Source organism: Mercenaria mercenaria, chromosome 2 (assembly GCF_021730395.1).
Source record: "Mercenaria mercenaria strain notata chromosome 2, MADL_Memer_1, whole genome shotgun sequence".
NCBI lineage: Eukaryota > Metazoa > Mollusca > Bivalvia > Venerida > Veneridae > Mercenaria > Mercenaria mercenaria.
In genome coordinates, this window is record NC_069362.1 from 90,346,189 (window position 1) to 90,418,277 (window position 72,089).

Genomic DNA, 72,089 nt, shown 5'->3' on the forward strand with positions numbered 1-72,089 from the left:
TCTTTAGGGTTGGATAAACAAATGACGCACGTTAGAAGTTCTTCCCTTGTTTTCTTCCTAAGAGCAGATATTTTTGTCTCGAAATTTCTGTGTAGCTGCTCTTTTCGCCTTTGCCAATTAGATTCTGTTAAAACGGCGTTGCTCACGTCATTATTGTTCCAGTCCTATAGGGTTTAAACTCATGAAATCCTCTAATGCCTCTTATTCGTGCCTTGGCTTGAAGCTGTCAGCACAATGTGTTAAATTCTGTAACTCATCATTTTCGTCGTCGCTAATGATGATGGCTTCGGATAAAGTGTCTCTTCGCTCTTCAATGTTATCTGAAACAGAGAGAAAAACGAACGTCGGATAAACCTAATCAAACATGTTACAAGGTAATTTCAACAAGTAAACTCAAAATAGTTGTATCAAGCTCAAAGTCTTAACTCACCAATTTGATCTGCTAACAGATCTTGATTCTGCAACAGGAATTTTGTCACATTTATAATGTCCGATATGCCTTGCCGTTTGTGGCTTCTCTAATTTCGCCAACGTACATACTGACTTTGAACAGTGTCGACATTTTCTTCTTGAAACATGAAGGATTTCGTCCATAATCTAAGTTGATGTACGTCAAAAGATGATCAATGTTTTGAGTCAAATGCTGGGATCTTCTTATTATGCCTTTCCTTTTGTACCGAACGAAACTTTCCACTGCTTGCTGATGGCTCATTTTCATAATTCTCTAAGAGCTAAGTAAAGTCACGACTGCGCTGATCGAGTATCAAATACAGAATGACCATGCACTCACTCTGACAAAAACAGTTTCGACCAATCAGAACGTTTCACGTAAACCACGACTCTTATATTGACCAGTCAGAAACCAGGTTGATAGAAAAAATATTTTTGGGACAGTATCACAGAAACTATAGCTTAATTAACTTGTCTGCGCTCTTGCTTACAATACTCAATCTATAAGCTCTCAACACTTAATGCAATTCAAGATGAACGTGAAGATCATCAGCATTGATACTCTTACAGAAAGGTCGTCTACTCTCAACATGTTAGTAAAGCACGATCAGATATTTGAAGAGACAGGAAAGACATTTTGGCTTCATGAATGTCATCAAAGTTATTTTGGGGAACAACTGCATGGCTTCATCGAAACAAACAGCCATCCAACGCATCACCTTATCAAAAGTCAAACCCTAAACCTAACCTCGTTTTAACTTCTACTATCTTCTCATGGGACCAGACACCCAAGCAGCCGATTGCGTTTTGGGAAAATCCAAGATTATAAGTCAATGTCAGTGATATTGTCAAGGCTAAGTAGTCGGTGCCCATTATTACATGTTGTGAAAAACAAAAGCCAGTTGGAGCTTTCTAAGGAAAGATAGCACTAACACATTAATTTTGGGAAATAGACTTCGAACAATTTTTTTGTCCTAGCCCCCTAACCCAGGGACCAGGCGCACGAAGAGCCGATTTCATTTTGGAAAATTAAGACAGGCTAAATGGGAATGAAAGAGCAAAACTTAGACAGACCCGGAAACAGAAGGAAAGGGAATTAATTAATGGCACGACAAGCTGTGATGATTATAATATAATAGATTCATATCACAGTAACATAGACAAGTTTAGACAACCAGAAGAAAAATACATGAAAGAAAAGAATGATATAACAAAATCTGCCCCAGATCGTGTTTTGGTATGCACCTTTTATTTAAGTTGAAATTAATGAAGTAGCGATGTCGGTACAACTCAATATTATTGACTCTACGGTCTATTTTCTAATGCGATCAGGTCGAAGACAAATCACAGTATTGTGATGAAAAATAATTTACTGTTCAAGACACAAGAAGAAATACTTCGACCAATCAAAACGCTCGATACAAAAAGTTAACCACCACTACATACTTGTAACGACATTTTTAGTGGAATGCTTAATTGGCTTAATAGGAATGAACCTAGACGTAACATTGTCTTACCATTTTAATTCGATCTTTAGAACAAGTCAGAAGTAAAGTTTAATACCTTTTCAGCAACACTGACAAAATCATATAAATACCCAACTTACAAGGTAAGTGCTTTTTTTTTTACAGTATTTGTCTTGAGTCTTGTGACTGTTTCCTAACGCCGATATTTGAAATTTTTGCTCTACTAGTGTAGATTTGTGATTTTTAAATGAACTTATTGTTGCTACTTGTTTGTGATAAATGATAACCTTTCTTTTCTTGTTCTTACCCCTTGCCGGCGGGGGATAGAAAATACCGAGGGGAACGACTCCCCCAGAAATGGAGCCGCCCGTTTGCCGTGGGTGGCGGCCCGTAAGGCGGAGAGGAGGGTCCTGGATGTTGAGGTGCCCCATAGCACCCCGGGGAGGTGATGCATGCATGTTTACATGTGTGCATCCCCTTTTCGGGGTGTGGATGCCAACACACGTTTTTGGCCCGATACGATCAATCAGCTAGTTATGCGAAGACCTAGGAAATTTCACTTTAATTACCCTTACATCTTTTTATTCGTCATATTAAATTGCATCTATGTTTTCGTTTTACGCTGCACAATTATCTATCTTTTTTGGCATATTAACGTCACACAAAATCAAATGCACTTTCCTTCTATCGTCATATTTTACTGCGTTCAGCAAACTTCATAGTACGTTCACACAAAATCATTTAACACGTCATTGCAATATGTATTTCAATTTATATTTCCTAGAAGGCGGCGGCTTAGGGTCAGTTGGTTGGGTAAAGTAGCAATCCCCTGAATCCCCTTACTGCATTTTTGCAATACAGCTGGTGATATAAACAAGATTGCAAAATACCTGGCCGAGTATATCACTACATTATCTCTAACATGTTTGAGCTGGATATCCGCTCTGCTTACATGTTCCCTTGTTGGACTCCGCGGCGGAGACGAATCTTGATAATTTAAACATGCAAAATCAAAATAAAAACAAACGTCCGCATACCGAAACAAACTCAGACGACACGGAAGGTGAGCATCCTTCTCACCGTCAATACACATCGCACATGGCATTTCCGAGATTTCTATAAATTCAATCTACAGATGAAAGTTTTGAAATAACAAGTCTATCTAAATTTGTAATTGAAAAAAAAAACACTTCAAGGTATAGCTGGGGTACCGAAGTCCTTGAAGAAATTACGCACAGGGGATCTGCTTGTTGAAGTTGAAAAAGCAGCACATGCTTAAAATTTACTAGGTGTAACATCCTTTTTCAACCGGCCATGTAAGTGCATTGCACACCGAACTCTGAATTCTTCAAAGGGGTCATTCGCTGACCTGATCTTGCTAGGGTTTCGGAATCGGAAATTGTGCAAAGCCTTACTGAACTACATGTCACTGCTGCTAGACGCATCAAAATTAAACGATTAGGAAAAGAAATCAACACATACACCATTCTATACATAGAGCGTGACGTCACACATTCCGTCTAACCTCTATACTAGGAACTGATAACTAGCCGATTTTGGATAATTGTACATACACTAAAACATAGTCCCGCGGAGGACGGTAAATGTTCAGAATCTACTTATTTTTTGCATGTTATTACAAGAAATATGCGTAATTGTGATTACTTAAAGTTTTTAAACCGTTATCGTTCTCTGACTCGTGTCATAGAATTATTTTTTGACAAAAAGGAAAATCTACTTTCACTTTCCTATACTATAGTATTGCAACGCAATTATGGTATATTCAATTTTGATCTGGAGACTTAGATACCATAAGATCAATGTCCTAAACGTGTAAATGATGCACAAATAGAGTGCTTAAGTCATGTCATCAAGAAGGAATACTGTGTGGCCTGATATACCAGCTGGCACCCCATGTCAATGTACATGTACATGTATATCATATTCTGTTCAAAGTGTTAATAACCAAACACTTACTCAAAGTTTACATATTGCAATTCTGATAGTCTAGTCCTGCCCTTGGTGCACCACTGACAGACAAAAGAGAGAATAATTTCTCTGCTATTACTAACTGGAAATGCTAAAAAGTACTTGTTGTTAACGAATGAATCATGGACAATGTAATACTGACAGAATTTCAGTTTTCAACATATCTATCATGAGTGAAAAACAACCACCTTTGTAAATTCCAGTTTTATATGTACATATATTAAAGTTCATACACATTATTTTGCAGTCTAATTTTTTTATTAATTAACAGGCCTTTTAAACATGGGGAACATATCAAACAAATACACTTCAGGTAAACATATAAAATCCTAAGCACAGACAACTTCAATACAGTATAATTATTAATGGAAGTATTTGCTGATCAATAGTAAAAAAGGGCTAAGTCATGAATACTGACTGGCAAGCCATTCAATAAGTGGTATATAACATGACTTTAGACATTAATTAACTATTATTCTCAAATATTAGACATGTCATAAAACACAAACTATGGACCAGATATTTATGTAAGAAGTCATGCAATATTACTAATGATTATTAATATTATTACTGGTACACACATTAAAACATTTTATCAAATCAGTAAGAGGTAAAAGGGTAATACACTCATAACTTAAATGAAAATAATAACTAAAATGTTAACAATGTGTATATATATACAGTCAATAAAAGATGTTTAAAATGTTTCTAGATTCTGTTCAATGTTTTAATTTGATAGTATTTCACACAAAATTCTATTTCCTAGGCTAGTTGTAAAATATTTGGTTCATTCTTCTCTCAGAAAGTAGGTTTAATTTCCAATATTTGACCAAAGATTCTCTCCATCTTTTTTTACATCTTCCAACCAAAACTTTTAGTAAATATTATGTCAACCATACCATTTAAAACACAAAGCAATATGTTTAAATCAAGTCCCTTTCTTCTGAAATGGATTTTATTCATAATTTATTCAGATACAAAAATAAGAATGTCACTTAGTTTCAAAAGATTCCATTATTTCTATCACTACACCTTTCTGACAGTTCATGCAGCAGATTAAGAAATATGCAAGGATTTTTTATAGTGACCTTTTACAAATATGTAATGTAATATACTGTTACTAGTATCTTGGTCAGTATTCATCTAGTCAATTTTTACTAAATAAAACAAAAATGTGCTAGTTTGTATTACCTATTGACCTGCAGTTATAAAACATGGGACATGCCTGTTTCTCAGTTGAAAAAATGTAAATGTTACATTTGTATATACCTACCATTTCATGTATCTAAACTGTAACATTATATCAAAGTTAATAGGATATTGTATTCAACAACAAAATTTACAACAATAAATTAAAGCATCAGTCTCATAAGTTTTCCATGGCAAAATGCTTGAAACACTTTCTAAATGTGCTGTGTTATGAAAAATATCATAAGATCAAATGTACATACATGAAGAATTGAAGATTTATGTGTTAAAATTTGGAAGTGTAAATTGACATAATTGGAGGTAATAAGGTGGACAAGTGCCAGGTCAGGATTCGAACCTGAGACCTCCCCATGACATTGTACTTCTATGTCTGGGGTGCTCTAACCAACTGAGCTACCTGTCACTGACTGTCCTCACGGGGAAATAAATTCTGAGATTTTTTACAATTTTGAAGCAAGCTGAGAAATCTTTATTGAATAAGATTTTTACTATTCCGATATCATATAAACTTGTACTAATTATCAACTGTTTATTCAAATTTGTATAGAAAAAATATCAATTAACAAAACAAGAATACAATACAAGAAAACAAAGTGTGCATCTGTTAATTAGCCTTTTAAGTCTGGACCATTTCTGACTAGACTGTACATTTAGCCTTACTGAACTACATCGAACTGATACTTTGGAAATTAGTCCTGCAAAAAATAAAAAAAATGTATGATTGACATTATTTTAATTTATAGTTATACTGAATTCGAAAATGGTACGTTCAATACTTTTGTACATTCGTACAATGAATGATGTACATGTACAGCTCAGAAGGTAGCACGTAGATCTACGGGTCGTGAGCTCGATCCTCGGGCGGGGCTAATGTTCTTTGCGGCTATTTGATAAACAATATTTGTGTTTGAAAAAATTTGTCCTCCACCTCCGATTCATGTGGAGAAGTTTGCAGTTACTTGTAGAGAACAGGTTTGTACTGGTACAGAAATCACGAACACTGGTTAGGTTAACTCCCCGACGTAACATGACTGAAATACTGTTGAAAAACGGCTTTAAACCCAAAACAAACAATCAAAAAGCTGTACAGAAATATACATGTACAATTTTGCAGGTAAACAAGCTAAACGATGTCGTTTTCATGTATGAATCGATTTGCACAACTGCAGATAACTTAAATTCATCATTTCAAATGATACTAAAATGGATACACTAGAATTAATCATACTCTGGAAACAATAATGGTGAATATTCAACTAAAAATGTTAAGCACACTTTCACTTCCTTGTTTACGACTCCATGTTGAAAATAGTTCTTACCCATAATGCCCCGAGCGAAAGTACACAGGTCAGTGCGACAGTATGAAAGCGCTACCGTAGTGTACACAATGACACATACACTATCATTCTTACTTTCGGCATACCTTTCCTTCCTTCAGTCATAAAAGTTAGATATCTCATCACAAAAGTTACAACATAATATATTCCTAATCCTCTTCAATGCTACTATTGCTTTAAGTTCGGGCACAACGAGAACAACTGCAAAGGTGATTACACTTGCCGAAAGTACGGCCAGGACGGCCATTCTCATGAACATGACACCTGCAGCCATCCATTGCGTTATGTGAATTGCAGCGAGCCACATTCAGCCAAGTCTCGTGATTGCAAGACATGGAAAATCGAAAAGGAAGTTCTTCATGTCAAATTCACACAAGGCATTGGATTTCAAAAAGCAAGACAAATTGCCAGTGCCAAATTTACATCTCCAACACACGCACAAACTTATTCATCAATAACTAAATCTGTATCTAACAAAACAACACAGTGCATTGATGCTTTCACTCAAACAGATTCAGTGACTGTTCAACAAAATCCAACCCCAACTTCGGTACCCAGTAACCAACCATCAAATGTACAGAAACATCTTCAAGTTAAAGCTCCAGCTGCAATATAAAACATCCCTAATTACAACCCACAACCACAACGTATTAACAATGGAACAAGCAATTCATGTAACAATTCAACAAGTAATTCATCTTGGGCAAATGTGAATAAAACACCTAAACAAAAATTTATCAAATATTCAGTCAGTTGCATTACATGTTACTATGCATCGACCTATTACTAGTACATATTGTTCAATATATATACCTCCAAAATGTACACTTAATCTTGAAGAACTTGATCACCTTATCAATCAACTACCACAGCCTTTTAATCTGTTGGGAGATTTCAATGGTCATCATGAATTTTGGGGCTGTTCTGACAGCAATACTAGAGGTCAAATTACTAAAACCTTTATTGAGAAAAATACTCTCTGCTTACTAAATGATAAATCCAAAACATACCTTCATCCTGCAACAGGACACTACACTTCTCTCAATTTATCATTTTGCCAACCAAGCCCTTTTCTTGACTTTGAATGGAGGGTGCTCGATGACTTACATGGAAGTGATCATTTTCCGATTGTCTTATCAAGTATCTTTCCACAAACGTCAGATCACCCCTCTTATTTCAAATTTAATAAAGCTGATTGGCAACAATGTCAGTCTGTCTTTATGTAAGAATGATTTGACTTTGGAGAAATTCACAAATTCTTATGATCCTGTTGATCGGTTTTCTGTTATTTTATCAGATATTGCAGACAAGTCCATTCCGAAAACTTCAAGAAATGGTTAAACTATAAATTAAGCCATGGTATGATGATGAATGTAAAACCTCTGTTCGGAAGCGTAAAGCGGCCATTAAAAAGTTCAATATACGTCCGACAAAAGACAATTTACAATCAGTTAAGGTTATGAGAGCAAAAGCTCGCAGACCTATAAAACAAGCAAAGAAAAAGTCCTGACATTCATACGTTTCTAAACTTAATTCTAGGTCGTCGGTTAAAAAAGTCTGGGAAATGATTCGTAAAATAAGTGGAAAAGGAAAAACTTCCAATGTTTCTCATTTAAAAACATCAGACCAGTCTATTTCATCTACCAAAGAGGACATTACCAATACTCTTGGTGAAAATTTTCAAAAAACTCGTCATCAAACAATTATGATCAACGTTTTCCAAAACATTAAATCAGCTAAAGAAAGTAAACCTTTAAAGTTTAACTCAAGTAATGATGAAGATTATAATAAACCTTTTACGCTCACAGAATTACGCACTTATCGGCCCGAAACCGATTCCACACGTCAGTTAACTCGAATGTTCGAAGAAACTAGAGAATTACGGAACAAAACCACATTACCACGGGAAGTGTGAATGGTCTGTTGCTCGTACAGAATATATCGCTTCTTTAAACACGTTGAACTTCAATGAAAATAAGTAGTTTTCTTACCTCACCATGCAGGATGTTGACAAAATCAACGGGAAATGCCGGTAATGGAACGTACAATATACCGTGTATTTAGCGTACCCGCCGTAATTGCGACGTATACGTTGGACACGGTGTTATAAATAAAAACAAGAGGACCATGATGGTCCTGAATCGCTCACCTGTCCCAACATGACCCAGTTTTGAAATTGAACTGAGTATGACGTCGTTTTTTCTATTATTTGACATAGTTAGGTTTTGGGCTCAGGTGACCCAGTTTTGAACTTGACCTAGATATCATCAAGATAAAAAATCTTACCAATTTTCATGAAGATCCATGGAAAAATATGGCCTCTAGAGAGGTCACATGGTTTTTTATTGTTTGACCTACTAACCTAGTTATTGAGGGCACGTGACCCAGTTTCGAACTTGACCTAGATATCATCAAGATAAATATTCTGACCAATTTTCATGAAGTTCCATTCAAAAGTATGGCCTCTAGAGAGGTCACAAGGTTTTTCTATTTTTAGACCTACGGACCTAGTTTTTCATTGCAGTTGACCCAGTTTCGAACACGACCTAGATATCATCAAGGTAAACATTTAGACCAACCTTCATACAGATCCCTTGAAATATTTGGCCTCTAGATAAGTCAAAAGGTTTTTATATTATTTGACCTACTGACCTTGTTTTTGACTGCACGTAATCCAGTTTCAAACTTGACCTAGATATCATCTAGATGAACATTCTGACTAACCTTTATGAAGATCTATTGAAAAGTATGGCCTCTAGAGAGGTCACAAGGTTTTTCTATTTTTAGACCTACTGACCTAGTTTTGGACCGCACATGACCCAGTTTCGAATCTGACCTAGATATTATCAAGATAAACATTCAGACCAACTTTCATAAAGATCCCATGAAAAATGTGGCCTCTAGAGTGGTCACAAGCAAAAATTTACGCACGGACGCACGCACGGACACACGGACGGAAGACGGACGCTGTGCGTTCACAAAAGCTCACCTTGTCACTTTGTGACATGTGAGCTAAAAACTGGAATAGAGCCTTTTTTGCAGCAAATATGAAGGAGTCAGGACATTTCTTATTTCATTTTTTTTTTATCCCAATCCATATTCAAAAACTCATCTTTTTTAAAATGCATATGATTTGTTTATTTTCATGTATTATCAGTATGGAACCTGTTTTCTTATATTCCTGCCCTTAAACTGTTATTAAGAAAAAAAACCCAAAAACTTCGCATTTATTAATTTTTCTGAAAAAAAAGAGGTAAAATGCCCAATACTAAGAAAATCAACATAAAAAAAGTAAGTTTACCGTCTTAATCACTGTGTGTGCATCATTTTTTGACACTTTCTTTTCACTTTCTCAAATTTTAGGGCAGGAGGGTCGGTAAAACGAAAGATAAAAAAATACTGGCCTAAATAAATAAATGAATTAAATTCTTAGCGCTGCAGTACGTATTGTGTTATGTACAGCAAATAGCTGCTTTTACTGAAAACGTATATCTGAGAAAACTTAATAATATTCATATATGCAGAAAAAGTATAGGACGATAAATTTGTTGCATCAAATTTCCATCGGATTCAAAATACTTTTAGATAAAAAGTAATGGACATTATGCAAGCCGGCAAACTTTCGTTTTGAGTTCAAACTTTCAAAGTTCTTTTTGAGCTTTTTTTTATTATTTAAGGCCTATGTGTCAGTAAAGTTCGCAAGAAAATATTGTCAGTTCAAAGTGATTTTTTTTAAGAAATACAATTTTCAATCAAATTATATAATTTTGATTACAATAGTATTTAGTTTATGAAATAAAATGAAATATAATCAGATTATTTATTCCATTAAATGGAAGTTTTGATGTCATACAGATCTTGATCGATATGCAACGTGTTGCAGACGAAAGATTCGCCACTAGATCTAACGCAAACAATTTTTACGCCACCGCTTTGATCATCTAGTGGACGAGATGAGTTTCCGATCAGGGAACGATCCAAACACCGAGCCATACTTTGATAATGTGTCAGCAAAATGGGTAGTTAAGCATTAAAGCAAACACTGGCATCTCCGCTAGACGTGAGTTTTCTTAAGAATCCATTGCTACTGTTTGTCCACATGTTAAACAGGAAGCTGAATCTTTCAGTAGAAGTACTAGATACGTAATTAGCCGCCAACAACAGCTGCTGTTTATGCTTGGAAATCTATTCACGTCGGTTAAGAGAGATAATACATCAGAATGTTACTCACGAACGTTTATATTATTTCGGTGTAATGCTTGTAACTCATTTTGTATAGATAATAAGGAAGCTCAAGGGCGCTATTACTGTCAATTTATGCAAGGTACTACGTGCAATATGGAGTAATAATTCTTCCAAAATTAATGATACGTTACAAAGCAAGTAAAATGTTATGTGAACTTGGCGATATAATACCTGCTCAGTGTTTCTTTTCTAAACACGACATCTGCATGACATTTCTGTGGAACATGTAATCATGAGTTTTCATACTTCAAATGCATAGTCACAATAAAAATAAAAGATAATAAGACATTTGTACTTGAAGAAAACTTATTTATTACGTATATTTACATCTGCATGATAATTTTATTCACATTTTGTTGAAAACAGGAGCAAATACTAAACAGTTATTGTCTGATAATGAGGTGAATATCCAAGTTTCGGTAAATAGCACCTTGATCAGGTCCACAGACTTGGATATTCAGCAATATTATCATACAAGTATTTTTATTTTATGACTACACTTAAAAAGGAGCAGTATGGTTAATTTTTCAGTTCGATTGTCTATAAGGAAAAATGTTTACAGTCAATACCCAATTACATCGAAATGTCACGAGGATGCTGACTGGACTTTGCGTTTACAGAAAACAGAAATGATTGGCTTGTGTTTGACAGATCTAAATTTGGTATAGCGCGGGAATAGTTGCTCGTTCAATTTTATTTACAAGGATATCACTTTTTGCAGTTAATATCACTTTCTATGAACCTCCATATGACCAGTTATTGACCAATGAGATAAGCAGAATTTACGAGTCACTAACTGAAATTTAAAAAATGTTCGATATATTGGTCCTCGTTGGTAATGTCTGTGGTTAGTACAACCCATACTTTGGTACCAACATCTGAAAGAAAAAACATAAATCAGTTTAGTATTAACGTCACACATATTATGCATTGTTTTCTTTTAGTTTAAAGGTTGCAACATTTGTATCGCCACGGCAATAACATTTTTCCTTTGTCTCTCTGCCATATTTACGATAGGTTACCAGTTTTTTAAGCTGTTTAAAAGTGATCATCTGCCGTTATCGCCGAAAGGCAGGATAATTTGTACAGCAGTGTAGCTATTAATATCTGGATAATGGTAGTTACGTCACACATATCATATATTGTTTTCTTTTGGTTAAACTTTGCGGTTGCACCTCTGAAAACATTTGTATCAATACAACAAATATCAAACCTCCAACCACTGCGATCTGGGATTCCTTTCTCCACTTTGTATCACTATATTGCGTTAAGAATACAAAAAGAGTTGACAAGAACTTTTCTCCAAATAGGCAAGTGTTGCAAACAAACAATGCGACTAAGAAAAAAAAGATCTACCTTAGGATATTTGGTGGCGTTTGTGCAAATTGAAGGTATATCAAACACGGATGGATTCTTTATTCCCGTGCTGATGTTCCTGTATGCCTTGGTGGACAAAAATCCGGATACTGAAAAAGCAACAAATTCTTGAAATGAGCCGTGCCATAGGAAAACCAACATAGTGGGTTTGCGACCAGCATGGATCCAGACCAGCCTGCGCATCCGCATAACGCAGTCTGGTCAGGATCCATGCTGTTCGCTAACAGTATCTCTAATACCAATAGGCTTTGAAAGCGAACAGCATGGATCCTGACCAGACTGCGCGGATGCGCAGGCTGGTCTGGATCCATGCTGGTCGCAAACCCACTATGTTGGTTTTCTCATGGCATGGCTCAAATATCGTATATAAATAGTAATATATATGATCGTTCTTAACAGTTCAGTAAGGCTCTGCAATTATATTTTATATTGTCTGCATGATTAGCTAATAAGTGAAAAAATAGTTTTTACTGTTTTTGAAAAAAATGGGTTAAATTTGATTGTTGCCATTTCTGAATTACAGTTATACTCAACATCACTAATCTGGCGTCATCACTAATTTCGCGGTATTTGAGTTGCGCCACCTACGTGGTGTTTACCGGGGAAGTTTGTGACCTATTTTACTCATGCTGGCGAAAAATGTTCCTACCTGCAGTTACATTGCTAAATATCTGTCAATATTTATTAAAATCGTATTTTTCACATATCTATTGCAAAAATATATGAATTAAGCAAATATTTGCAATGTTATAAGTTCGTCCACCAGCTGATCGGCATTTGTCCTCATTAATTATGCAAATTAAGTCCCGCCTATAGGTTAGAGGACACAAAATTTTACGTAACATCCCCCAGCTACACAAAAATGAATGAAATATCGGTATCAGGCGAAACATCAAAACGTCTTAACTCGACGGATTTTAAGGGGAAGGAAGGGATGGGGGCCCCTGACCATCTCCTCAAAATACACCCATGATACTGAGCAGTGAATTTTAACGTTAGATAACTATAAAATAGAAAATATTAAATAATATTACGATTCTTAGGCTCCGCTAAATTATGACCACGCCCGCGACCTTGTGATTTAATTGCAAGACATCTGGTGTGTCTGCTGCCCAGAGGAGAATATTTCCGATAGTGCCAGTGTAAACAGATAATATAAAACGTTTAAATTGGCGTTTAATGACTTTTGAGTGTTCCAGTTAGTCTGACTTGGATAGCTTTTCAATGTTTGAATCATATTTAGTGTTTTTTAACCTATGATAGTTTGATTGACACAATTGTTGACCTATACCGCGACATTAGTGATGTGACGTCACACGATAACAATGGCTGACTGTTGTTGTTCGAAGTACACATGTTTCTTGAATGATATCTTATTCATTTTCACACAGTTATTGATACATATGACATGAAATATTGTGGTAAAGGCAAGAAATACACTGTTGTGTTGTTTCTTGTTTAATGTGGTTACGTTGAATGTCAAGTACCGCGACATTACAGATGAACGGTATAAAAGCGAGAAAATATTTGCAAAAGTGTCTTTTGAAATTTTCAGTTGCGCTGGAATTAGAGTTGTTCCAAAAACAGTACGTATCTATGTACCTTAATAAAGACTAGAGAATGCCTAATTAAATTCAAATGGAAATAACAAAATTTAACGCACCCCCTTCAGGTGAACCAAACGTTGCCTGATACACGGGCACACAGTCAGTACGTGCCATTGTTAGGTAAACTGTATCAGGTCCTGCCTGTAGTGCGTATATATCCACATCAACTTTATTTTTGTCCATGCCGTAATAAGTCTGTTTTACAATAGTGGCACTGTCTGAAAACATACACGATACAAAATAGTTGCACGGCAAATAAAATAACATGTCAAACAGAAAAGGCGTAATGCTCTATACATTAAAACAAACGCTGAATAAGTCCAGCAATTGCCCAATTCATGCCCTCACTCCGCTATCATTAGCTGCATGACAAATATATGCAATTCTATGCTCACAACTCTTGTCGCATATAGACTCTTAGAATTACATGGCCAGTAAATAAAGCTTTATGCTCAAAACAAGGCATAAGTTTCTCTATATTTCAAGATAGCCGTACGGGCATGTCATTAATTGATCAATAACATAACCAGCAAATCTTTCAACTATATCTGAAGTATCTTTTAAAAGTGGAAATGCCTCGAAAGTAAAATATTTTGCTTTAGCATTACATACTATATACATGAAAGAGGTAAAAGAAAATTAAACCCCTTAGTCCCATTTATATTGGTTCGACGCATTATATCTGGTTAAAATAAAGCATTAATGGTTAAAATAAAGCATTTAACTGAATTGAGAACAAAGATTTAGTAAAATGTATTTTATCCAGTCTTTTATGAAAATAGAAGAGATAGCGAGCAAGGAACAGAGATGCTGGTGTAGAACCTCGGACACCTCACCCAAAATCAGCGAATTCCATCCTTAAACGAGCAGAATTTGACAGCAACCCCAACAACAGCTTGTCAAGCAGAAATCCAGCGAGCAGTCATCTTCCGTACTTAACGTAAGTTGTGAGGTCTGTTTCTACACTTGCGATTTTAAATGGTAGAGAGTAAATATTAATACTACTATGGAAATCTAACCTGGTACGCAGATAGGATTCCATTGTTGTAACTCAGAACTCTGGCATTGACCGTTCCTAACTATGTACATGACTCCCTGTAACAAAATTAGATTTTATGACGTTTTGATTTCAGACGGACGCTATATTAATATGATGTAGAAACTATGGAGGCTTATTCCTGCCAGCTGCATTCCATTGTGACGGTACCCGAGAAAAACCAAGAAGACGAAGTTTTTGGACTCTTTTCATACTGTCGTGTCGCGGCGAAATGACGAAACGACGAAACTGTTTTGCTTGTGGTATTTTCTTTTGGTATTTTATTTTTGTCGTGTCACAAAGACGAAACTGCCTTTTTAGCGTTTTGTCGCTTAGCTCTTTTTTGCCCGTGACAGAGGAATGTATCGGTTGGCTTCGTTATGCTTTGCGCCTCTTCGCCAATGCCCGAACTACTTCCTGCCTATTTTTTATTATTTCGCGGGTGCTACAGCACCTTTAAAGCAGCCCTTTTCTTTCTTCGCATCCATACAATAGGTAAATTTCCTATTCTGAATCCATGTTTACTATCTCAATTTTACGACAAGAATAATATTTTATACATTAACCCTTAGGTATAAACTACTAAGCACAAATTGTTTCATTATAAAACATGTACGACTTACATGTTGCACCATCCTTTTTACATAGTTTTAAGACCATACTTTTACCTTATCATAAAGTTGTAATATCAGTAAGTTGTATGTGTATCCATCAGTGTTTAATGTTGACAAAGAGGCTATCCTGTGATTGGCTCCATCTACTGATAACTTTTCTGTACCCTGTAACATATCATAAATATTACGTTAAGCAGTAAATGTGTCCACAACCAAGTGGTTCAGCTACATGTGGTTCTAGCAGGGCACCATAAAACTGCGAAGGAGAGCCTCACAATGAGAAACTGGCATTTCAGTGTGTGCTCAGAAACAACTGATCTGATGCTGAAACTTTGAGACTTATCTTGTAATGTTGATCAGATAAAACTATAATATCATATTCTTTCATTCAAGTTCAGTATTTTTTCATGCCTATATCACAGGTCCAGTCTGTCATATGTTTCTTTTGCGTTGGGTGGTGGTGTGTGTGTGTTGGGGAGGGGGTGTGAGGTGAGTGGGTTTTTGGATGACAGAAACGTTAATATTTCATCGTAGGTAACTGTAATATTTCTAATCTCCAATTAGAGGATTTAGGCAGGTGACCGAATATTGTGCCACATAGGAATACCAGACGAATACTGCAAAAAAAATTTGAAATTCCCAAGAGCAATCTCTTTTCTTCAATTCACTAAAACATCTTTTAATCCCGTTTAATTATGTAATGTCAGGTCAAAATTGGAGCCTGAAAGCGTTTGACAAATAAAGTAAAGTGGACAAACCTCAGTAAAATCGACCTTCTTAGTTCCAGTGGATACTTGGCCCACATTTACCATGTTCACAGATTCCCATGTTACAGGATAACAACAGTACTTGTTCTGTCCGTGCACAGTTACAATACAAAGCGCTACAGGCTTGCCAATTGTAATGCCATTCTGCAAGTTAAAGAAGATACAACATATCATAGACGATTTCATATGAGCCGCGCCATGAGAAAACCAACATAGTGGCTTTGCGACCAGCATGGATCCAGATCAGCCTGCGCATCCGCGCAGTCTGGTCAGGACCCATGCTGTTCGCTTTTAAAGCCTACTGCAATTAGAGAAACCGTTAGCGAACAGCATGGATCCTGACCAGACTGCGCGGATGCGCAGGCTGGTCTGGATCCATGCTGGTCGCAAAGCCACTATGTTGGTTTTCCCATGGTACGGCTCAATTATTATTTTTGTATCACATTATAATCATCGACGGTACTGCTAGAATAAACTATGTATAGCCAAAAATTTGCTAATGTTTCATGTCCTTGAATTTGCAAACTGGAAAATTCGTTTTTTCATTATTCCAGTATGTAAGTCATTCGTCTGGTTTAGCCGTGGTGTTAACGCATTGATGACCTTATTTTTTTAGATGCACTTGTATTTCACCGTTGCATCAAAGAGTAATATTCGAAAAACTGGCGAAAACCTTACTTTTACCGAAAAATAAGAAAATAAAATAATACGAATATTTAGGGATGAACGATAAATCCACGTCCATAAAGTACTACCTGCTGTTGGGTTTTTCAAATCATTCTATTCTTTAGGAGTAGTGGAGGACGTGACTTTAGACCATTTTTTCCTTCTTTGTCTATAATACGCCGCAGTCAATTTTCGGGGTGGGATTCATTTGAACGAAATGACGTCAAGTTAGTATGATTATCTGCCATTTTTAGGCTTTTTGGAGGACATTTTGTGATGGGGATAAGTTTGTGATATTGGAAATTATAAAAGGATAACAAACAATGCTGTAATATTCATTTTTTTACTACTGTACAAATAATATTCTATTTAAAAATACATCACAGTATTAACACACGCCCATCTCTCACTCTCTTATCAAACACAGTCTTATGTTTTTTCGTTTGAACCACTGTTAAAAGTCTAGCTTGATCACGGTCTCGGCATATTTTTGGAGAATCTGTTACCGTTACGACTTGGTTAGATGGGCCAATAATCATGTCCTTAATTGTTTCAAAATTAATTGACATTTGATTTTTAAAATTCAGAGTGATACCTTTTATGTTACAGTGAGTTTGTTTCCCAACCTTATCAGGCAATTGATACGCATAACTTTTTGGTCCACTAGCCACAAAGGTCTTGATATGATTTTCTTGTATTTCGTCTGTAAGATCACCTAAATAATCGCCTAACGAAAGCATCCAATCTCCTACTTTTGATGTAAATACAACAGAATCGGTATCCGCGTACAACGCTCGGGGTCCTAGCTTTTCTAAGTAAGAGTATAATTTGAGTCTAGCTTGAGCTGTAGTATAGGCGGCAATGACCACACTGGTTTTTCCAGTGGGCTCTGCAAACTCATCGCTGTATTTCCATCGAACCTCTACCATTTCATTAGACGCAAAGTTTACAGCCGTTACTTCTTCTTCTTAGAAAGATATACATTTCAGTGATAGCATTGAACATAATTTTGTAATTTTATTGATATAATTGCACTATATGTAACGCTCTTTTCTTCCGGTGTAAGTAATTAGTATTCTTACTTTGAATATTCTCTCTAAACGGTTATATGAGAGGTGATCAGCTTATAACTGAATGAGTAAACTGCACTGTTTTCGGTATTACGATATCTTACAGATACTTATACCTGTACTTTGGTCCGGAAAATTTTTAATCATACTCGTGAAGAAATTAGTTGACAAATTAGAGAGCAAGGTGACCATAGTAATAGTATCGGCGCACTGCAGGAAACATTCTGAATGCAGCCCTGATAGCCTATGGTATATGAGGAACCATGAAGAGATGGTTGCATAAGCATACACAATAAAATCTACAATGATTCAAAATTAAATTGTAAAGGATCTCAAAGCAAAGATTCGTTGCCATGAAGTATAGAACATTGAACAGAGCGTATGTTTGTTTAGTGTTTAGATGTAAGTTAAACACCTCTCTAACTCATTTTTATGGATTTAGTTGCTGTTAGAGTAAGGATTATTTTAACAGGTAAATTCTGTAAATGTTTTATCATAAGGTAGTACCCAATTTACTTGACTAAGCTGCAAGTCAGGTAGTCAATGTATATGTAAATTCTGCCGCGTAACCAAGTATTGTGGAATGTACGTTCCAGTCATATGTTATATTGACACCAGTGACGTATTATAGTTTGCAACAATTAATAGGTCACTACGTGATTTATCCAGTAATAAGTTGTTATTATAACAAGCCAAACATAATTATATATTATAGTTGGAATAAATATTGTGTTTTATGCGCAAAAGGAAACACAATGGCATTCAACCAAACCAACAAATATGTTTCAAAAACTGGAGAGGGAACGTGCAAGCTATGGAAATCAACATCGTATTTTCTATGTTTTGGGGTTGAAATTACGTATGGTAACACTAATACGTCATGATAGATTGAGACACGCTAGTGTTCACACAAAAACAAGAAAAAGTGCCAGTTTTGGGAAGGTCCAACACAAAAATGGAATGCGTTAATCATACAAGAAAACGTGTATGATCCAAATAAGAATTGCTTTAAAACCAGTATAAAACAGAGTTGTTTTGAACAACGGGATAATCTAAGAATTGCATTTTTTATAACTTTTAGTACCCCATACCATTTAAGAGACCTGTGTTACAAAAATGTATGACGACATACAAGCAGTGTCACAGAGCTTCATATAGATTCGATAACTCTCTATGACATGTTATAATACTAGTAACCTGAGGTGGGAAGACGTTTGAAACCACAGCAGAGAGGTTATTTTTAAGTTAATAATAATGCCACCATATTTCATTTCTTTCATTTAAATCATCATCAATTTATTCCTTACAACGTATTTTAATAGCAAATTGTTTGTGAACTTGTAAACTTACTGCCTAATATAAATGATTTGACACTTATTTCAGACACTATTAATATTGACATGTATGCTGACGATTCCACTGTGCATAAATCCGACACTGACATTTCAGTTATAGAGCAAGAGCTCCAAAGTAATCTTAGCCTCATTAACACATGGTGCATATTTAATAATATGTCATTACATCCGGAAAAAAACCAAATGTATGCTTCTAAGTACAAATTATAAAACGAAACAAGCAAGGAATCTTGAACTGTTTATCAATGGAACGATAACTGAAAATGTAACAAGTCAAAATATTCTTGGAATCTGTATAGATAATAATATAACGTGGCATGCACAAGTTTGCAATGTTGTGAATAAACTTAACTCTAAATATAATATACAAAAGAGGGCAATTCGTGTAATAACAAAAAATCGTATCGCAGGTAGCGTGTTTAAAAATCTCAGTCTGCTCACTTCTGAAAACAGATGCAATTACCACATGGCTGTACTGGTTTTTAAATGTGACCATAACCTTGTACCAAAATATATGTCTGAATTATTATCTTTTGCTCATAACGATAGATATAATCTTCGTTCCTCGACTCGTAAAGATCTTTCTTTGTTAAAGCCCCGAACAAACTACTTAAAACAAACATTCTCATACAAAGCCACACATTTATGGAATTCCATTCCATCAAACATCAAACTTCAAGATTATTTGTTAACGTTTAAACGGAAAATTAAGGATTATTTATTACAAGAACAACGTTACTAATACTGAGATTTATTTATTTATTTATTTATTTATTTTCCCCCCTCAAATCTTCATCAATTATCATGCATTTTATGTCGTATAGGGTAGCTTTTAAACTTTATGATATTGATGGATGAATGTACATGTATGCAAAATGAATTACACTGATTTATTCTCCTGGTAAATCATTTCAAATCGAGTTTGTTTTTAAAGTGTGTTTGTCGTTAAAATTGTGCTACTGATACTATTATTGTTGTAGATACTGTGTTTTAACATTTATGTAGAAGGCCATATTGGAAATAAGTTGTATGTATACTATGTACTCTTAATATGTCACCTTCTTAAAATAAAGTTATTATTATTATTATTATTATTATTACTAAAACGTTGCTTCCCCATCCACTTTTCAGTGTCAGCCATTTATAAACTTTTACACAAAACCTGGCCTTAATAAAACGGAGGCATTAAAAGTACAAGGGATGTATTAAAATGATTTAAGGTAGCCTAAACTGAACACTGATAAACAGTATATCTATAAACTTAACAAATAGAAAAACAAAATACCTGATGTACCATCCATAATTTTACCTGTAATGTGCGTCAATCTCACGTGAGCCAACAATAAAAGAATCTGCGGTAAACCGACACGCTTAAACCTTGACTTTGTCATACCTGGGTAGTTAAATATTTATACCCGTCTTCTAGTTTTTAAACTTTATATGATATCCTAATGTTGAAATGGTACGAAATTATTGTGAAGTTTTTTTTTATAATTTAGGAAAAAAACAACACCTCTTCTGAAACAAAATGCACAAAATATTAATGTTAATATTTTTATCTATCTTCGCGGTAAATAAAAGCTAGCGATGGACTTACTTATGAGAAATTTAACTTGCATTGTCTCCACTGGTTGTTATCAATCTATCTCCCTGTCTATTCCAACCATTTCCAGAGACCTAGACATTTGTGTGTACTTCGAGTCACAAATAGTTTTAGTAGAAATGAAAAATCTGAGCCAATGAAAGGAAAGGACATGTGTTATATCTATCCAATTAGTTAAGTAGTAATCGTTGTGTGTGGTAGACTTCTTATTATGTATCATAAATTCTCTAAACGGTCGTTTGAGACCTATACTATCTCCGTTGATTTTAGGTTGAAAGGTACAAAATGTTGCTAAAACATTTTTTTATTGAATCAGTAATTCTGTTCTTTAACTTCGTGCGTGACTGTTATTGTTCTGAATACAATATATGGAAACAATTAAACGATTGGGTAAATAGTACGGTATTTAAGTCACCAATCCAGACAAAAACTTAGGAGACAATTAATAAAAATACCCAAAAAAAGACCGTCCAGTTTTCAGTCAAGAATATTAGAAAATATAAATATTAAAAAATAAAATCTGGCATAACAATGCAAGAAAATGACAATTTAGAGGAACATGTATATTTATATGTAAGTTAAATTCGCGGATACACATCCAAACATCCTTTTTTTCTTCTTCTCGTGCGTATTTCCATATTCCATTAACTTTCCTAATGTTTGCTTATACTGGTAAGTATCGAGGTATATAAACTGCTAAAAAATACAAAAAGCATACACTATCGTTCATGTTTTATTTATGAAGTCTTCAAAAAGTTACCAAGTTAAAGGCAGACACATAGCATTTTGTCTCTATATATTACATCAGTATGGTCAGATAAACGAGATTCTAAGATTATAAACTGTACTCGGAGATAAGTCTCAAAATACAAAATTGCCATTGGTTAATTCAAAGTTTGGGCTCAGAAGCAGCAATTTATTATACCGGTCACAAACACTGTCATAATATTTTCATCAACTATTACGGTATTTAAGTTGTTACAAGTGTTTCATTTTCCGACAGGAGAGCTAGGCTTACAGATCGCCGGAATGTCGAATACTGTGTGGTCGAGGATCCCCAAGGTGAAGTTATACGGCATCACGACCTGCATGTAGGGGCTCGCTGAAAACAATACGAATACAAAAGCTCTGAAATAGATTTAGATATCTTTACAGTTGTTGAAACATCAAACGGCACATAGTTCTCTTTCCATACTCTCTATTTCCGGCATCCTAACTTTTCTGCTTCTATTTCCTTGACTTCTAAATCTATCCTTATAGCATCCAAATTGTATTATAAGTTGACTTCCAGTTCTACTTACATGACCTCTGTCTTCTTTGTTAGGAAATAATACAGTTAGACAGAAGGTATGAAGGAACGAAGTTAGAAGCATAACGGTATGATGAAGTTAGAAGCATAAAGGTATGAAGTGAGAAGCATAAAGGTATAAAATTAAAAGTATGAAGGTACGAAGTTAGAAGCATAAACGTCTGATGAAGTTAGAAGCAATAATATGAAGACAAAAGTAAGAGGGTATGAAGTTAGAGGCATGAAGCAAAGTCAATATAAGTATGACGACTTAAACGTCAAAGGAAGGGATAAAGCAATGTGGAAGTAAACTGTCTCTCCAGTGTTTTCATAGCTTTAAATCATTTTGTTTTTAGACTTTGTGCTGACTAAATCTTACGATACCTTTGCTGCAGTTAATTCTATTTTTACTTACATCCAGTTGGAATGGCAGAGATATCTAAAATCGGGAAGCAGTCCTCGGAGGCGATAAGGAATGACGTCACTGTGCTTGCGCTGTTGTTGTACACACTGAAGTTCATGCCGGAGTTTTTCAGACCATAGCTTGAGGATGTGAGTTTTGTTGCCCAATCTGTATTTGAAAGCCGTATCGACTCATTGGTGATATTAATTAAGCAATAGATTATAACATGCACAAACTAATATACAATGAAATGAAAACCTTACTACGTGGCCCATCTGTCTCTCTGTATATATGCGGTAACGAGAACGCTTTTTGGTTTTGCTCTATACACAGCACTTAAATTCATTTTAATTTGAAAGCCATCAGGTGTCGTATTTGAGCGGCTTTACGGATGATTTAAAAATACTATTCACGTCTGACTCAGTGCATACTTGTCGCTCTTGCAATTAAAGTTCGTTTTCAGAGCGTATTCTTTAATGATTTATGTTTCCTTAATGGTTTAAAAGTCCTGTGTATACCAGTAGAGTTTCTACTATATACATACCTGGAATACAGCCCTCCTTGAACGGCGTCAATGACTTCTGTGTGCAGTGATTCCCTGATATCACATACTTTGTATTCTTTAAACACAAAATATTAAGTTATACTTTTTGACATTTAAAAATACCCATTCAAGCAGTTTCTAATCCTCAGTTTGCAGAGACCTGTTGTCACAGGATCGGGAGTTAAGCTCAGGTCTTCGGGATCTCTTATCCCAGTGCGAGTACTGAGCAGAAATATAGTAAGAATTAGTTTTAATTCGTTCTGTCTTAAACTTGACGCTTTCATTGGAATATTCACTTGCTCGTTGGCTCCTAATGCTTTAAGTACAAAATTAACCATTCAATATAATGGCAGCGTTTACTGAATATCTGAAGAATTTTTCAACACAACACCCGTGCGTATTTACATATTTGTACAAGTGGACGTTTAGGTTTACTTTTTAAACGTTACTGGCCGCATACCTTGAAACCAATCCAAATCGTGACATAATTATCTCGTTCATTTTATTTCAGACGAGGAAAAGAAAATACCTCTAGGGGTAATAGCTAGAGTCACATATTGCATGCAGAAACAGCACGAAACTTACCGTTACATTGTAATCTTTGAGGACAGTGACCCTGGTGTTATAACCATCAACTGTAAGGTCTTCGATGAATACTTCTCTCCTACTTACACCGTCAAACCAGTAGTGTAAATTACCCTGAAAATGTGAAATAGGTTTTAGTAGGATGTTTGAAAGTGAACATAATTCTGTAAACGTTATAGGAGGGTTGAAGTTTTTATACGGCATTGTCTACTGCAACAACTAACCAACCAACCAACCAACCGACCAACCAACCAACCAACAAACAAACGAAACAAAAAGCGAAGAGTCATCATTTATTATTAACTTTACATTATGTAGCGAAATAATGAAACATATATTATATAACAATATCCACAATAATATCTTGAACTGAAGAACCAAAACTAAAACAAGTTTCCAGTTTTCAGAACTTACAAGGCTATAAACAACAATACAACACTAGGAAGGAAGAAAGCTGAACTTTTCGTCCTGGAAAATTAGTTAGATAGCCTCATTGTACACCTGTACATTTACAGAAAAGAGAACAGTCATTTTGCAGGATACTTACATATAAAATCAAGAGTTGTCCATTTTTAACGGTTGCTTTCATTAACCCTTGGTTAGCTTCATACTGCTTTGGAAAGCAGCAGACACTTGCGTGTGTTACACCAATACATACCAGTGTGACAGCAAAACATATGGTGTACATTTTTCTGAAATAAAACAAAACAACAATAATGTAGACTACACTTATCCAACATGTGTCAGGATAGCTTTGGTGAACTTGTCAATAACCATCGATTAGTTTCATACTACATTGGAAAGCAGTAGACACTTGCGCGGACCACAATTTCACACAACTGTGAGACAGCAAAGACCATGATACACATTATCCTGAAAATCCCGAAATAATAAAGCAGCACTGTTGGTACAGCTTTGGTAAACTTGGTCCTTTTCGTATTTACACTCAAGAAAGATATTCTGCTGTGATAGATCTATTCTGCAGTACAAACACTTTCTGAAGCAACAAATGTTACTGTAATTACAAATACTTTGTGCTGTTACACATACAGTCAATACTTACATATGAATTTATATATTCAATCTGTTCTATATATGATAACAATTTCCTTTGTGTTATAGCAGTTACAAGTGAAACGGATAAATTTACTTAAAGTTTGTTTAAAGTTATCAATTACAAATCAATTTTAAATATATTAATTATACATTTCAATTACTAGCCCTTTTAGAAGTTAAGTGAAAAACTGCAACTAAATATCTCTGATTCGCTTGTTCATATTATAACAAAAATACATTAGTTATGTTTATATGTATATTAAACATTTTCAGAGATACAAATATCTTACTTTGTTGTATGTAGAGGTAGAGTCCTTGTCAGCTGAAATCTTATAGAGCAATGAACTTTAAATTAACATTGTATAGTTTATTTAATAATTCATTTCCGTTTAAAATACTTTTGGCACTAGGTAACATGCATATTGCACCGTCATTATGGTACATGGCATACATTACGTTTACTTTATGATACGCCACGACAATCTTCACATCCTGGCCGATGAAACTACATTTTGCACATACTTTATTGATGTGAATTATATTAGATCATGGACATGAAAATTTCCTTGTTTTTGCTAAAATGTCAGTTTTGTTGATAAAATGAATAGGAATTTCGTTTCTTAATTGGGATTTCATTTCATGGACTGAAAGAACTACGACGTCGACGAAAATGAGCTCAAACAAAATATTTTAATTAAGAATTAATATATCCCAAACAGTGATTTGCCGTAAATAATTGTTTGGAGTTTAGATGCGAAGTAATTATATTACGAGGGCACAGCCCTCGTGATATAATAATACGCATCTAAACGACAATCAATGATTTTATTCAAGAGCAAATCACTGTTTGAGATATATTATTTCGATACTAACAGGTTGTCAAGGAATATATGTGCATCCTTGACGACATACACAAAAGTTTTGCCTGTTTTCTACTGGTTTCTTTTCCAGTGCGCCGCTATGCCGTTTGACGCTATGACGTTATAAACGTGACGTTAGAAAAATGAGTTGTTTAACGAATAATCAAGGCCTTCGAGTGGTTTGTCGTCTAATTTATAACGGTTCAGAGTTCAGATACGCATGAATTGAAATATCGAAACATCTGAACGATGAACTGTGGTAGATTAGACGATAAACCACAAGAAGGCCTTGATTGTTTTCATTCTTACATGTTCAATGAAATATTTTGATAAATACTCTGCTGGACTTCATTTATCCGAGTACTAATGAAGCGGACGTCTTGCGGCAATTTGACGTCGTAATTGACGTCATTATGCTGTCTTACCAGCCGCGCGTCAACCGTTGTTTATCGCAAAATATACAGAGCTTGATTTTCTTATTTGTTTAACTGGCAATAAAATCAAGCCATGTTAGAATATACAATAATACACAATTTTCAGCTTTCTTTGTTTAATAGGAAAACAAAATGGGTCGTGTTTGAATGAATTCATAATATATAATTATTGCTTGAGGATATTTTATCATATCTATAATGTTTGTGGATTTTTTAAAATCAAATCCTTCCTCTGAAAGGAAAATAGTAATTATATTATCAATATTGTATCCTAATTGTCCTTTAACGCTTTGATGTTTTGTTTAATCTAAATCAGTTTGTCTTTAATAGCCAGAATAATAACAATTGTTGTAGCTTGTGCAATCTAGCATGGCACCAAGTATCGAAACTCTCATGTCCAGCCCGAAACCAATCATTTATGCCATCAAGGTTTCCCTAAATCTCCAAATATTATCACATAACTGATAGTGTGTCAATTAGAAATTCTACATGTTTTTATTTATGTGTTCCTACAATGGTTAAAAACATAAATAATGAACAAAATAACTTCTGTTTGTTTTACTCAATACGTGATAGCACTTTTGTGGAATTATTATTACTTTGCAACCCATGAAATGAACTTGCCAATGGATAGATATTGCTTGCTTGTCAGTTGCTTATAGTAATGAATTTGATAAAAATGAATATGGATGCGAGGATAAACGAACAGTTTGTATTTTCACTGATTTGGATTCTTGCTGGTCGCAGAGCCCTAATGTTGTTTTTCCTTCATGGCCCAACGTCAGACATATGAGTTATAACATTTGTTTCTGCTAAAATGTCTTACATGAAAAAATCCATTTGTAAGTATTTGGTCTGTTTAGAACTATTCTAAACATGTAGATAACTACAGTATTAAGCTTAGCGTTTTAAAAAGTTGAGGTAGGTAATTTCTTCGTCAAAATATTTAAGTTCCATTTACAATATTTGTTATACTCCAGTTTATATCAGCCTTTTTCTTTGGAATGAAATAAAGATAACCTGCCATTTTAGAACTAAGAAAACGAAAAAACAACAAACAAAAAAACACAGCCTACATTTAATTTGGATTGGGGGATTTTTTAAGTGACATGGTTTTTAAAAGTTCGGTCTTTTGAAAGCGTGCTAACAAATGACTGTTTACATCAGTAGGCACGTTGCTTAATGAGAAGAAGCAAATAGTTACATGTCTATAAATACACATGTACTGTAGTTTTAAAACGAAGACTTGAATATTGTTGTATTTTCTGGTCCTTTGGGATCACGGAGGCCGGTGCTAGGGGGCGTGAGAGATGTTGCACATTTCATTACCTCTCATGAACAGACTTAATCAAACCGAGTCTGCTATTATTCAGCTTGATTGCATTCTATGCTTCCAACGGATCTTTTCGTAGATTTTATTTCTATCTTCATATCATTTCCGGTTTTGTAAGAGCATATGAATATAATGCTACTTTTTCAGTTTCTCTATTCTTCAATATACATACCTATTCTAGTTTATTTATCTTGTTTTTTATTTTTCAAATAAAAACAAAATTAAGCCCATTTTGGTAAGTTTAGTTTAACCAGCCACTAAATTGTAACTAATTCTGGTATAATTTTTTGAACCTACCCTTTTGCTTTTGTACAAGTTGAACTTACGGCGCCTTTTTATCTTTACTAGTAGACAATGTTGTATCTTAACTTTGATACAAATACAGGTAAGATTTTAAAAGCTATTTAAGTCAAAATACATTGCTTTCCTCAACGAACTGAGAGAAACGGCATCTATTTTTTCCGTGATACAGTCATATGAAGTCATATGATTCCCCGTCGTGAAGTCTAGAGAAAGAATATATACCTGGGCCTTTACTTTCTTTTAGACTGTAGAGACCTACCGCCCTGGGTAGTTGCACATCCTTATTAATCATGATACCGGTCTACTCAGTAATAACTGGTATTTACATATCAACATCTCTCTTGATAAAGCATGCAAATACAAGTATCTTTTGCGATTAACTCCAGGTGCGTTGATATAAATACCTGCGACAACCTCTTTGGGTGCGTCGATATTGAACAATCAATGTAGGTGCGTCTTTATAGATCATATACCTTGGGCAAATCTTGTAAGTCCTTCTTAGTCAGGATATTGGAACATACTGATAACCAATATACATACATCACCATCAGTTAGGATGAAGAGAATATGTACAGGTACTCCTCTCTGGTTTACATCAATACCTTCAAAATATCACAGGAACTCTGTTGAACGATTAATATAACTCTTTAATATTACGACGTCATGATAAATTGCATAACGCTTACATAACCTAAAAGGACGCCCGAGAAGTCCATAATATGGCATCGTAGAAATGAAAATTTCATCGTAGAAATAAATACTTCGTCATAGATTAACAATGAAGAACCTAGGCCTATGCACTGGGATCTTCTTCTTCTTAATGCAAAAGGTGACTCGAAAAAGCTTTATCGATTTGTATCTGAGACAACAGGCACTAGGTCTGAGAACCCTATGCCAACTGGACATGACAGTACACTGGCTGAGAAATTTGCAGATCATTTCATGAATAAAATCGAAAAAATTCGAGAATCGTTGAAACATTTCGATAAGTTTCAACCATGCGAAAAAGATATTCCTTGTTTTGACAGTTTTAAAGATCTGAGCGAGGAAGAAGTTAGAAAACTTATAAATCAACTACAGACAAAATCATGTGACCTTGATATTCTACCAACAAAAGTGCTAAAATCATACTTGGATGAGCTGTTGCCTGTTATTACCAAATTGGTTAATTTGTCGTTGCGCGACGGCATCTTTTCAACAAAATGGAAACAGGCAATTGTAAGACCTTTGTTGAAGAAAATGGGACTGGAACTTGAATTCGCAAACTACAGGCCTGTTAGTAATCTATCGTTTCTGTCAAAATTAATTGAAAAAGCATCTCTGTTCAGACTCAATGATCATGTAAACAAACACAATCTTCTACCAAAAAACCAATCTGCTTACAGGAAAAACCATTCTTGCGAATCAGCACTGTTACGTCTTGTAAATGATTTACTGGATGCTATGGAGAAGAAAGAAGTTACGGCGCTAATTGCCACCGATCTCAGTGCCGCTTTTGATACTGTAGATCATGACATTCTTGTTGATGTGTTAAACAAGCAGTATGGCGTTCGTGGAACAGCACTGAGCTGGGTTGATTCCTATCTGCGCCCCAGAAATTGTCGTGTAAGTGTCAATTCAGCCATGTCATTTCCACGCCAATTAAATTGTAGCGTTCCACAAGGGAGCTGCTTAGGACCGTGGCTATATTTGACATATGCGGGGACACTGTTTGATGTTATTCCGCCGTCGATTTCAGTTTACGGCTTTGCGGATGACCACACTGCTAATAAACGCTTTAAACCATCATCTCCAACAGTAGAATCCCAGGCAATACGAGAACATGTGCTAAAACAATCAACAACTGGATGAATGAAAATAAGCTTAAAATGAACACTTCCAAAACCGAGTTCATCATGTTTGGTAGTAGGCAACAGCTCTCTAAATGTTCAACTGACAAAGTATGCATTGTGGGTGATGAAGTGAAATCAGTGAGCTTTATTCGATATCTAGGTATATTCCTGGATGAAAACTTGAATCTAAAAGAGCATGTAAAAGGAAAGTGTAGAACAGCAATGCTCAACTACTTCAGAATAAAATGTATCCGGAAATATCTTACCAAAGAGGCTACCGAAACCCTTGTCCTGTCATTGGTGATATCCCATTTAGATTATTGTAATGTCATTCTGTATGGTATTACTCAAAGCGAAGTAAACAAAATGCAACGAATTCAGAACATGTGTGCAAAACTTGTCCTAAATCGAAGAAAATATGACAGTTCCAAGCAAGCGCTGTATGACCTTCACTGGCTACCAATCAAAGCCAGAATCACATTCAAAATGCTCACCTACATGTATATTTGTTCAGTTGGAAACTCTCCAGAATATCTTTCTGAATTTCTCATAAAACAAACACAGACAAGAAACTTGCGTTCTTCAAACTCCGTTACTGGGTGTTTCGTTGTTCCTTTCAACATGCGCAAGACGTTCAGCGACAGAAGTTTTGGTACTGTTGGACCTAAACTCTGGAATGAATTGCCTCTCGAAATAGGGAACTCGGACTCAATAGATGTTTTCAAAAAGAAGTTGAAAACTCATTATTTTGGAGATTACTTTGCACTCTTTTAGAGACTGTGACTGTAGTTTTTAAGAAACTGAAGTAACGTAGACTGGATGATTTTATTGTGAAAATACATTCGAAAATGAACTATATTATAACAAATACAAAATACAGTTGTTTGTAATAACTTCTTGACATGTCGCAAAAAACCATTTATTCTTATTTAATAATAAACAGCTATCTTACTGTATCTTAATATTCTAATATTTTATTAATCTTATCTGATGTCTGATATTTTTTTTAATGCTTACTAAATAGTTTATTCACAATGGTATTTATGCTCATTTATGTTATATGTCATTAAATATCTTAATTTTTGTCGTATTTTCATGTATTTGTAAAACGCCATTGAATATGTTTTGCGTAAAAATAGGCGTTTTATCAAATGAAACAGTTTCAGTTTCTTCAGTCAAAGCAGTTATAAGCATACATCAATACAAAGCATTATAGAAGATGAATATAGGTTCTTTGGTTCTGACATAACGTGGTAATTCAGACTAGGCATACTGCAAGGTGTGGTGTTTTATATGGTCTTGTATTTACTTCATAATGTTGTTGCTGTTATTGTTCATTTTGTAAGGCTAAAAGTGCCTTTTCAATGAGTTTGACTTTCTGCTCTTTAACAAAGTTAAGACTGCATAATATTATTTCTTTTACCTTGTTAAATAGCTTTTTAGGTATTTCTAAGAAGAAATGTCTTGTCTGTGAGTTTGAATTCTCAAGGTTTTACGGCTGAGAAGAAGATACCGACTGAAAACGGACGCCAGTATTTATAACCTCCAGAGTGCCAATGGCAACGGCTTTGACCAATGAAAATCCCGGCTTAAGACTAAGTACTGTGATACGCCCAAGTTAATATTTTACAATAAAAATAATAACGGTGCATTACATTACAGGCTTAAGTACTACATGCATGGCTTAAAGGAAAAGCCACATAATTATACATAATATATTATGAAATAACATATTGACAAAAAGGCGGCGCATTATAGGCTGAGCGTAATGATGCATGCAGACGTAATTTGTTACGCCAAGTATATATAGTAAAAAACCCGTGGTGACATTTCACATTTCAACTTCATTATTTCACGCTTTCTTCATGAATTCACGATTTCATGATAAAATTTCACGATTTCCACTTCATGAATTCACGATTTCATGATAAAATTTCACGATTTCCACTTCATGAATTCACGTTTTCACGAATTCACGATTTAACAATTTCCACTTCAAGAATTCACGATTTCACAATTTTCACTTCATGATTTCACGATTTCACGATTTCACGATTTCCACTTCATGAATTCACGATTTCACGAATTCACAATTTCACGATTTCCGCTTCATGATTTCACAATTTCACAATTTCCACTTCATGAATTCACGATTTCACGAATTCACGATTTCACCATTAAACTTCACGAATTCACAATTTCTTGATTTCACGAATTCACGATTTCACCATTACACTTCACGATTTCAAGAATTCACGATTTCCACTTCAAGAACTCACGATTTCTCGATTTCACGATTTCATAATTATAGTACAATTTCAACTTTTCGCGATTTAATTAGTCACATGATTAATGTATGACGTAGAAAACCGCGGGTGATATTCGCTACATGTAAGATGGCGTGTTATATAATTGTACAACCAGGTTTAGGTACTGAAAGTGAAAACTGGCCGAAAATGCCTAAACTGATGAGGAAATAGACTTACAAACAATACATTTATAATGCATTATTGCTTAAAATGTGAAATTGTTCAATTCCCTCTTTTCGGTTTTAGTAAGCTCCTTATCTTTGTGCTATTAAATAAAAAGCGATGCATCTTATTCACATGTAAGCTATTGCCACCTGCTGTGTAAATGGTATGCAAACTGAGTTGATCAAGAGTACGGCCTTACCACGAGGGCCGTTTAAAACGTTAAAAAGCGGCTTAGAATTACATGCGTGGAAAGGATATACATACAAAATATAAATTCAATCCATGCAAGCATTCTCTTTTAAATAAACAGAAACCAATATGTCTATGGACGGAAAGACGGATTCCAAAATAACGGACTGACGGACGGACAACTGCAAGGCTTAATGCTCCGTCGCCATAAATGGCGTGGGCATAATAAACATACTTATATATTTTGGAATTGTCTAAAACAGGAAAGCTACTTGGGCATCTTATTTTGTTCATACATGTTTTAGTGTTGAAAGTACCCAATACTGTGTGGGTACAGGCACCAATATCCTTCCCCAACCTCCACACAGACGTATGCAGGAGTATAAACACATCCTCTGTAACCCAGACCATTCATTACGTTTACACTTCATTGAATGGAGAGTAACGGAATGGATAGGCCAAATAGAACAAGAGAAATCAAGATATCATGAAATCGTGAAGTTTAAGGGTGAAATCGTGAATTCAAGAAGTGGAAATCGTGAAATCAAGAAATCGGGAAATCATGAAATCGTGAAATCAAGAAATCGTGAAGTTTTTTTCGTGAAATCGTGAATTCGTGAAATCGTGAATTCATGAAGTGGAAATCGTGAATTCAGGAAGCAGAAATCGTGAAATCGTGAATTCATGAAGTCATGAAGTGGAAATCGTGAAATCAAGAAATCGTGAAATCATGAAATCGTGAAATCAAGAAATCGTGAAGTTTTTTTTCGTGAAATCGTAAATTCATGAAATCGTGAATTCGTGAATTCATGAAGTGGAAATCGTGAAATCAGGAAGCAGAAATCGTGAATTCGTGAATTCATGAAGTGGAAATCGTGAAATCATGAAGCAGAAATCGTGAAATAATGAAGTTGAAATGTCACCACAGGTCTTTCGTAAAATACACATTAAAATGTTACAACTGATATGAAATATCTGGCTTATATCAGGCTTTTAGTTGTTTTAGCATAAATATGATTCCTTAAACGTTTCAGTCATAACAAAGATACATTCTCAAAAAGCCGGGCCTTAAAATGTAGAAGTAATCCCAAAGTTCTGTGTCCGCCATTTTAAATACCGTAAATGACACAAGGCAGTTTCATCAGAAATGGTACAATACGTCTGTAGATTTGTACCTGTCCGAGAGTAATTAATAAGTTCGCTAAAAGAGTCATCTGTCTCCTGGGCTAATCATCACAGGAGTTACGTATCCTAATGTAGAGAACTCTTTCACAAGGAGAAATGTCAACAATGATGCCATTCTAATTTTATGAAGAATCTTTGTAGGAAACAGTCCACTTGTAAAAAAGTTACTTAGGTATGATGTTTATAAACACTTTGAAATTAAGAACAGTCCTTGTATTAAGTTACATAACACTAGTTCAATAGTTACTTGTATGCTAAATGTCACATAATTTCATGACGTACATGTACATTCTATAAGGGAGAATTATATTACAAGACAATATTACATTTAACTCAAAGAAAATATACGCTTAATGATATATTTTAAAAATATGACAATTAGTCCTGTAAAACAATCATCATGTTGGTAGGATTCGATAGGAAACTTAAATCTGCACCTTTTTTGGATATTGAAACAGAAATTTATAAAATTAAGCTATTATCACAAACGTTTTTGGCATCTTTATTTAGGAAAATTTTAAGTATGTAAAGCGATAGAATTATATGTATATCTTATGGGATTGGTTTCCCATCGGACCTGTAAGAAAATATCAAGCTTTTCCTTGTGATCTTTTTTCTATGTTACCCATAGGAAAGGGAAGGTGGAAGTAAAGACTAATTGCAAAATTGTAAAGATATTTGAATATAAACACAAAATACGTTAAAATTCGCGGTGGAGTACAAGAGAGGGTTAACGGCATGTAACGCCAATTGTTGTACGATATTACTATGCTATTTCGTATTATTACATGACTGTATTCTATTGTTTCTCTGATTGGCTGAAAACGGTTCGAAAAGTAATGAGTAAATATCATATCAACTTATCTTGGGTAATAAATAGTACGAAAATAATAATAGATCAAAGTAGGTGCTTGGAAAACCAATATCAACCTGATTTGGTCTAAATTTATTCCTTATTTCTTGATTAAAGATACAATCGTAATAACAAAGCTGACTATACATTTATTCATGTAATAAAACAATTATTGACTTTTTCATAGGTTGATATCAGGATTTATCAACCCTCAAAAAGTTATATTCACCTCGCCTTCCGCTCGGTGAATATAACTATTTTCGGATTGATAGATCCTGATATCAACCTATGAAAAAGTCGACAATTGTATAATGTATACATTTATAAAATATACAAAAGGGTGTTAATGTGGTATAGTTTTCTGTACTATACAAAGCTTGACTAATAATCTTTTGATTCGCTTTCATGATTCGAATACGCAGAGATTCATTCATTGGTAAAGAATTGTGGTGGATGGCGGGGCGAAAAGTATTAAAGAATTGAAACAATACAAATTACAAAACCCTAATCAACAAAATATTCCAATACTTTTGTTTCCACCAGGGTTTTCTTGGTTGTCATGCAGTCCTTATTAACTAGACTCAGTGCGGTGCCACTTGATCAAACCGTTATCTCGATATTTAATTGACGCCGTCTTTTGCATGATATGCAAGGTGCACGCAACTAGTCTAGATACATGGGGATAATGGAATTGTTATCTAATTCTGTATCTAATTAACTGTACAAGGAAGGAAGTAAATATATTAACTATCTATATATGTACACTGACAGTAAGTTCTAAGCTCAGCTGCTAGTTAAATATAAAAAAATCTCGTATGCAATATGAATAAGTTTGACTAATATTTTGTTGTGTTTAAAGGTCGTCATTATAAAATGAAAAAAAAAAAAAAAACAAACGATTATTAGAAAGTGAATGTTTTACATCTAATCAGCCATTGCATTTCAATAAATTATTGAAAACAGGAAATAACTGTTTTATTATTTATTATTTCATCTCATTTTGTTCGTGCATATATTTCATCTTGTTTTGTTTGTGCATAGATGCTTTATTTAGAGCAAATGTTATAAGACTTTAAAAAAACTGATTTAATGTCATAAAAGAACTACTAAAATTATACTTGAAGAACCATGGCTAACTTTCACAAAATTTATATCTAGACATTTACTTCAAATGTAGAAAATCCTCATCAAATATATTTAACGTTTACTAAATATATAAAATAATTATGTACTATGTAGTGCTACATTCATAAAAATATCATGCAGTAACAGTCACTTGTTTAAATAAACTTCCAGGTTTTTAGTGGTATTACACATTCATACTGTGTTTAGTATACAGCGTTTACTATTTCAAACCTAATGCATAGTATTGTTAATATACATAGACTTGATATTTCTATGTTAACATAAACTATATGTAGTTTTTGGTGGCTGCTGCCAGCAGTGTCAAAAAGAATACTACGTTTGACAAATCTTGTCAGGTCTTAAGACCATCCTAACAGCCAAAAATAGTTCCAGGCTTTCCAGGGAAACAATTATCTACACAACGTGCAGAATATGCAATGCTACAAGGTATGTCTTAATACCATTTTTAATGTAAATTCGGCGACTAAAATCATCATAAACTTAAGTCAACGTTTTAATTAAAACAACCACGCGTATGAATACAAATATGCAAATTTATGGTCACATGAATAAACGATGACCTCATGTCACCTGAACTGGAGCGATGATAGTAGGTCACGTAGCTTATAACGTAGAAAAGTTACCTGAGAATCCAGACTGATAATTCAAGTTCTGATCTGGGGAAACCTGTTTCCTAACCGCAGTGTCACATGTATAACACCCGAAATATGAGACTGTATATAATATAGAACGATGACTTCTGATAGAAATATTTAATTCATGGCTAAAAATAGAAACGGAATTTCAACACGAATGTTTTCGAACATTTTCGGTCCATAGACAAAACCAGTTTGTACCTCCCAATAAGCTTTTCCAGCAAGTTGTTACAATTTTCAAATATCAGAATGTTCGTCATAGCTATCAAATTGTAAAATATTATACTAATGTAACCCTAGTGATTTACGAATGGTTGCCGAATTTTTCGTTTCAAACACCCGAAAATACGACCACATGTTAATTAGGCTATTTATAGAAAATCGATAATAAGTTTCCTCAGGCGTTGATACTGCCAATTAATACTAATTAGCGCAAATTTGGGATCTTTAATGCATAGATACGCATGTATTAGGTATAATTTCGTCTGACAAAACACGAATTATCAACGTGGAAACCCACAGGTCGCCCAAACTGACAAAATCTTAATGTTGCAAGCTCGCTTTGACTAAGTGGTACTACTGTCTCACAATTTTTATCAACTTGTAAGCTCGTGAATAGGGGCCGTATGCGAACCTGCAGCGATGATATTAATACTAGACATTTTGAAACGGCAAGTCGTCGGATAACAGATATGATAAAGTTAAAAATTAAGATCTTGAGATCTAACTAAATTTTAAACTTAATCTCCCGTGAAAAATTGGCGATGATAAACAAATACCTGTTTCGTCCTCACATTATTCACAAATAACTAATTTTTGTTAGTTGAAAACCTATATAATTTTACGGTTACACTCTTCGTCTCAAATGTTCTTAAAATTAAGAAAAATCTCATAGATATTTAAGTTTCTTGACAGTGGTGTTAGATGTTTGATTTCTTTCCGTGTAAACCTCTTTGATTTCATTAAAGTGTTTTTAAATTTAACGCTTCAATGATTTTTTTCCTCAAAATATGAACATTTCAATTTCTTTCAGCCTACATATGAGAACTAAAAATTTCTGTCTCCATTACGTTTTCTAACTAATAGAAATATTGAAACATTCAAATTGTTTAAGACAGAGTCTGCTAAATTCATTTGAGTCGTCCATGAGAAAACCAACATAGTGCATTTGCGACCACCATGGACCAAGACCTGCCTGTGCATCTGCGCAGTCTGGCCAGGATCCATGCTGTTCGCTAACGGTTTCTCTAATTGCATGGGCTTTGAAAGCGAAAAACATGAATCCTGGTTAGATTCATGCTGGTCGCAAACGCATTATTTTGGTTTTCTCATGATGCGGCTCATTAATTTTCTAGTTCTAAGAAAATGTCTGGTTTGATACAAATATATGTATCAAAATTAAAATGGTTTTGTTTCGTTAGTAACATTTTTTTCGATTTTTTCTCGGTCTTACTAAAGTTGTAAGTTTGTCTGACTGAATGGCCAGCATTTTTGCTCTGAAATACACTGGCTGCAGAACTGACATTCTGAAGTAAATTTGTGGTGCATGTTTGTGGTCTTTCTCATGAAAACCACAGCTATCTGATAAGGACTATAACAGTGTTTATATAATTAATGGCAAGCATTGTCCAAAAGCTTTAGAAAGAAATCTTAAAAGCTGAATGATTTGGAAAAAAAGCTTATATTATTTATTTATAGTAGTTACACCGTCGATGTAATTTTATAGGCATGAAGGGGGCAGTTAGCCGGATATGCCTCCGTGGTCCACTCGAATGTAGTCCATATCAATATATAGTGCAATTTTCCCGCCTAGTAAAGGCCATTTTCATGCCAGATATAAGCTTTATTGATGCTTGATTGTAAAAAGGAATGTCCGCAGATGATTTTAAGCTACGTTATATGCTTCAAAAGTTGATTTGAAGCTGCCTTGTAAAATGAAAGTGAAAGTAGGTATTTCCTGATGTCTACCTACGCGAATATTAGCGTTTTCATCACGTGTCTCAGTCACGTGACCATGGTTTACTGCATTATGGTCAACCCCATATTTTTGTGGTATATTTTGATTGTCTAAAGACAGACCTTCAAGACAAGGGTAGTCTCGCAGGAAGTGAAAGGCTAGAAATCTTGATAAAAATATGATATAAGTTGTTATTTTATATAGAAAGTAGTAGCGGAGGCATTTAATACCATCATACCTTTTATGTTGTAGTTTTCGTCACAAATAATAAAAAAAGGGACCAAAACTATTCGTTAAAGAAAGACTGAATCAGTGTATATGTATCATGTAACCAATGACTGGTAGTGAAAAAGGATTAATTTTGAAACAGAAGCTGAATATTTTGCAAAAAAGTTCCTCCTGGTTTAAATTAAGAATTCCTCAGTTGTTACTTTCTTTCCAATATTTTACACATTGATTAGCAGCCACCATCAGCGCTTTGAGCGCTTTGATTGTTTATGTTTTCAAATATGAAATTTGAGTCTATTATACCTTTAAAGTAAGTTCTTTACATCTTTTTTAGGTATTAAAATGGAATTCTTTGACTTCACCGAAAACATCTTACCACATTATGAAAATTAACTTATAATGGGTGATTTCAATTTGCATATTAACAGTGACAACAGTGCTGTTACTTCAAGGACTCCATAGAAGCAATGGGCCTGGAACAACATGTTGATTTCAGTACTCATACAGGAGGACATACCTTGGATCTAGTCATAACCGAGTCGCTTAATGGTGTTCATGAAGAGGAATGTGAGCCTTGACCATTTTTATCTGATCACTCTACTGTTAAGGTTCTCATAGATGTTAAAAAAGACTGTTACTTCTAGGAGCGTATCATATAGAAACTTCAAAAATCCGAACGAATCAGAATTTTCCAGTGTCCTTAGTGCAATAAACGTTGATTAACATAATATCAACAAGTTTGTGAAGGCATTTGAATCGGAAATAGAGGATGTCCTGCATATACCTCAGTCACACATACGGCGCGGATAGCTACGTCTAGCCTAGGATAGAAACGTAGTAATTCGTATCGATCTGTACCTGAGCCGTACCTCAAAGTAGTAATCTGTATCAATCTGTATCAATCTGTACCAACACTTGGTCAAAGCGAATTCAAGACTTGTCCCAAACTTGCAAGTTTCTCCAACTTTTGAACATGCACAAAAGTTTGAGCGATCCGTAGCCAGGAGCAGTAAAACGTAGTTCAACGTAGTACGCCGTACCTATCCGTACTTATTCGCGTTCTGTTTTTTTTTTGTTCCCCGTTTCCCGTGCTAAGACGTACTGCTACGTACTTATCCGTGTCCGCGCCTCCACAGACCAATCCCATCCGCACCGTACCTCAACGCACGGACATATGTCATATCTGTATGTGTGACTGCAGCTTAACAGGAGGAAATTTGACGCTTCCAAACAAGCATTGTATGACTTACATTGGTTACCGGTGAAAGCAAGGACTGAGTTTAAGATACTTTCTTTCATGTATAGCTGTCAATATGACAGAGCACCTATGTATTTAACAAAACCCTTTACAGATTATGTTCATAGTAGACAAGGCTTGAGATCGTCAGAAAATTCTAAATGACAACAAATGCAAAACATTTAATGACTGAAGTTTCTGTACTATTGGTCAAAAACTGTTGAATGAACTGCCGTTAGCATTACGTAAAAATAAATCACTCGATACATTCAAACAAAATCTTTAGACACTGTATTTTAGAGACTTTATGGCATTGTTTAAAAATTTTTGATAAATCTTTTATATGCAATAGGTGTTGGTTTTTAATCTTATGTGTTTTTACATTTCATCATTAATATTTTAAGGTTTGTTAAACTAAATGTAGACAACGCCACTGAATATGTCATTGTATAGAAATAGGCGTCTATTTCAGGTCCATTTCATTAAAGTGTTTAAAAGTCTTTATTGCTTAAAGAAAAATCTTAAAAGATATTAGTTAGATTTGCAATTCAAATTTTGAATGGAATATGTGTCTGTCTGCATGTTATGAAATATATTTTTCAGCTTGTCATACTTACTTCATTATTTGTTGCAAACTTTATAATATTCCATATAATGTCTTTGAAGGTCATATTGCAAATAAGATCCACTATCAATATGCTACTTTCATCAAATAAATGTTAGTGGGACGTTGCAAAGTTTCTAAACAAACGACGTCCAATAGTATATGCGGCTGGGAGTGAAACATTGCTTTGCATTGATTGTTCTCTTGCTGAAATCGTCTCGTGGATGCGCTGCAATATGTAGATGCTGATAAAACAGAAACGATGTTGTTCCTAATTTTCTAGCTCTAAGCACATTGCTGACGTTTCGGTAACTCTTTGATAAAATCAAAAATATATGTAAGGTTTCTTGGGCCGGTGTTTAACTGCAGTATGGATTTCAAAAGAATAGGATCTTAAATGACTGCCTGTGTTAAGATAGAGTCTTCCTAAACCCGAGGAGTCTTTTTTGTTATCCACGTTGCCCCAAGGGTTTGGAAAACATCTGCCTTACTCGGACAGATCATTTTTCTTGTATACCGTTGATATTACTGCAATATTTTCAAAGCTATTGTAACAAACTATATACATAATGCCAGAATGTACCTAACGCGACCTATTTTGTCAATATGACCTTGGCAGGCAAGACAAATGATTTTATCTGTTTACCTATAAATGACAGCTGTTTTCCCAAACACCAGGACAGAGTGAATAAAAATAAAAATCCACGCTAACGCTCGTTTGTTTTCTTTCTCATTCATCATTGCCCACCGTGTAGGGAAAACACTGTCTTACACATATTACACCCGAACAAAAGGAGCTCCGTCGGTTATCGGTAAAACGTAGAGTGCAGTACAAAGTCATTTGTAAATGGTAGCGTTGATCGTCCAGTTTCCGTTAGCCTTACGTAAAAACAGCAATTGCACTAATGAAACAGTAAAAGAGAAATAAAATAAGCGTACGTACCTTCAGTTTATTTAATTATAGTCCTCTGCAAACATTTTTCCAATGTTCAAAGTCTTTTTATTAGCATAAAAGGCAAGAAATAAACAACCACTCTGTTCCCGCTATTTATAGAAAGTGCGTCCATTTTACGTTATAGGTGCGCGGTATAGCACAACTAAATTTTTCTTGTATAGCACAGTTCAAAAATCCTATTCCACCATAAAATAGGCAAACACAGATTAACTTTAGAAATTAACATGAAAAAATGTTTAAAGTAACTCGAATCAGTTCAGAAAAATCACTCTTCTGTATTTTGATGGTAGGGACATTCAAAAATGCCATTGTGCCTTATAACTGTTTGTTTACAACAGTATTTTAGATGGGTCCAGTGTCCACAACCTTCAAAGTCACATTGTGCCCACTTAGTAAGCACAAGTGACACACAGTACTTTAGCTCTTCAGGTTCAAATTTGTGGCACACACAACATTTTTCTTCGTCAAGAATTTCATCAGAATCAGAATCATCAATATCCATGTCACCTGTGTATGGCTTAGAAGGACTTGGCTGAGGTTGTGGAATTGAGTCACATTTTGAGGATTTATGTTTTTTGTTTGGTTTAAGGCTTTGAGGAGATGACTTCTTTTTCTTCTTACTACCTTCCAAGAATTTGATAATTTCATTCTCTGTGTTTGGTTCTGTAATACATGTACCAGACAAACTTTTAGTAAGTGTTTCTCTGTGTTCTTTTTTACTTTCATACTTCTGCTTCTCCAATATCAGTTCAGTATCTGCAGTAAAAAATGCTGTTGGATCTTTACAGGATTCAAGAGGTTGGGATTTCTCTGGAGAGAGGTCAGTTTGGTATGCTTTTGCTGGTACAAGATTTTCAGGTGAAATACTGTCAGGGTTGAATGGAAAAATACCAGTTTTCTCAAAAGATGATCTCAGATTGGTAGGTGACAAAGCTGCTGTATAAGCTGTACTTGCCAGTTTACACACATTGTACCTGGTTATCCAAGACTCCGGACATGATCTGAAGCATTTGTGGCATTCAGAATTATATATACGTTGGAAGGGTCCGAAACATCCAACATCTAAGGGTTGTAACAAATGACTGGTATATGCCGGAAGTACAAATAGAATCACATTATTCCGTTTTGCCCAGTCAAGAGTAGAGATGTTAATATGCGATCTATGACCATCAAATATGAGTAAAATAGGCTGATCTGAATTTGACCTCTGTATAAACTTTAAGAAATGTTCATCCAGATACTTCATAAAAGTGTCTCCATTAGACCAGCCTGTCTCCGAAACAATTCCTGATGCACCTGGAGTGGCATCAGAAAACAATTCAGAACTCATACTATGACCTTTAAAGATAAAATACGGAGGTATCTGTGTCCCTAATGCATTCCCACACCCCAGAATCGTTGTAATAGAAGACCTTGCAGAAGTTATAGCAGGAACTGGACCACTACCAACTAATATATTGGTGGACGATTTTCTGTCTGGACACCTTTTTCGTCAAAATTGTACACACATTCTGGTTTATCTTTCAGGTTATGTAAAGTTAATGTTTGGTCAAGATGTTTGAAGTATTTCAAGACTACCTCCTCAGATGTAGATTGTGCCCTCTCCTTAGCCAATGCTCTTGGCGTAATGGTTTTCAATTCTGGCCATCTAGATTTTAAACCTCGGTACCATTTCTCAGTTACAGGCTCACTCTTACTTCTTTTGCCAAGGTAAACAGCATACTGGGAGGCCTTCTCAATAACTTCAGTTCCAGTGTATCCATACCCAAGTGAAGCCATGTATTTCAGATGTTTAATAAAAATAACTTCTTCTTCTGCACTGAAGAGTGGTTGTGGTCCAGAACGAACTGTTTCAAAATCAAAATTTTCCTGTTACTTTTGTCCCTTAGAGTTTGCATTGGCACTCCATATTGAATAGAAACCCTCCTTACAGACATATTTTGCTCTTTAACAGCCTGGTAGGCACTGGTAAGTACAGAAGGGGAATAACAGCGATACTTGTTGACAGCTTTCACAGGTGTAGCCTACAATATATATTTATTTTATATGGTTATTCTTCCAAAAGATAATAAAACAAATATAGTCAGTAAAAAACATTTTAATGGATATGATATTTTGAACATAACTGTAGTTCAGATTGCTAACAAAATTTCCAACTAAAAATAACTTGACCTTGGCCTTTATTGATGCTTCTCTTCAACGGTGCTGCAGGACATTCATTTTAATAAAATTTTAATGAAATGGAAGGTATTTTACAAAGCAAAAAATCTGGACATAGTAAAATTATGGAAAATTATTATAAATGGTAAAAAGTTGTTTAAATTACCTGTTTGAAACGCATTTTGACGTTTATTTATTTTTGACAGATGTGCGGGTACTTTCTCTATTTACACGCAAAGTGATGACGTCGTATCTTACGTAGTTCCTTCGCGAGAGGAAAATCTTTAAGTATAACGAAAATCGGACGATAACGGAATTGGGACGGTCAACGATAGTATTGTCTGGATAATTATGTGTATCGAAAGAGTATTATTTCTGTTTCGTTTATTTTCATTTGTCTGAAATTATAACCGTATTTACTTTTTGAATGTATTCTGTGAAGCAATTTTGGACGTGCAAATATTCTATAAATGCACTTTAAGCAACAGTCAATGTATTTTAATGAGTGCCTGGCAACATGTGACATCAGGCCAATGGCTTTATGGTGAGGATTGTCAAGGATACGGCTTTCCGGAGTAGAATGGTCACGAAAGAGTTCGAGATATAAGATAAGCCATGTCTCAATAATGAGAAAAGTCTATGTTATGAAGCTGACAGATATGGACCTGGAGGAAAATTATTAAAAATAGATTATGAAGTAAGTAGTCTGGGTTTCAAGTTATTATGTTTGTCATGCAAATGTCCATTTCTTGCGTAGACAGGAATGGTTTAATATGTTTTATTGTCTCTTCTGTTTAATCCTTTGATTTTGAAACAATAAACAGAAATAGAGTGTCGTAATCGCAAGACATTTGTTTGAGATTTTACTTCAAATTTCGTACATAAATTTGAAATGACATGAGAGTAAGACGGTTATATATGTAATATATGGAATACGTACTTTTTGATATAAGTTAAACCATTTCTTAAAGAAATTTGAATTAGAAATTAAGTCGGTTACACAACCAATTAAATTCATTGGTTAAATATCATGACTTATTCGCACTGATTCAGACGGCAAATAAAAAGCATTTCTTGTCAGATTTGTTTCTTTAAGTCACTGTATAAGTGTTACTAGTCTGTGCCATCCTGTGATGTCATATGAGCCGCCCCATGAGAAAACAAATATAGTGGCTTTGCGACCAGCATGTATCCAGACCAGCCAGCGCATCCGCGCAGTCTGGTCAGGATCCATGCTGTTCACTTTCATAGCCTATTGCAATTAGAGAAACTGTTAGCGAACAGCATGGATCCTGACCAGACTGCGCGGATGCGCAGGCTGGTCTGGATCCATGCTGGTCGCAAAGCCACTATGTTGGTTTTCTCATGGCGTGGCTCATATGTTTTACATTTTTGTATTATTGAAATGACAGAATTGGGACGCGTATGGCCAGTTTTCAGCCAAGGAGACACTATTTTTGGCAGATTTGTCAATTTTCCTTAAAGTATAAATAAAGTGTGATGACACTATTGTCTCTGCAAGTTATGGCTAAACCCTTTGTTTACCTGTAAAATGTAAGCAGGTTGACTATTTTTTGTGGAAAAGTGTGGTAAATTTTTGCTGGTAAACCCATATTTTTTTTATAAAAGACATGACAGACTACTCTATTAATATATACTTTAAATATGATGAGCAGCCTCGCTGAGCATCGATACTGCTTCATGTACTTCAATTCAAAACCAATTCCAAGTCTTGTTCGATATCAGGTTTTCATTTTGTACGAAAAAGGCACATTATTCTGTCTACATTATCTGAAAATGTTGTTATATGATGTAAAAATAATGACTGCTTGGTATTCATCCTATTCTTTATCTATGGGTCAAGTCAATATAATGCAAATGGGTTGCTGCAAAAAAGAAAAGATGTCATTTCAAGGTCAAAGTAAAATAAAATGTCATGTCATTGTTGCTGATGATAAAAACATTTTAAGTAAATAATACTACGATCTTGAATAGGGCTTGGATTAATAATACGTATTAACAAATAAATAAACTTATTGTTTGAAAATACATCTTCCTTTTGTACGCAACATATGAATAATAGTTCTGTATTCTTATGACAGTAGCGATTGCTACTCCAACATCAAAATGATATAAACCTTTATTTTTGTCTGGGTCGGACTACACTCTAGTGCATTAGAAGCAGTGTTCACAGAACTATTGGGTCTTCCATGATAGGTTCAATTTTAAGACTTATCCATCGAGGAAGTCAGTTCTTACAGAAATGTTCTACAAATAAATATAATATTTCACAACTCTTTAAAAGTATTTGTTTGTTATTTTGTATCATCCCTTTTAAAGCTAATTATTTCTTTTTTAGTATTCAGTTTTATATGATAAAACAACATCCGATGTATATTACTTATCCCGATTCAGTAATGTAAGTCTTAGCTGGTTTTCACAAAACGCATCATAATATTTTCGGGATTTAGAGCTACAGAGTAATAGAAACAACGCATTAGGGAAGGGCCGATCGCTAATGTTGTAAGAACTTGGGCCCAACCCTTTTGCTTTTCAATATATCGTAAATGTATTGTCTCGGTATATATACATGTATATATAAGCAATAAAATATGTTTAAACTAAAAACAACGCATTTTGTGTGGAAAGTCTACGGAACAAGTTATTGAGAAAACGTGCATATCACGCCTTTTTCATAATATTACATTATCCGGCAGTGAAGGCCAGTGAACATTGCTAATTCCCAACGGATAAGTTGTAAATGTTAAATGATTAATGCATCTATTTCTGAAATTGTACATAGTGTGCTTTATAGCTCACTTGAATGACTTGTCAATGAATAATCACAAGACCGAACAAACCGATGGTTGTGTATGTCTTATCAATATTTCAATTTAATCAACATCAATTTGAAATCAAACAAAAAGAAAATATTAAATGCCTATTTCGGATGATTGTACCGTCAACAGAAGAAAAATAATTCTAGATTGATACTTTACCGTTTAAACAAATGCCTTATATAACAGTGGTTCCACTTTCGTCCTTTATTTGTTTTAACACAACCGAAGCAACGTGGTAACGAATTTGAACAGTAACGGTAAAAATATAATTGCTTAAGAAGAATGTAGACAGTACTGTTATACTAAAAAAACTTGATAGTAGTTCTTTTTCAAGTATATTTTCTAAAAGAAAATGATTATTTACATTGATTCCTCCGTTGATTAAGCGTTAACTTTATGTTACATTGATTCCTCCGTTGATTAAGCGTTAACTCTACATTATAACACAAAGTAGCTCACAGTATCATGATTTTATTTCACCATTTTTATTATGTTTTACACATATCAGAATTCCTGAGAGGTTGGTCGTAGCCATTGTAATAGTTTAATGGGCCGAATATAAATCATTTACATTCAGGGTTTAAATACTCAGTTTTTTTTTTTAGACAGCATTAAATTATGTCATACATTGCATTTTATTTAAAACCGAAAAGTATTATAATTTTCAAACATGTTTATGTGTTCACACTAACATTCTTGATTGTGCAAATACGTTTTATTTCATACAGTCATATATTTCTAAATAAAAGAGCAGAACAGAACAGAACAGATAAAAAAGCCAATGTCTCTGCTCCAATGTGGTTCTTTTGATTCCTTTATATCAGGTACTGATTAAGATATCATTGAAATACCACATTCACATACTGCTGTGCCATGGAAACGGTAAAATTATATGTCGTTCAAAAAGTTTTGTCCGAAAGAAACGACTTTGTATTTTCATCCAGTATGTCCTACCAAGCAATCTAGTACGTATGGCAGTTTTCTAGGGTGAAGGTGTGAGCATGGTAGGCCTTACTGGGTCCCGGTTACAATTAATGGATCTTTATATTGAAATAACTAATTCATTATCATTTTGGTTTTCTGCTTAATTTTAAAAGACTTCCTCTGAACCAAAGGCTTGCATAATTTTCAACACAGTTCACATACATAGCTTTTTCTATCCACTATGAACCGAAAAAATGAATTTTTAGTTAAATATGTTAGATATTTGGACTGTTTATCGAGGGATCAACGCGCGACCTTATTGTAACTAACAAGATAAAATAGTTTAGCGCTAGGCCCACGTTACGATCTACAATACTTACATCTATAAAGGCAAACATTGCTAACTCTTTACTTGAAAAATAAGCATTTCTTTTTATAATGCATTGATGTAATACCCCTAAATTATTATCAGTAAATGATACAATTCTAAATGTATGTACGATGTACGTACTTATATACCTCGAACAGAGGAACATGAAATTATTCAAAAACTCGCGTAAGACATAGGCGTATGTTACATTGACTCCTCCTTTTTAAATACTACCGTAAGAAGTAAATGTGCATACAAGCTGCATATTCATGTAATTTCAAGTTGTTCCACAGTTTGTGCACCCGAGATAAGAGAAAACTGAAGTCAGTCTTGACAATAAAAATGTATTTCTAAGTGCATGTTACTGTACGATAAGTGTAAATAATTTACTTGTACTCTGATAAAATACATGTGATTATAATACACATAAATGGCAAAAAGTTTACATTAAATTTTCATTCGTCACTTCTCAAAAAGAAACAGATAATATTTACATGTTGTTGTAATGTACATATATAACAAAAGGTTTATATCGTTTTCATTCGTCTCTTCCATATCGTATTTCTCTCCAGTATAAAAGTTGTTTTTACTTGCTTACAAGAACTCGTTTCACTTCAAAATGTTTGCTCAAACAGAATATGAATCCATTTTAAGTCATTGAAACCCTTTGTAGTTGGTAAAAGAATCATATCCCTTGGTACGAAGCACAGTATTAAAAGTAACGAGGAGACAAAAAGGTCGATAAATGACGAAAAATGAAATGCAGAATACCGAATCGACTTAAAATAGCAAAGCCAGTGCAAACAAAACGCTCGCGTCGTTGACTCGTACACATACTTATTAATATTGATAATTATTATCATGAACGTCCTAGTGTATTTAAACTTGTTGAATTGTTTTCATTAAAAAATGTGCAAACCTTGAACAATTTAGCTTTGTTTTATCTGTGCCTTAAAATAAAAAGTCACATATTGTAAAATAACCAGTACGATAAAACGATTATATGCAGACTTGCATATGAATGATATTCTTTAAGTCCATTTACAATGTACAAGAAAAGCATTGATGTAAAAAATGTTACTATGAAAGAGTATTGAAGATGAAAGTGAAAAACATATGTGACCTTTAACGTAACAACTAAAAAATATGTATGTATGTAATCTCCAATATACATGAATAATATTATCAAAAAGCTTCATAACTCATCGTTTGAAGCAAGAAGATATTTCTATGAATTGTAATAAAAGACTTGGCCCGAGAGCTCACGGACTTTTATTGCAACAATTGAGGCCAAAAGAAGTTTATACATTTTTGGAAACAATATTTCATATCCTCCATGAAAACCCATTTCTTAAGTGTCAAAGCCGTGCCTATCTATATTTTGTTCACATATGTTTGTGATAGGGGAGGTAAAACTCACTTGTAAAAATTTAGGGGGTAGGGTAAAGTTTACGTCTACCAGTTTTTTCACTGTTTAATTACAGTAGCTATATTATTGTCAGTAAATGTATATATGTCAACCAATGTCAGCAAAAAGAAATTCATCAAAAAGGAATGAAGGGCAAACTTGATATTTAAGGTTAAAGGTCAAATATATGTACAAATCACAAAAATTGGCATATTTGAAATTTATTTTTATTCTTAAAAATTAGTTTGTTATCATACGTCACTCAGCTTTGTATATGTAATGTGTATATATCAGTCAAAGTCAGAAATGCAAATCTTATTGCAAAATGTCAAGGTCAACCCTGATAATTGAAGGTCAAAATTCATTTTCATGCAAAAATATGAAAAATGTTACATTTACTTTTTCTAACGTTTTTAATATGTATTCACATTGTTAGTCACTGAAGTTAATTCGTTTTAATGTCTGTATGTCAGGCAAAGTCAGCAGTGCAAAGTTTACCCCAAAACTGCCAAGGATAAAGCTTATATCAAAGGTCAAAGGTCAAAATTTTGTGAAAAACTGCATGAATAGTTTCCTTTTTGAAATATAACAGCTATTTCTGATCATTATTTGTAATTGCTCGTAATTTGTTTTAATGTATATATGTCCCACAATGTCAGTAATAAAGATATCGTCTAAAATCAGACAAGTTCAAATGTGATATTAAGGGTCAAAGGTCATTTTCAAGTAAAAGAATGAAAAAATAGCTCTTTAACTTTTCTTCTTGTTAATGATATTTTGTCGATATTAATAAAAAATATCAGTTCATTTTAATGTATAAAAAGTAGGCGATGTCTGGTATGCACATATTATTTCAAAACATTCAAGGTCAACCATAATTTCAAAGGACAAAGGTCAAAAAAGTGAATAAAATGTTGCAATAATATCACCTGTTTGTAATGATTTCTATTGTTTAAAAGTATTTGTTTTGTCATTTTAGTAACTGATCGTTTTTCATTTTACTGTATATATGTCAGACGATGTCATGGAAGAGAAAATAAGTCAAGGTCGAACCTGGTATTAAAGGTCAGGGGTAATTTTTGTGTAAAAGATCAAATTGTAGCATACTTACTCATTACTTTGTTAAAAAATAATAGCTCTTGTTAGAATTTTCTTTTAGCAATTTATTTTAATGTATACATGTCAAGCAAGGTCAGGAATGTAGGTCTTATCCAAATAAGGCAAAGCCAAACCTATTATCAAAGGTCAAAGGTCAAACTTGCGTGAAAATTAGCCAAAAAACCAGTATTTTTGCAATGATTTTTCATTATGTTTTGAGGGTATTTAAAAACTATTAACTAATTATTATTCATTTTAAAGTATATATAACAGATGATATCATTCTTGAAATAATAATGAAAAATTAGTTAAGGTCAAATCTAACATTAAAGGTCAAAGGAGAGGGCCTTCAAAAAACTCGCCATTATGAAAAAAAAAATGGCTGGAACAAGTTGGAGAGTAAATGCAAAGATCCTCTGCAAGTCTACACATGCAACGTACGGTATATAGCAGAGTACGCATCAACCTCATTGGTACCTGCTTCCAAAACCTGTAAAGATAAACTGGACTAGGTTAAATTTCAGGTCTAAGGATAATCCCGGGGCAATGAAAACAACTCAAATAAAATAAATCGGAAAGACAGCCAACCCTGAACCATTAGAGACAAGACGAGAGTACAAAGCTTTTGTCCATGCAGAGAAGGCAAAGAGACTACCATCCCACCCACACCACTCAAAATTCGAGAGCAGAACCAAGAACAGACTGAAAAGACAGAGTCTTAACCACATCGTCAAAAAACTGCAAAAAGGGAAAGCAGCAGCACTGGATACAGAGGCAGAGCCGCCCGAGTCCAATGAATGGGTTCCCAGTCAATGTGCTCCAAAGATCAGATTGGAGGTGCCAGGAGCAGAAGAAAAGGGAAAGCAACACCAGGTTTACCAACAATCTCTTACGCTAGAAATGATCTATAACCGCTATCCAGCACACTCTTGGATCCAAGAATATACCAATGGATCTGTGGAAAAGGCAATTCAGAAAACTTAGGGTGGTGCCTACATCAAACTTTCAGACAGCTCCTCCTTCATACTCTCTCATACAGTCGGCAAGAGATGCTACAGATCCAGATGCAAGCCCTCACATCGGCGACACTCGAACAGTATGAGCGAGGGGAAAAGGGATAATATGTTCCTAACAGACCCCAAGTCAGCTCTTCAGGCTCTCTCAGCAGGTCCATCAGTCAACTTAATCAGACAGCTGTTGAAAAACATCAATCTGCTGCCTGAGAACAACAATGTAGCATTTCGATAGATTCCTGCACATGTGAGCATAGCTGGAAATGAAGCTGCGCACAAACTTGCAAAGACAGCAATCAGGCAAATACAGCCCCAACCTCCAACTTCATACAGAGAAGCCCAGACTCTGTGGAAGAACAGCTTTGCGTCAGACTGGAAGAACATAAATGGAGGTTACCTGCCAAATCAGGACTGTCTACACAAGCTAATCAGGCAATTAACTGTCTTCTGTCTGCGCACTGAAGACTGTGGCCTGAGAAAACATATGAAGAAGCTGGGAGTTGCAGAGAAAGCTAAATGTCAGTGCGGATCAGAGGAACAAACACCGTTTCACATTCTGCAGAGCTGTTCCTATCTGGAAGAAGCAAGCCAGAAAGTTTGGCCAACAGACATCCCTTTTGAGACCAAGCCGTGGAAAGATATCAGCGACCTGCAGAATACGGTGCAGTTCATTGCCGCATCTAATCATAAAATATAAAACGGCCATAAGAAGATGGAAGGCAGTAAGGAAGTAAGTAAGTAAAGGCTAACATTAAAATGAATTAACATCAAGTTATAACAAGATATGTTTGAACAAAGAAATAAAATAACAGTGCTATGTTTTGAATTTATTACCCGAAAATGAATTTTAAACTTTAACATCAGGGCTGATCTAGACTCATGTCTTATGATATCTCCATTGTTGACATTGACCCATATATATATATACATGTATGAAACTTCAAGGAATAACCATAAGATATTATTAACGACAAAATACCTTTAAACAATGAAAAGTATTGCAAAAATGCTATTTTTTTGCGATCTTTCACGCAAATTTCACCTTTTACCTTTGATATAAGCTTTACCAATCACTGTTTTTGAAATTAGATCTGCATTGCTGACATTGATTTACAAATAAACATAAGACAGAATTATTTTCAATGAACAAAATGACAAGATAATTTGTAACGAAGAAGAAATTAAAAATGCTGTATTTTGAATTTTTACATGAAAATGACCTTTTGAACTTTAATGTCAGGTTTGATCTTGACTTTTTTTTCATTATTATTTCAACAGTGATATTGTCAGTTGTATATACTTTAAAATGATCAGTTTTACTAGTAGTGACACAAATAAACTACACAATAAAGAATCAAAGCCTTGAAATGTCTGATGGTTGCAGGTTTTTGGTAGATTTATTTTCTGTTTAAATGCCAATCTATGAATATACATGAATGAGAAACAAATACAAATTTAATGTGCCTCATATCTAAGATGAACTCTGCCTGACCCAGCTTGTGATGTCACCATAGGCTGGAATACCTTATCATTGATAGATCATATATAATCTAAATGGTCAGTGTGAGTGGATACAGGTTGAATAAGAACTGATTGTTCATTGATAATTCATCTGCACTGTTTATGAATGGGACTATTTTGTGTAGCACATGAACATCTTTTGGATGTGATTCGGAATAAAATAAAGATGCTATGATTGTCAGAAATACACTTTAACTTTGGTAGCGGGATAAACCCGCAACCAAGAATCGTTGCATAATTCGTGTTATTTTGCGAATTCTTACACAAATTTGACCTTTGACCTTTGATAATAGGTTTGCCTTAGACTTATAATGATAAGACCTACATTGCTGACCTTGCTTGATATGTATACATTAAAGTAAATTGCTAACAGTGAATTATAACAACAAGCTATTTTTGATCAAAGTAATGAGTAAGTATGGTAAAGGTTGTGATTTTTTATACAAAAGTGACCCCTGACCTCCAATACCAGGTTTGACCTTGACTTATTTTCTCTTCCATGACATCGTCTGATTTATATACAGTAAAATGAACAAGGATTAGTTACTAAAATGACAAAACAAATACTTTTAAACAATAAAAATTATTACAAATAGGTGATATTTTTGAAACATTTTAATCACTTTTTTGACCTTTGACCTTTGATACTATGGTTGACCTTGGATGTTTTGAAATTATATGTGCATACTAGACATTGCCTAACATTTATACATTAAAATGAACTGATATGGTTGACTAATATCGACAAAATATTATCAACAAGAAGAAAAGTGAAAGAGCAATTTTTTATTCTTTTACATGAAAATGACCTTTGACCCTTAATAACACATTTGAACTTTTCTAATTACAGACGATATCTTTATAACTGACATTGTGGGACATATATACTTAAAATAAATCACGAGCAATTACTAATAACGATTAGAAATAGCATTTATATTTCAAACAGGAAGCTATTCATACAATTTTTCACACAAATTTGACCTTTGACCTTTGATATAAGCTTTACCCTTGGCAGTTTTGGGGTTACATCTTCACTGCTGACTTTGCCTGACATACAGACATTAAAACGAATTAACTTCAGTGACTAACAATGTGAATACATATTAAAAACGTTAGAAAAAGTAAATGTAACATTTTTCATATTTTTGCATGAAAATGAATTTTGACCTTCAATTATCAGGGTTGACCTTGACATTTTGCAATAAGATTTGCATTTCTGACTTTGACTGATATATACACATTACATATACAAAGCTGAGTGACTTATGATAACAAACTAATTTTTAAGAATAAAAATAAATTTCAAATATGCCAATTTTTGTGATTTGTACATAAATTTGACCTTTAACCTTAAATATCAAGTTTGCCCTTCATTCCTTTTTGATGAATTTCTTTTTGCTGACATTGGTTGACATATATACATTTACTGACAATATTATAGCTACTGTAATTAAACAGTGAAAAAACTGGTAGACGTAAACTTTACCCTACCCCCTAAATTTTCACAAGTGAGTTTTACCTTCCCTATCACAAACATAAGTGAACAAAATATAGATAGGCACGGCTTTGACACTTCAGAAATGGGTTTTCATGGAGAATATGAAATATTGTTTCCAAAAATGTATAGACTTCTTTTGGCCTCAATTGTTGCAATAAAAGTCCGTGAGCTCTCGGACCAACTGTTTGTTTACACCACGTGATAAAAAAAATGAAGCGGATTGGCTTTTCTTATCAAATGGCATTGTTTACATCACCTGATTTACCACGTGATGTAAACAAAGGAAACTATTGGTTCTTCAAATAATCGGAACATTGCAAGCGATAGATTAGTCCATTTTACGAAAAAAGGTAAAACTATTTTACCAATCAGTTCAGTCGTTTTACTTACTTTTTGCGACGTATTGCCAAAATATAATCTGATGGTACATTTTAATCGTTCAATATGATGGCAATGAAAGTATTTATGCCAACAGTCTAGTCTGAACAATCATCCAAGTTACTACTTTCTCCTGAGACATAGACCATTCCTTCCGAATTGACCAGTCGTTTATTTTTTCTAAATATTGCATAACATCATCAAAACTGTGACACCGGAAATATATTTTAGCATCTATAATAAATACGTAAATAATCATTTCTTAAACAGTCTTTTGAATGAGCTTTTAGTACACTCTAACTAAATTGGTTCGACAACCGGCATATGTAAAATGACCGCTGCTCCCGTTAACAAAACATTTCCCAATTCTAAGAGATGCCGGCCTCAAGGCCGGTGCCAATAAAGCTTTTCTATCATTTTGATATATGCGAAAGGCGGACTCTGCCGGTAAGTTAATTTCTTCTATTACAATAGTCATAATATCACATTCACAGATAAAAAATCATAGTCATTACAGAAATATATACATGTTAAAAAAGAAACAAACTGAGGAGCAGTTGTTAATAATGACTAAAAAAGAAAAGGAGGATTACATTTTTTTTAAAAAGCAACTACCCTTACGGCTTAAAAAAAGAGAAGAACTTTTAGCAACTTCATAGAGTGGATTATTTAACAGCTACTACTCAGATGTAATAAAACTATATAATTAAAGCCTTGAAATGTCTGAAGGTTGCAGGTTTTTAGTAGATTTATTTTCTGTTTAAATGCCAGTCTATGAATATACATGAATGAGAAACAAATACAAGTTTAATGTGCCTCATATCTGAGATGAAGTCTGTCTTACCCAACTTGTGATGTAACCATGAGCTGGAATACCTTATCATTAATAAATCTTATATAATCTAAATGGTCAGTGTGAGTGGATTCAGGTTGAACTGTGAACAGTGAATAAGAACTGCTTGTTCATTGATAATTCATCCGCATTGTTCATGAATGGGAACTATTTTGTGTAGCGTATGAACATCCTTTGGATGTGATTCGGAATAAAATAAAGATGCTATGATTGTCAGAAATACACTTTAATTTTGGTAGCTGGATAAACCCGCAACCAAAAAACGTTAAGAATTGTTAACCCAGATTATCTACAAAGATAAAAACTGCGTCTTTGTAAGACATTAAAACAGGTTTTGGCACAGCTACGTATTAAAGAAGGATGAGTAAGCAGAAATACTAATTTTTCATTGAGAGTCTCGTTACTTAAACATGGATCAACTTTTACAGCAATATCTAGCATATTAATACGCAAGTCTACATAAAGGCTACAGTTTAGCAAAACATGTGTTTCATCTTCTAGGACACTGCAAAAAGGACATATTAATCTGTCCTCAACCCTAAGGTTTTCATACCTTCCTGTTTCCAATCTTATAGGAGCCACACCACAGCGAAATTTGCTAAATGCAGCTCTGTGTCTTAGTGGAAGAATCATATTACAGTACTTCTCAGTAGAATATTCTGATATTAACAATCTATATGTACGTAATTTATCAAGACCGTTTCCAGAAGCACTGTCAACCCTGACAATAGAGTGTAACCAATCGTTTTTACATGTATCCATTTGTTTCTCAACCATCTTCTCAACAAAAAAAAAGATGTACAGAAATTGGAACACTTATATCTGTAAATTCATTCAATTAAACAAGCTTATCTGACTCTTTACAATAAATGACCAGTTTTTACACTTATTGTTTGCTTTAGAAGTTGCCCAGAGTGCAATGCGCTTATTGAGTCTAGTAATATTCATATTAGAAAGACGGGCCCAGTATCTGGAGATGCTTTTCCACCGCTGTACTAAAGGCGGTTTCCAAGTCATTTCACCCATGACAGCTGCATTTGGTGTGTACTTTCCTACTCCTACAAAATATCTCATGGCACGATTTTGGACGGCATTTATACAGGAAAAAGACTTACAGCCCCATATAGCTGCACCATATTCTATGACGGGCCAAACAATGGAGTCAGATAGTTTTGTGAATACATTGTAAGGGACTCCATCAATAATCTTACACTTTGCAATAACTAGTCCAAGGGCACGACTAGCACTCTGTGCTACTGCCTTAGCTGTAACACTAAAATCTAAATGTTCACTTAGAATAATACCAAGATAAGTGTACTTGTCAGTAATGTTTATTACATTATTGCCACAATGGAAATAAAAATCGCTTCTCACCCAATTGAATTAGGACGAAAGAGCACTATGTTGCTTTTATTAATATTAACAGACATATCATTTAATCTACACCAGTTATATATGTATATATGTGACCTTGATATAATTTTGTTTTGTTTGAGGATAAAAAGCGTAAGTTCAAGTCTGGAAATAAAAGATTTGTTATATTTTGTTCTGTTTCTTAAAATATTAACCACTCTTTCTTTTGTTAAAGTGTATGAAGGACATTTATATACAAGGTATGGTACACTTTAAAGACAGCGCATTATAACACACATTGTGAAAGGTGACACGTAAATCTTATATAACAAACATACAACAAAAACACAGAGTAAAACTCGGGGTTGTCTCCTAAGGAAATCATGAAAACCAGGCCGTTTAACTCTTTTCGCAATGCCAATCTTCAACATTCAATAGCATAGCTATAATAATGGCAGTAACGCTCTCAATATGCCCAATAAGCCACATATAAAGCAACTAATGGGAATAGTGCTCGTTCGAATTAAAATATCGTTTCAGCTGGACAAAATTTAATATTTATAATACAATTTATTTGTTTCTGATTTTGTTTGTGAGGATAAGTTATTTCTCTGGATCATTTGTAAAGAACTTTCTTTCAAAGTTGAAGTTTGCACTTTAGTGTAACTGTAGTAATTATAGTATTTGTAAAATTTTGACACTATTATCCCGACAGGTAATGCAAGAACTAATACGCCACACACTGCGCATGTTCCGGCAATCACATGACCAGCTGCCGTTATCGGAACATAATCGCCATAGCCAACTGTTGTTAGAGTAATTAACGCCCAATATATCGCTGTGAATATGTTGGTGATATTTGAATTATGCAAAAATTCGGCAGCGTATAGGATATAACCAAAGACACACACAAGGATTCCAAGTAAGAAAATTAATATTTTCAATTCTTGTTTGGACGATCCAAATGATATGCATATGATTCTAAACGCCGGGACACCTTTTGTAAGGTATAACATACGGGCAATTTTGAATATGGACAAGTATCCAAACACAAATTGCACCATTAGAGTATGCACGGAACCTACGTAAGTAGTAAAATAAATTGTGTAAGAAATCCAAGAGGACATGTACCCAAAGCCAGCTATGAGGCGCGAAAAACAGCAGACAAATGTCTTTTTGTCTGGACAGACGGCAAAACTCAGCACAAGCTCAAGTGTCAGAATGACATTAAATATAGCAGTTATACACCACAAAAATGCTCGTGGTTTCATGGTCGCCATTCTTTCCAACGTCGCATTACTGTAACCCAATGAGTCTGCTACTTTCGACAGAAGTTTCATCTCGTGCTCTGTGAAATTTTCTTGAAAAATATCAACCGTAGAGAGGGAATCTGCCAGTGTTGATGCTATTATGACAAACGATACGAATATGCTCCATACCTGAAGAAATCATAAAATGCATTGAAAACAGAAGTGTAAAATTAGAATCCCTGACGATTTTCAGTACAGCAAAATGAGACATGCCTTCACGAAGTAACACACACTCCGAGAACACGATATGTCTGAGTCAGTATACGTTAAAAAGATGTTGTACATAACAAAATGCATACACTAATAAATAAGTTGCAATGAAAATATCGATAACTCACTGATTAATATCAGTATATTAGGCATGGTTATATAAATCAGTGAAAAACGACTTCTCAGTTTTATTTTTTCAGTAAAATCACAATTTAGTGCACCTATTGGCTATATTTGTATATAGTTTTCTTTTTCGCCTTGTAAAAACGGAACTACTTGCTATTTTAATCAAAGTACTGAGTACAGTATTGATGGAAGGTGATTTATGTTAGTACGTGTATGAAAAGAATCCATTCCAAAAATGGTACAAGCATTTACAGCGCTTTGATAGTTAGAAACCCAATACATATAGGATTTGGTTCGGCTAACTGTATCATCAATATGATACTGCGATTTTGTGACAGTTATGCATCCAATCCCCTGTAAAGTAAAAAGATGTTAAGTAAAGGCACGCAGCCGATAGTTATTCGTAGTAACTTACTGCGCCATTGGAAATAAAGCACTGTTTTCTTTTTTGAAAAAAATTAAACCCCTTAATTTGTCATATGAACTGCAAATAGATCTCTTTAATAAAATGGTAAAACCAGTATTACTGTATGGTTGTGAAATTTGGGGTTTTGGAAAGATTGATTGTATTGAAAAAGTTCAGTTCAAATTTTACAAATATATTTTTGAACTTAAGAAGTCAACACCGTCATATATGATATATATGGTGAATTTGGTATCTTTCCAGTATGTATTGATATCTATAGAAGAGTTATATCGTTTTGGACAAAACGTATTAAATGTTCTAATGAAAATGCTGAAAAATTGTCTTGTAAAGTTTACAGAATGATATATGAAATGAATATTTCAGGTACTGTAAGGTCCCAGTGGATGGACAGTGTTAAGTATTTATTATGTTCATCCGGATTTTCGGGTGTATGGTATAGTCAGAGTTTCTTAAATGACAAATGGTTGATTGAGTCAATTTGTCAAAAATTTAGAGACAACTTTATACAGAAATGGAATTCTGAATTACAAATAACATCAAGCACTAATATTTACAAAGCTATTAAAACTAATTTTCATAGAAGTGCTTTCATCAATCTTTTGTCATATAGACAGGGAATGGCAAGTAATACTATCTTCTAAAAGAAAATGTACTTTTTGTAATAATGATGTACGAAATGAATTTCACTTTCTTTTTATATGCCAAAAATTTGTTAATGAAAGAAAAAAGTATTTGAAACGCTATGACTATGTTAATCCGAACTTTTTCAAATTGGAAGAATTGTTTTCCAGCACAAATATAACTTTACTGAACAAACTTAGTATATTTGTCGACGTAATTTTCAAGAACTTTTTACGCAAATATATTTATTGAAAAATTGGTAGAACACACTTTACAAAAGGTCTACATTATCACCATTTGATATGCTTTGTAGTGTTACATATATTTATCAGACTGCTATATATATTATGTTTGTCGTTCTCCATTGAACTGCAATTTGTTAATATTATATGCCGCCATTATTAGCTGTATAACTATGAAAATGATGCTTATGTTGTTTACTTGATGTAAACCTAAGTTGGAAAATAAAGTTTGAAGGACTGTATATATTCAAAGTATGTTGAACTATTTTTTACTAGGCATGAGTACTTGTAAGTTTGTGATAAAGTCCACGGCTGCCTCAAAGGTGATAATAGAGTAGGCCAAATTTTCCGGTCTGTAACGATAATGATGTCAGAGGTGGTAAATTATTCCGCACTGAACTACATTGTTTCGTTATAGAGTTTATAATGTAAACAACACATCAACAACATTTTACCATATTTTTTCCCTATCATGAATGAATTCAATGCATTTGTTGATAGTTAAATAATTATTTCGAAATAAAACTGGTTTGTCTGGATAGAACCTAAGCGACAGACAATTTGTTTTAAGGTAGTTCTTCACGTTTGATTAACTTGAAGTAATGTAGTACTTAACGTTGTTATCCGGATAACGTAGAATATAGCCTAGAATCGGCGAACATGAATTAATGGCAACCCGTGGGTAACATCACATTTTAAAGATAAAATATCATACTTAAAAGTTCTACACGAAAATAATTCCAAATAATGTCTTAGAATCAGCTTGAATTGTAAAACAAATTTTTAATCATGCACAAATATCTAAGAAAAAGGCATGCGGACCTACTTTCTACTTTACCAGAGTACAGATCATTCGTTTCATTACAACAACTGTTACAGGTCCATTAAAATCCGCATCGTAGTAAAGTTTCTTATCGCAAATTTATCATCAAAATTGGGATTCTACTATGAAAACTTTTGAGATTTTTTAAATTACTATGGTGAAAAGTGACAAAGGCACATAACTCTATCTTATTAAATTCCAGAACTACCTTAACTTTATGTAAACATCTATGAGATTATAAATTATGTAAATCACATAGCAGATATGAAAGTTTTAAGGTGACTCGTCCATAAGTCATCTAACAGTTTGTTAAAAGTGTTTAAAATTACAGTTTATGACAGTGGCCCTCTGCATTACCTAATTTCCAGCGGAGTACAAATGAACCTTTGACAATTTCTGAATAAATGCTTTAAAAATGATTCTAACACGATCCGATTCATTTTCCTATTAAACAAAGAAGGCTGAAAACAGTGAATTACTATACGATAGTTCACTGTTCTGACGTCACAATTATTACGTCATAGCGTCAAACGGCATAGCGGCGCGCTGGAGAAAAAAACAATTGAAAACGGGCAAATATTTAATGAATACCTTCAAGGATGTACTTCAAAGTCCTTTGAAACATGTTAGAATCGAAATAATATATCTCATTTAGTGAATTGATCTTGAATAAAATCATTGTTGTTCAGATGCGTATTATTATATCACTCGGGCTGCGCCCTCGTGATATAATTCCTTCGCATCTGAACTCCAAACAATGATTTATTCAGCGACAAATCACTAAATGAGATATATTATTTCTTAAGTAAAGTATGGGATACATTATTGAAACAACATTCTACATAGGTATTTTCATTTATCTCGTGTTGGGCGACCTGTGGTTTTCCACTTTTTCTATTTTGTTACAAATATTTGATACACGTTTTCATTTTTTTTATTATTTAATTGTCGGATGTCCAGGCTATAATCAGGTTCAATATTCGCATTTAGTATATGTAAGATGATGATTTATAAAACCCGCGAAACGGGAAACAGGCTATATAAATTGTCATACCTTACTAGCTCACCTGAGCACAAGGTGCTCGGGATGAGTTATGTGATTACTCAATGTTCGGCGTCCATCCGTCCGTCCATCGTTTGTCCGTCCGTCCACACGTTTCTCCAAACGTCATCCCTCTTAAACTGCGTGGTGGATATTGATGAAACTTGACATGGAAGTTCCGGCTTGGATGGTCTTTTTAAACCAGAGCTAAAAATAGAACAATCTTCAAAAGATATCTCCTAAAGAGCTTGTCAGATTTTAAATAATTTCACACAATGCTCCTTATGTTTTCTTCTATCAAGATTGTTCAAATTATTCCGATTCGTCAAAAACATGGCCGCCAGTGGGGGTGGGCGGGGCGGGGGGGGGGGGGGGGGAGTATATAGTGGAAACTTTAAAAATACTCTTGTATGAAACTGCTGAACTGGTTTTAAGAAAATTTTACACAAATGATCCGTGTGCGACCTTCTACCTTCGACCTTCTAAGATTGTTCAAATTATTCCGACCAGTCCAAGGAGCAGGGTCACTAGTCCATATATGTGTATAGTGTAAACTTCAAAAATCTCATTCTCAGAGACTGCTGGTCTGATTTTTAAATAAATTTACAGAAATGTTTCTTGGTTTACCCTTTACGAAACTTTTGTATAAATTTATACCAAATTTATTTCGTCAAAAGAGATGGCCGCCAAGTTTTCTTGTTTAAAAAATATATATACATTGTCATCATAGTAAAGGATGCCTAGGAAAAAATAAAAGTACAGATAAATAATTAAATAAACACATATAAAATAAAGTGCAGCCTTTTCTTCGGAATGCCAAACAAAGGGATAACGGAAAGCGCATTAATTAGTATACTGATAGGAAATGTACCAGAGGTAATATAGTCCAAATAAAAACCAAAACGGCTATGTAAACAGAATTGATTTTATTTTATTTTAACTTGAGGTACTATGTATGTACCAAAGGTCTAAGTATACATTTCATATTAAATATAGTAGAACCATTTTTTTCTCAGCAAACAGTCCATTTTCAGATCCTTTTGCACGTATTGGTCTCCTTTATATTCGTTTCAATAATTCTCAATTATAATGAGAAATAAATTAATATTAAGTATGGGTATTTTGTCGTTTAATTTCATCCTCATTTCTTGATGAAGTGTCGATAAAGCATTCAATGCGACAATTAAATCATTTTTGTTTTCTTTGATAGTAAAGAATTAGTTGTTTATAATTAGTATACTACCAGTATACTAATAACAGTGTATATTTTGTATAATACTGACAATACATAATTAGGGTACACTGCATGTGGTGGCATATTTCTAACGTAATATAGTTTCACGAACTAATTCGCGTTGGTGAGAAAAATGTCGAGATAATTGTATGGTTATGTACATGTAGTTAATGTTTGCGAATATTTTTACAAGATGATACATTCTTGGGGCATATCTAACTGGTAAAACTTAAACATTAACAAGCTCACAGTATATAAACGAATCATGAACACGTGAGTATAATAGCTCAGGCTATTCGTTGAATCGTCGAGCTAAAATACAAAAGAACAATGGTTGCAAACGCAGAGGAGACATGTTACTAGTAGTTATTATATCGTATCAAGATATAATTTTTCTTTCCATAATTAATTATCAGATTCATGTAAATATTTTTGTTTCCAGGTAGGGATGCGTTTAGGCAATAACCAGTCATTCTATGTGCAGCTAAATGCTTAACATTACTTTTAGTACTTATAAAACCCGAAAACAACTTTAGATGCGCCATATTAATTGTTGTGGACACAGTAACTTCACATTCGGTACGATAAAAGACAAAAGGTGGATATAAAGGCAATGGAAATCCCCCTACGTGACACGCAAGATATGGTTCAGTGAACTCACAAGTGAGGTACAGATCATAGATTGATATTTGCAAGACGGGTTCAGTATTCAAACAGTTGCCTTGTTTACTTTCCATAATTTTCTACATAACAAACATGTCCTGGTACGTATATGCCGCCGGTTTAGAGAAGGAAATACATTAAACAACACCTAAAACACGAGTATTGGTATAGATAAACGGTTTTATGCATAAAATTCCTTGTGTAATCGGCGAGTGTTGAAATAAACGAAACACTTTGAGAAGAGTACAGCGTTTTATCGGCAATTATAGGACGAAAGCTGGTAAAGACTGAATTTATCCGGAAGGATAAAGTATTTCTTGATATGATACAATATTTTACATACCGCCTCAGCATCATTGCAACAAATTGTTTATAATTATTTAGATAGTCCCACCTAATTTCGTCAATCGGATCCTGAAATCAGCTCGCAAGATCCGGTTTGGGTTCAGTCCGTTTATATACTGTGAAGCTACCTCGATTATTTTCTCGATACTAGCTAACGCGAATCTTTTCGCGAACCTTAACATAAATATCTTACGACATAGTTTTTTGTTATAACTTTATTAGCTCATTTGCATGTGAAAGTATTACTGATTTTAATGGAATACTGTTTACAGTTAGTTGTTTGTTATAAAAGTCTGATACCCTGTTTTGTTTTTATCTGATGTTTTAACAATAATTGTAAGCTATATATGTTTGTTGTTGAGATAAGGGCTTAATCATTGCATTGTCTTTCATATTTGATAATTGCTTTCACGTTCGGTTTAAAGGTCAATTAATTTGTTCCTCTTAAATGCACTTTGATGGTATATCTTAATCTCTTATGTGTATCCAGATTGAGCCTTTTTCTCATTTATTTCTAATAACGTATATGCAATAATTTTAAGCTCCATGAAAATAAAGTGTAACACATTTTTTTTCTTTCAATTTAAACAAAGCTACAAATTCAAATACTGTGTATCAAAATGTACATTACCTATTTACACAACATATTTTACTAGCAATATGTCAATATGCAATGTTATACTTGCTGTATTTTTATTATATCACATTTGCAAGGATATTAAATTTTCCTTACATTCTAAGTCGTTTTGCTTTTCAATACAACAATAACTTATATTATGCGCAGTAAGAACGTGCGTTTTCTTAACAAGGCTACGTGGTGACCTTTGTGATATACTATTAAAACATTGTAATTATGATTTTTGTCTATTATCATTATTAGCAAATACTTTCAGTACCACACTCATGTGGCACTCAGTAATTCTAAATGTCAGCTGCATACCATATTGATTCATTTTGCTATCAAGTAGCAATTTGGCAGCGTCATACATGTAGCTTGACATATGCCAAAATGCCAATAGCCGTGCTTAGTAAATTCAAATGTTATGATGATCAATTTTGCAAACATTTAGCAAATATCAGTGATTTGAAAGAGCAACTAGAAAGTGCTTAAATTGTAAATAATTTAGTTTGACTGTGATTATATTTCACCACAGTTGACAGAAATACAATATTTTGCTAGGAATACGTACAAATATCTGTCACTATGGAAAATCTCAGCAAATGCTTATATACCCCAGCATAGTTTATAAATTTACTATCGTCATACATGCGCTGTAATACAAGATTTCAAGAGTTCGTTCTGCATTTACGGCGTATTTATTATTAATTTATTTCTTTATTATTTTATAATATGTTGTAGTGTAATGTATGCACGTAACAAAAAATTAATAAAAGTAGCATGTATCGCCCTCTGTTGTTTTCTGTATCATTTAACCAAATTCATTAGGCCTAAAATATCTCTGCCATTCTTTTTACTGAACAAGGCAATTATTTATTATTATAAGCAGAAGATTTTAATTGCAAATTGTATTCTTGATTAATCCTGATAAAACAAAAAGCTCCACTAACTATCTTTAGTACATCTTTAGTTACACAGAAAATGGATACTTTAGTTTCGTAGTTTCAATACTGTATACAATTCAAATTTCAGAATTTTAAATAAGTTTTGTTCATACTTTATCTATGGAACGTCGCTCGCTTTCTTTGTCAAGGGTGGTATATTCTCTTTTCACTCACCAACACACTGTAGGATAGGTGTATTATACTACACATAAATTTTCTTTTTGTAAAAATAATACTAGTAAGCTTTTCCATAATCTATGTTTACTTGGGTAATTCGATCCATGCAATGTCACCTTGTGATTTATGAATTTTGTGGTAGCATTAACATGAAAAAAAAATAATACATTTATATCTATATCGATAATATATTTATACTAAATTCTTTAATAAGTCTAAGTATTAATAAGGGAGATAAACTTTTTTTGCGCTTTTGTAGACTTCCAGAAGGCATTTGATTTTGTTGTAAGGGATATCTTATGGTATAAACAATTTAAATACGGGGTGAGGGAAATATATTGAAAGTTATAAAATCTATGTACAACAACATTAAGTCAAAAATCAAGAGTTTTGACTCATTAAGCGAAAATTTTGTATGTACATTAGGGGTCAGACAGGGCGAGAGCCTGTCCTCTTTCATGTTTAGCATGTACCGTAATGATATTGAGGAGGTATTTTTATTAAAAGGCATTGAAGGCATTGACATTGGAATTATAAAGATTTGTTTAATTCTATACGCAGATGATATCGTTTTATTTTCGAAAAGCGCAGAAGGGTTATAGAAGTCTTTAGATGTTTTAGCTGAGTATTGCGATAGGTGGAAGTTGACGGTAAACCCAAAGAAAGCAAAAACCATGGGTTTTAGAAAACGGGATAGGACTTAATATAAATATAAGATTTATTTAAGTAAATTTAAGTATTTAGGTGTATTATTTAGCTCACATGGCTCATTTAATGAGACAGACAAGATGCTAGCAGGCCAAGCACTAAAAGCCATTTTCAAAATGAATAAATACTTATGTAAATTTACAGACCTACAACCTAAGCATACTCCCAATACTTAATTATGTTTCTGAAGTATGGGGATTCAACAAAGGGACACAAGTCGGACGTATACACTTAGGTGTTTGTAAAAGGTTACTATGTGTTAAAGTCACAACCCAGAACTCATTCATTAATGGAGATACGGGTAGAATGAATCTTCAAACTGGCAGAAATTTAAACATTATAAAATACTAGTTGAAAATCTGTAACTTTAATGAGGATAAATATATTAAACAGTTCTATAATTGTTTAAAAAGTTATGTCGAGTTAAATCCAGAGAAAATGAACTGGGTTTCACAGGTTAAACAATTATTATCAAGGTTAGGTTATAATGGGGTCTGGCTTTCGCAGGGGGTAGGGGATGTCAACATCTTTCTACGTCAGTTGAAATAGCGTATCAATTGAGGACATATACGTACAAGAATTAAGTTTACATGAATCGAGTAGAGCTATATTTTATAGAAATATATTTGACTTCAAATTTAACGAATATCTGGACATTGTAACTATAAAATTTTTTCGATCTGCACTGTCTAGATTAGGATTAGCCTCTCATAGACTTGCAGTGGAAACAGGCAGATGGAGAAAACTAGAAAGTATCCCTTATGATGACCGTAAATGTACAAGGTGTAATGCACTTGAGGACGAATATCATTTTGTTATGGAATGTCAGGATTTCTTTAGCCTACGACAGTATATCAGAAATTATTTTTGCGCCATCCAAGTTTTTTACAGTTACTTAAAAGTGATAACATTAATGATGTACGTATTTTTTCCATTTATATATACAAAGCTTTTGAAGAAGGAAATAATACAAATAGGGCCTAAAGGTATGTAGACGTACATTTGTGATATACATACAGCTGTTGTCTTAATTTGAACTTTACTTGTTAACTTTCTATTTTTGTATGATACTAATGCATATAAACTACTTGATCCAATACATGCTGTCTCTCCCGTTAAAACAATTTATTTAGACATTGGAAATAATATCCATTTGTACTTTTTGTCATCTTGCCATACCATGTTTTAGATTATGAATTGTATATCATGCTATGCTCATGAATCTTGTCAGGTTTGTTGCATAATAAAACTATTCTATTCTATTCTATTCTATTCTATTCTATTCTATTCTAATTAGTGTAGTGTTATATTTAGATTTCTTAAAAATATGCGAATCATAGAACCATTTCGTTAAGACTAGATAAACGAGTGCATGAATCACTTGCAAATTTCTTCCCATTAAAATTTGGTTTTGCATTTCATGCAATACGATTGATTTTTTTTTAATTAAACAATTATTTTGTAAATGCAAATTTTGTTCCGTAAGATATAAAACATGTTTCTAAAATTGAATCAAATTTGAATCTGCGCTATTTTTGTGCACAACAAGTGCACCAAGAATGCTGTGCTCTTAAATACTAATGACATGTATATTACGCCTAAAGGCACACGTCAAATGGCAACATCTTATTCCAACACTGATGACGATGTACAATAGGATGAACTTGCTATCGTCTTTACACCAATCTGTGACGAAGAAACGGTTGCCTGTCAAAATGAAGCATACTTTGACAGAACAGATGTTGTTTCTTACAACAGTATAAAATATTAAAGACCGAAAACTCAAACGAGCAACTTACAAATAATAAATGGAAACATCAGAAAACTTATGTCTAAATAACATAAAGCATTCTTAAAACTAGACCATCAAGGAACTACTAGTATCTCAATAAAACTTTGCAGTTAACTACGACGGCAAATGCTTTTATCCAACAGAAAGTCAATTGTTAAGTTTATGCTGCGAAAAAAAAAGGACAAATTAGCTATAGTCTTTATAAATGTGTACATTTTTTCGAAAGAAATCAATATCTTGAAATTTGTTAAAATAAGTGTGATATAGACGAATAAAGTGGAGCAAAATGTTTGCCGTTTACAGCTTGTGTAGAATTTTGTAAACACCACACGTCTAAGTAATTTGACTATCAAAGTACAACACAAAGATGGCAGACAAATTAGAATACAGTTGTGCGCAGCTAGGAACAGTATGACACTGCAATGTCAATAAATGAGTGACAAAAGAAACTAAAATCACTGAAATCTTGGTTGTTATACTCATCGGCACTGTCCGCAGTTACATGAGAATGCAGAAAATAAATATATGACACATAAACGCACAGTCCCAAAAAGAATGGATGATTCAGATGGTATAACGAAGTGCACCCGACATGCTAGAAAGATTGAAAGATGTAAAGAGAATGCTATTTTGCCATTCAAAGGAGAACGGATTAGAAATACAACAACGTGTTCGCATGACTGTTCGCGCTGTCACTTCACACGCAATGAGAGGGAAAGCAAGATATTTTTGAATGATATTATTATGAGTACAATTCTTATAAATTACAAAGGAATTTCATATCATGGAAAATTATTTGAAAATTAAGATAATGAGGAACAAAGTAATTAGGAAGGAAATCAATTCTATCAATTGAACAAAACGAAAGAGGAAAAACATAACATATTAAAACAATAGCCAATGTATACAAGAAGCTGATATCCTTAATATTTGACAGAAAATGGGGACCATTGCCACAATCAACAAAAAATAAATGTTGATCATATAACAAAAATCATCAACGACCTTCTAGTCACAGCAACACCATACTATGCATATGACAAGAGTACCTGCCTAAATCATGTTTTGAAGTACTTACGACTTTTTCAAATTCTTATTGAAACGAAAGCTTTGCAGTATATAAATTTGATTCATTATCTGTATATAAATCCAAAATGTGCAGATACATCTTTGAAGCTACAAATATTAAGCTTGAATTATATAAAAAAATATCATGCAAAAATCATGACTCCCTCTAGCATGCTTTGTCCAGAGTATCAAAAAAGGAGATGTCTGCTTTGCTAACAAACATTTCAAAAGAAAATTTATCATGAGTTTATATCCTTTAAAAATCTATACAAGTCCTTCAATAATCTATTTTAAAGAAGTCCTGTGATTTAAAGTATACATTAAAACCTTTAAATTTAATATTCTCGAAATATTACTAAATGTCTGCAAGACCGGGTGCCGTTAAGAAATATCGGCTTTTACTTATAGCTTATGACACGAGACCCTGTAGCATTAGTCACAGGATGCAAAAAGCTAATAATAGAAAACATAATGAAGTAGCACATACTTTTTTGTACGATTGTGTAAGATGCGCTTGCTTTGTGATATGTAAGATAATTTCTTGATATTTAAACCAGTTGTTTAATCATATAGGCCATTATCAGCAACAGCGGGCAATCATATAGGCCATTATCAGCAACAGCGGGCAATCTTATATGCGTATGAATTTGTTGACTGTTGTTTGTTACTTCAAATTTTTCCTTGAGTAATTGATCAAAAGTATTGCTGATTATGTTTGTCAAATGGTATAAATGCCAAGTTATTCATAACTAAAATCAGTATAAAAATTATTTGTAGGAATGTACTCTTCAGCATAAAAGCTGTGTACGTGTTATTGATAATCACCAATGACATTGTACAGGTATACATACCGAGCAAATATCAAGCAGTACACATGTACATTGTACATGCGGACGTTTTGACATGGATTACTTTTCATGCTAGTGTTCCACAAATTTAGCAAGTGTTCAAGTTTTTTAAACATTATTAATTGCAAATCTAAAATGTTTAATGCAGCATCACTTATTTTTGCACAGATGAATTTGTTTCAGTAGTCGATTCTTAACAGTAAATCTGACCATTATTATTATTATAAATATTACGTTCTTTATGCAATTATTGACACGCCTAATGCTTAAAGAAAGCCAAACCTACTTTAAGAATATGTTATTCTCGTATAGGTTTTATATTTTGATTCCTTACCAAAGCAGATCTGGAAGATTTAGGTTCGTCTAAGAACAGCCATAATTTCGTTCTGAAATCCTTTTTCTCTTGTGACATCAAAACCGTGTTTGAATTCTTCTGAAAACTTTGTACTAGGGAATTTACAGTTGCAATATCATCCTCACTCCCATAAAAAGCCTCCCAGCAACATGGAGCGACGTAGTATGAAGGAATCTCCCAAAATTCTAATTCCTTTCTGAAAGTAGTTCCACAGATGTCCTTTGGCAAATGAATTGCTCCTTTGCGATATGAATCGAGAATGTATGCGAAGAGAATTGGATTTCGGTCGAAAAAGTACTCATTTTGTTCACAATCAAACGCATCTGTTTCTTTATCCAAATTAGCTAGTTTCGAGTCGGAAAACGTAGTAAGAGTTGTTGTAAAGCATTTATAGGTTGTCCCTCCGATATTTAGTCGAATAGTTTTGTTTATAGGCACTGCTTGCTTCATTTTAACTGTATGTATATCCATCTGCCGTCATGAATGTTATGTCAGAAACAGAACCAACAAAATATATGATTCGTTTCCTTCATTCGTTATTTTCCAATACTCCCTGTAGGACTGGTGGCATACTTGATAGTAGAGGTGCTGAATGATTAATATAATAATAGAAAGTGCCTTGTCTGAAAATATTTTAGAAAATATTTCACGATATATAGTAAGATGTTACATTATACTATATTGTATCATAGCTCGGTGTTTTTTCTTAACAAATTTGGTGCAGGTAATTCGTATACTCTGAGTACAGAGTGCGGTAACTGAAAGTGTGCAGGTATTTAATACCTGCACGCTAGTTACCGCACTGTTGGAAAGAAAAGTATGCCAGAGTGTCTGGAACAGTAGACTGCGAAGTGTATTTTATTGATTTTCTGCTCTAGCATTGGTTTATTTTACCTGGGCTTTACACATTTGTAAAGCAAGGATTTAAGTACTCACTGAACTGCTGTATATGGCAATGTGGAACGCCTACAACTACCATATATGGATGGCTATGATACAAAACAGAAAGAACATTAAAACTCTCGGGTAAACGATTTATACTCGGGGGCTACGCCCCCTCGTACAAATCGTTTACCCTCGAGTTTCAATGCTCTTTCTATTACTTACACCCTCCAATGCATCTATTGGTAATAGAAATACATGAAGGTTGACAAAAATACATGTAATAGCAATGAATAAACTAATCTATATTAGAACAAAATAACTAACACGTATAAAGATCAATAGCCGTTATATATAATGAAAAGCAGCCTTGTAGTTCACTTTAAAATGTAGAAAAAAAGGCGAGAAGAATTAATTGGTTCTTTTGCCTGGGTTCAAATTAAAGCACTTGAAGACTGATTAGTTTTATGAAGAGTGCTTAGATATACAAAACATTCCTTTGTTATACAATTAAAAGAACTGTAGGATTTACATAGCTTCATATCTATATAGCATATATTTTACATAGCTGACATAAGAAATTCGTTCTTAATACATTTGTGTCTGCATTTGATTCGGGCCTGCCTATATACTAGTACATATACATTTATCAATTGTGTAAGAAAGTCAAGCTGTGTAATATCAGTTGAGTTTTCATATAATATTGAGACACATTAACAAACTGGGTTAAACTGTTTACTAAAAGTCTGAGCGATTTTCGGATTCTGCAGTCTAATTTCATTTTCATTGTATGTATACTATAATAACTGTTTCTTATAAGATATTCAGCTTCGTTTGTGCTTACCTTTGCCATATTTTTTATTATTGGAAAAAGGCGTTCAATGCACTTCTTTAACTTTAAGTCTTTCATAAGATTTGTTTATCATAGTGACGTGTACTCGAACATTTTAGAATAAACCGGATGAAAACACTTTTAGAAAAAAACATACTCGAGTTCTAATGTATGTCACTGTTACTCTAAGGTGTCGTAAAGTTACTTGTGAAACAATAACATAAATATGACACAAGTACGCTTGACTGATAAAAGTGTTTTCAAAAGTCAGTGCAAAGTCGGATTAATGCATTATATCTCGTAGTAATTGTAAGCATATTTATATTTTTGCCAAATAAAAAATAACACCGTTATGACTTCACCAATATCAAATGCAAAGTCACACACATATCATCAAAAAGCTAAAAGTAATAGCATGAGCGCATGGAAACAGAAATGGATGAAATGTGCAACTGATTTTGCAATATGGTAATGTATATTTGTATAAAACTATTCCTCGGAAAAGTATAA

General features: G+C 34.0%; 2 protein-coding genes across 3 annotated transcripts; both read right to left on the reverse strand.

Annotated features, from left to right (window-relative positions):
• Positions 1-10,984: 10,984 nt before the first annotated feature.
• Positions 10,985-16,270, reverse strand: LOC123564543 (ependymin-related protein 1-like). The gene is made up of 6 exons (XM_053537193.1): positions 16,089-16,270; positions 15,385-15,495; positions 14,700-14,775; positions 13,737-13,898; positions 12,053-12,162; positions 10,985-11,574 (listed from the first exon to the last, which is right to left on the reverse strand). Exons 1-6 carry the CDS (start codon positions 16,140-16,142, stop codon positions 11,545-11,547), a joined length of 543 nt encoding a protein of 180 aa, XP_053393168.1. The 5' UTR covers positions 16,143-16,270; the 3' UTR covers positions 10,985-11,544.
• A 5,241-nt stretch (positions 16,271-21,511) lies between these two features.
• Positions 21,512-40,899, reverse strand: LOC123564542 (uncharacterized). 2 transcript variants are annotated; one of them, XM_053537194.1, is made up of 6 exons: positions 40,881-40,899; positions 24,159-24,303; positions 23,612-23,725; positions 23,027-23,102; positions 22,495-22,650; positions 21,512-21,893 (listed from the first exon to the last, which is right to left on the reverse strand). In XM_053537194.1, the coding sequence occupies exons 2-6, from the start codon at positions 24,297-24,299 to the stop codon at positions 21,781-21,783; spliced, it is 600 nt and encodes a 199-aa protein (XP_053393169.1). In that variant the 5' UTR covers positions 24,300-24,303; positions 40,881-40,899; the 3' UTR covers positions 21,512-21,780. The 2 variants fall into 2 exon arrangements, with proteins under 2 accessions (XP_053393169.1, XP_053393170.1); XM_053537195.1 differs by lacking the exon at positions 40,881-40,899 and adding an exon at positions 24,958-25,055.
• Positions 40,900-72,089: the final 31,190 nt, after the last annotated feature.

What these genes read in the sequence shown, in the direction of transcription:
- LOC123564543 (XM_053537193.1), bottom strand. Translation starts at nt 16,142, where the DNA reads ATGGTAAATGTGGGCCAAGTATCCACTGGAACTAAGAAGGTCGATTTT. An exon ending in GTTTGGTTCACCTGAAGGGG is followed by an intron (nt 12,163 to 13,736) that starts GTGCGTTAAATT and finishes TTGCTTTTTCAG; the next exon opens with TATCCGGATTTTTGTCCACC. An exon ending in ACGCCACCAAATATCCTAAG is followed by an intron (nt 11,575 to 12,052) that starts GTAGATCTTTTT and finishes TTTTTCTTTCAG; the next exon opens with ATGTTGGTACCAAAGTATGG.
- LOC123564542 (XM_053537194.1), bottom strand. Translation starts at nt 24,299, where the DNA reads ATGTACACCATATGTTTTGCTGTCACACTGGTATGTATTGGTGTAACA. An exon ending in CAAGGAGGGCTGTATTCCAG is followed by an intron (nt 22,651 to 23,026) that starts GTATGTATATAG and finishes TTTCAAATACAG; the next exon opens with ATTGGGCAACAAAACTCACA. An exon ending in CTCTGCCATTCCAACTGGAT is followed by an intron (nt 21,894 to 22,494) that starts GTAAGTAAAAAT and finishes TATTGTTTTCAG; the next exon opens with CGAGCCCCTACATGCAGGTC.